The sequence below is a fragment of the Castanea sativa genome, chromosome 1, assembly GCF_040712315.1.
Source record: "Castanea sativa cultivar Marrone di Chiusa Pesio chromosome 1, ASM4071231v1".
Taxonomy (NCBI): domain Eukaryota; kingdom Viridiplantae; phylum Streptophyta; class Magnoliopsida; order Fagales; family Fagaceae; genus Castanea; species Castanea sativa.
In genome coordinates this window covers 75,028,264-75,084,269 of record NC_134013.1, presented here as the reverse complement: position 1 = coordinate 75,084,269, position 56,006 = coordinate 75,028,264, and the positions used below count along the sequence as shown (strand labels likewise).

Genomic DNA, 56,006 nt, shown 5'->3' with positions numbered 1-56,006 from the left:
ACCCTTACTTTTTTTATGGGAGAAAACCTTACCCTTATCCCTCTTTATTTATTTATTATTATTTTTTTTTGGAATTATTATCTTTATCCCATCATAAACATTTTTTTTTTAAATCTCTTTTGCAAGATATCCTTTTTCCACCCACTCTTTCACATTAAGTTGGCTTCTTTTTTTCTTTTTTTAAAAACCCCTACTTTTTATTTATGAGAAAAAACCCTTATCCTTATCCCATCATCTCATGTAATTTTTATTTTTTATTTTAATGAGATTATCCAATGTAGTTAAAAGAATATTCAATTATCCACCAACATTTTTCACTTTTCTATGTAAAAAATTAAATTAAATTAAATCAAATCTCATGTTCACCCCAACGGTGGCTCGGTCCGATGGAATGAAGGTTACGGGCTGTACTCCCCAATTTACTTGTATTATAGGTCAAGAATATCTAACAACGAGAGGCCCCAAAGATGGCGATGCAATTTTTATAGGAGACAGACGAATGTTTTCCTTTATCTCGCCTCCTTTCTCAAATCCCTATATTTCCCGAGAGCATCACAATATATTTGCCCCCCTTTATGAAATCCGAACTGGACCTCTTTCTCCTCGATAAGTATTTTTCCTCTCTACTCTCATGTTTCTCTTCCCTAATTTTTCCAAACCCCTCTCTCTCACCCACTGGTCTTTATTTATAGGTTTCTCTTAGTGAGATTGTCACGATGAGAGAGATGTTTCCCATGTTGGTGGGTCCTATTGAGCCATATTTCTAACCAGATGGGGCTCGTTGTTTGTGACTAACATGACTCTCTTGAAATTTGTATCAAGCGCCAATTGGTGCTCGGCTAGCGGATTCCCCCAAGGTATTATTTCTTAATCTCGGAATAATAGGAGATGCTCAGTCAAGCTGTGAGCTTGGGCCAAGCCCATCTAGGGGACAAGCTAGGTGCTCAGTTAGCAAGCAGGGTGGAAAGGGCCTATTTAAAAAACGTGTCCTAGGCTCGGTACAGACCAATAGTTGTGACTTGTACAACCCTATCTCCCTAAAATTTAGCATACCTCTTCAAAACTTAAAATACTCACAACTTTTAAAATCTTTTCTTTTTACAATTTGTTTAGCAGATGATACTAATAACCCATCCACAACTTCTCTTAAACTCTAATTACAGTTTTTATTTTTTCTTTTAAAAAAACCCATGTATAAATAATAGCCCACTAGCCACTTCTCCTAAATTCACTGTCTCTAATTTATATATTATAAGTGCACAATTTGTACTCGGTCCAATCACTAGATGGACTCAGGCCCAAAGAGCTTTATACAATAAAATTTGTAGAGCGTGGGCTTGAAACCTAGGTTTTATGGATATTGGACAATTGGTAGGTGGGCTAGATTGCCACTATCTTCGCAATCAATGGATGAAAATAACGGAAATTCTCCTCGGACGTAAGCCGAGGATCACTTGTATTGTCTTTCTTTCTTTAAACAAAAGATTAAAACTGAAGATAATGTGTACAGTGCTTTCGCTATCTCTCTCCCTTTTTCTTTTCTTTTTTTTCTGATCCCCCCTCCCTAATGCCTCTCTTTTTTTCTCTTATATCAATCTTCTTCTCCCTTTCATCTTCCACGTGTAGCACAGATCACCCAATTAGATACTTGTCCCATCCACCACCTTCTTGAAGTCTTCAAACAATAGCTGGAAGGATGAACATTACTGTTCAGAGGTCATTTCCTCATAAATGCAGCCAGAGAGGTAGGTGCAAGGTCTTTAATGCGGTGGTAACAGCCTTTTCCCTTGATATTTCTCATACGTTCTTCCTCTCTATAACTGTGTGGAATATACATTTACCCACCAAGCCATCCAGAATCCTCTCCCCAAACATCATGACGTATCATATGATCTTCACTTGACTTAGCCGAGGAGATGCTTCTCCTCAAAAAACCTCATCAACCTTTCTAGCAAGAGCTGGCTTGTGGGCCTCAAAGGCTTTGCTCGGACAAGTTCACACCACCAAATCAGGCCCAAGGCCCAAATGCATGTTTTGACCATTTTACCCCCCCCCCCCCACACACACACACACACACACACACACACACACACACATATATATATATATATATATATATATATCTCACACTATTTTTAAAAATAAAAATATATCTCGTACACGTTTGACACATCTTTTTCCTAAAAATTAGCCTACACTATATCTATTTAAAAATATCTCACACGTTAGTTTCTTTGCATAGTTTTTTATATTATCTCTCCATTTGTTCTCATCCTCATTTCTCTCTGTTGCCAAAACTGTGTGCTACAAAAGAAATCAAATTCTCTCTTTGTTTGTTTGTTTTTTCTTTTCTTTTCTTTTGTGAAATTTACAATAGTGATTGTTGTATTTAATTATGGGTCTTTTTCCTTCCTTTTTTAATTTAATTTTTATGAACAGGTTGTGAGTGGGATTGCGTTGCCATTAAAGTCTAATACAACACACAATCATCAAAATCCAAGAAGAAGAAACTCTATTTACAAAAGCAAAAGACTTCTTTATCACAGCTATTGGTAGTTTGTCTTTTGATGAGGATTTCGCAATTCACAGATAGTTTTTGTTGAATATTGGTACGTTACTTTTACAAAAGCATTCACATCATGTTATCAAGTTTTGATATTTATCTATACTATGACTGTTTAGACTAGACATTTTTTTGGTTCCAAAATATACCTACAACCTAAATTTAAGTAGAGATAAAGCTTGAGGACGACATAGTAAAAAAACATCTTTAACTCCCATGTGTAACCTTGCCTACAAAATAAGCAATCTTTCACTTTTCTTTCTTCTTCTTCTTCTTCTTTTATTTATTTATTTTTTTTCCTTTATCAAGACTTGGCTTCTTTTTTTTTTAATACCTGGTTTCCCTTGCTCCTTAATCTCATCTCACATTTGGTGTTTCCCCCCTCAAATCTCTTTGTTTTGATTTTGAAGAAAAAATATACTAAAAAGTAGAGATAAAACTTAAGGATAACATGCTAAAAATAATTTATAACTCCCATGTAAAACACTACCTACAAAATAGGACAACCGTCATATTAGTTACTCAACTTCTTCAATTTATTTCTTCCTCAATTCCTCTCAGTTCTATGTTCTCTTTCTTTACACTATTATCGTCATCTTTTCTAAATTCAAAATCCAAAAAAGAGAAACCCTTACTTAAAAAAACAAAAGTGCAGTTCTAATTGTTCCAGTTCAACAGGTATGTCAATTTACATTGCTCTTTATAAAAAAATCAACAGTCTTCTAAATATTTGGACTTTGGGTCTTCTTCATTTCTTTAATTTCTTATGACTAACCTTTTTTTTTTTCAAAATGCGTTTGTGGGTTAAAGCTTATTCATTGCCTTTCTGTGATCACAATAGTACGGTGCTTTTCTTTGATTACTATTACAGTAAAACATAGACTAAATTTAGAACACAAATTGTGCAATTTGGATAAGTATCAAATTGTGTAAAAGAAAAAAAAAACATTTGTCCAAAATTGTAGTAATTCCAAATTATAATTGTTGCAAATTATTAAACATTTTCCTAAAAAAAATAGAAGAGTCTCTGTGCATGTGCGTGCTCAGAGGTTAGTATATAATTTAAATACTTTTGATAGCAATTTTTATATTTTGTTAATTCTTTAAAAAGTATTGTAAGAATATTATTAAGTGTAAAATATAAAATGTATATGTTTTTATTTATTTTTTATTTTTTATTACTTCTTAGTTTTTGTTATTGTGAAGCACTTTTTTTATTTATTTTTTATTTTTACGATTCATTTATTCTAGACTCTTTGGTGGATCAAAAAGTAAATCACATCCAACACACTAACCCAACCCAATTTGACGTCTTAGGTTCGTTTCATGGGTTGATGGGTTGTGTTGAGTTAGAATTCTTATAAAACCTTGGGCTGGGTCAAGTTCGAGTTGATATGTTTTTCAAATCATTTGACCCAACTTCACCCAACATATATAACTATATTTTTATTATCATTATTTAAAATAAAATAAAAAAGATTGATTGGATTAATTTTGAAAGTAATTTAGGCACATTATGAGAATTTTAAATTTTTTGAAAAAATGGATTAAATAGATAATAAAAGCATTTTTCTGACAAGATATAAAACGTGTAAGCCTAACTCTTAGACCTTATCTAATCCATATGAGTTTGGTTGGTCAAAAAATTCTTAATCCAACAAGACCAATCAAGTTGGATTCACACACACACTCAAATCCAACAAGACCGAATTAGATTCTCACCGAGTAGTTGGACTCTCTCTCTCTCTCTCTCTCTCTCATGCGGCACTACGTTAGGACTAGAGGGACCATGGCCCTCTAGCCCCCAACAAATTCAAATAATCTTTAATGATTTATAAATATATAAATACAAAAAATTAAGAGTTTGGTCTATAAGTATATATAAATTCTCGCCTAAAAAAAAATTCTTTTAAGGAACTTAAAAGAAAAAAAGTTAAAAAAATATTAATTGTAGATTGTAATAAAAAATAATGTTACAAATTAAGCTCACTATAATATTTTATTTTTGTGAAAAATAATTCATTATAATTTTATAGTTATTCTAATATGTTATATTTATGGGATGTTGTTATAGAAAATTATTTTTTAAAACTCTTTGAAAGAGTTTTAGGTTTTATCAACCCAGTTCTAACAATGCACTTTTCAAATTATGTGTTAAATATGCTTAGTTTTTGTACTTTTTTTTAATACTTAATTTTTTTTTCCTTTCCAGAGCATTATATTGAAATTTTGGACATGAAAGAGTGCAAAATTATGTGAGATGTCAATATTGAAATGAAATCAAGTTTTTTTAAAATTGACTGGAATGATAATTTCCTAAAATGATCCTTGATGGGTGTATTACTTTGATATTTATGGGTCAAATAATTGTTATATATGCTAGGAATCTAGTATAATTTACAAGTTTTGTTGGTATTTCCATATTTGTAAGTGGTAAATAAGATTTTTTTTTTTGCTTTTTAGAAAATCAAAATTCAAATGTTTAAGAGGGTAAAAGTTTCAAAAAAACAAAAATAAGCTCATAACATGTGAATAAGACTAAAATAAATACTTGTCAATGCCAGCGCCACCTGGAGTCACTGGCTCTAATTAGCTCAATTAGTAAAATTTCTGATGGTTGAATAAGAGATCTGAGATTCAATCCCTGCCTAGCACCTACACCAAAAAGACAAAAACTGATTAGTGCCTTAGTTTAATGATAAAGTGCACAATTATTAGAAGCGGATGTCATAGGTTAAAATTCTATATATATAAAGAAATGACTAACGCTCTGTTTATTTCGCCAGAAAACTATCTATATAGATAGTTTTCCACATTTTCTAGTATTTGGTAGCACAAAAAAAAATTAGTCAACGGAAAACTATCTTTAGTCAATAGAAAACCCGAATAAAAATAAGGTTTATTTTCTATGGGATATTTTCCTTTTTTTTTTTTTGGGCAGGGGATAGTTTGAGTTGAAAATTTGTATGAGAACAAGTAGACTACATTTTAGGTGTTTTATATGGTTTTTGATGTTTGTGTCTGATGATTTCGATAGTCGAGCATGTGGGCATGCTCAAACATCCATAATTCTAATTAATAAACTCAATAGATATTTTTTTTAACATTAAGAAGAAAGTTTGCTATTGAAGATTGTGCCAGATTTTGGGTTTGAATTTATGTACAATCTTACACACTTATGGGCAAGCTTTTGCTTTGATCTAGTGATTATTGTTATTTACTTGGTACAGTTCAAAGTAGATACGTTTTTCTGCACACCAAATTCGTGATTGGTTTACAGCTTATTATTTGTAATAAAAATTTATAGAGAATTTTTATTGTGCATTCTGTTTTCCATGATACAATTTGTTGTTCTGTCTACTCTATTCACAATTTAGTCTCCTAAGATTTGCATGGCTGGTTCTTGTTCGTGTGTGTTTCAGTATACTTGATTTTATTTCTTCTCAGTTTGATGGATTCTTGTTTGGACTACTGTAGAATTTTGAGCTTGCTTTTATTTTTTATCACTGTGAATTATGTAGATTGAGTAGTGCTCTATTAGTAATATTAGAATCGTCTCTCAATGTTTAGGGAATTAAAATTATTAAAGAGTTGTTTTTGTTGTTGTTGTTGTTGTCGTCCTTCTTGTATTGAGAAAGTTCCTCATTTGGCAATTGGAAATTGAGGAGTGAACTGACTCGAGAATGTCAAATTAAGGTAATACTTGTTTAGTATCTCAGGTAGAACATCACTAGCAGAATTATTTTGCTAGATAAAGCTATATCTGAAATAGCATAGTCAAAGGCAAATGGCTAAGTTAAGGTGCCAAGTCTTTGTATCACAAGAGGCATGAGGTATCAAAAAGGTGCTCGCCCAAGTGAAGCAAGGTGCCAAACTCTATATAATGAACTCAAATCATATGTATCTAATACTCATTAGGCACCATTTGAATTTTTCTAACTGGTAGGAGGCTCTACTAATTAATCTATGTAAGGATATTTGGGCTTGGGGATGTTTTTCCAAGGGAGTTAGTGATATAGGTGTAGAAGTGTTAGATGATTCACCTCCGCTTGTTGATGCTGATGTTGATGACGTATCCAAAAAGAAGCAGGTTGATCCCTTACATGTGGCCTCAAATGAAACAAGGTCTCACACGAAACGAAGTCATGCTACTATGATTGAAGATGCTGTTTACCAAGATTTGTCTATACAACTTGGTAAGGTTGAAATCAGCTAAATTTTGGTAGTCTTTATGAAGAAGTTATGAAGATGGATGAGTTTGAAGAAAATATGATTGCGTCTGCATTTAACCATTTGAAAATGACAAGCTCCGTAGACAATAGTTGCAGAACTTCTTTGACAACTATTTAAGCCAATTTTGATTATGTAGGTGCATTTTTGTTAGAATTTAGGCTTTTCTATTTGGACAATTTGGCATTTTGGTATTTATCAGACTATTTGGACAATTAGGCTAAGAAAAATTGATGCTTAGAGTTCCAGAGCCACAAAAATTGCAATGGTATAGCTGCAATGCAATAATTTTCTAAAAAAATGAGATAGTTTTCTAAATTTTTTTTGTATATATCAAACACTAGAAAACATTTTTAAGCCAATTTTCAAGGTTGTTACCAAACTTTGAAAAATGAGATAGTTTTCCAAAAAATGTTCTTTGGAAAATGACCAATTTTCCAAAAAACATTAATGCTAAAACAAACAGAGCATATCATCGATACTATATAAATGCTTAAATTTCATTTAAATTTGTATACAAAACTTATAGATATTTCAATTACTTAATAATACATGGCTTATTATATTATATTAAACATAATATTTAAAAAAATATACGATGTCAACAAATCTAAAATAGAATTGAATTGAGAATTTCACTATAATTTTAGTTTAGAACAAAATGTGATTTTTTCACTAACATTTTAAGGAAAATAGCAAACACATATATAATTGTTCAAAGAGTGTGTGTGTGAGTGTGACTTGAGTTTCATACAATTTCATTATGGTCCTAAAGATCTCTTATCTCCTTTATGTGTGTGTGCATGCATGTGTCTCAAAAAAAGGTCCCCTCGAAGAAAAAATTATAGATCCATCGATATTGCTATTAAGCTCCTTAAAACACATTTTTTTAGAGGGAGAAAAGGGGGAAAAAAAAGCATAGCTATTGAAATAAAAATCATAGCCTACTTTCCTTGTGCTAAGTGAAGAAGTCATATTACTTCATCAACCAAATGCGTGATTCAGTTCTTGAAACCACAAAGATTGTTCTACCAATTTGTTTACTGTAGATTAAATCTTTAAGGAGGTGCCTTGGAGTTGACTAAAAGGTTTTGGTTTGTTGAAGTGGAAGTGTCGTTCGTGTGAAATCAATATATAGGAAGTTTGAATTTCTGAACATGTTTTGGTGACATCAATGAGTTATCTACTCATCCTAGAGTCTAGGCACGAAGGTTTTGGGTCTATTCAATAAAACTCATTCTTTTATAATGGATTGCCTTGGTTGGGATATGTTACCCTATAGTTGTGTTTAGATGTTCGCTATCAGTTTTCCACTTCATCACCAAATCATGTGTTTTATCTTGTTTTATGATTTGGTGAATTCCTGATTTTGGTCAATAATAATAATATTTTTATTACATAATTGAGGTAATTTGATAATTGAATAATAATTTTGCTGAATCCTTGACCAAGTAATGTAAAAGAAATTAATTTATTGCAGCAAAGTCATTACAGTATGGATACTTTTTGTTTTTGTTTGCGGCTGCTGAGCTAGGAAGGAGTGACACAGAGAGCATGAATGTAGCTTTGTTATTGTTCTCCTTAATTCCTAGACGTCTCTTTCTTCTTCTTTTCTTCTTTCTTTTTTTTCTTCTTCCTTGTCGTTCTCTGGTTTGTTTCATTTGGTTGTTGCTAAAATTTTATTTGCTTGCAATTATTTTCTTTGAGACAGAAAAAAAAAAGAAAAAGGTTCTCACCAATTTTTTATACCCCTTGTATATATTTCTTTTCTGCAATAAAAACTGTCACATTTTTTTTAATATAAAAAAAACTCTATATTTCTCTATTTAATTAGTATTGCGCTCGCACTACATTGACCTTTAGAATTATATTTTCAATCATTTTTGGTTTCATTGGCTAAAGTAAGGACAATAATTTTTGTCAAAAAAAAAAGGACAATAATAATTATTTTTTATTTATGAAAAGGACAATAATAGTTGTAGTTTAACCTGTTCGTCAGATGGATTGATGACTAGAAACTTAGTCATTTTGTGGATAAAAAAAGACAAAAGAACATAAGATATAATCAAAGAAAGGTAAAAATATAGGTGCACCTTAAAAAGGAATAAGGTTGTCCCTCCTTTTTTTAATGTGTAGGTTAGGAAGGGACTGAAATAGTAGTATCATATCACGTAAACATTTTTTTAGTATGTGATTGAGCATATCCTTTTAGAGCCATAGGCACTAAAAAGAAATAATAATACAAAAACCTAATTCCAATTGTTGGCATGACTAGCATTAGATAATTATTAAATCACATCAGCCAGAGAAAAGCAATGCTAAGATATATAGGTTGAATGACTCTTCCTCTTCGACTTCAGTTTAGGCACATAAGAATGTATAAACCTTAATTTGATTCAAATACTTGTATTAATTATTTTTAAAGACACCTATGAATTCCAATCACAAAGGTAATACTTAAGTATGCTATGAATTTTGGTATGTACTTAAGTGTGTTTTTAGACTTACTCAACACAAGAAAAGTCTAGGCACAAAAAATTTGATAAAATTTTTGACACCTACAAATATAACAGATTTTAGTATAAGTAAAAAAATACAGATTGTTAATATAAGTAAAAAAATAGTGTTAATGATTAACCCAAATGAAAACTCAGTACAATCTTGCCGTCTCAGTAAAAAATGTCAATTTTTGTGTGTAGTATCATTGTTCAATAGACACCAACAGGTTTCTTCTGGGCCTGACATGGGCCGGCACGTGAAGAATTCTCAGCCTACCTTAGTTATGTCCTGTTATAGGCCCCTCATTCTTATCCTCGTGATTTGCGGGTCAATTTTGACCATAGAAGTGATACTCAATTACGCATGCCAAGGGTCCTCACCTCACTCATGGCATAAGCTCCCTAGAGAGGATTTGTGGTAAGAAGTGGGAAACACACCGTCAAATTTGTATGGCTGTCAGGGCCCAATTCAGAGCAACAAGTTTGAACTTTCACCCATAGTGGCTCTTACACCAGGAATTTAGAATGTCTCAATTGAGGAATTCCAACTACCAAGTCAATTTCGAGTCTTCCTATAGGCACATCTATTTTGTACATGTCTTTCTCAAATCCACCAGAAAAAAGCAATGCTAAGGGATAGGTTGAGTGACTCTTCGACTTCAATTTAGGCACCAAAGAATGTATAAACCTTACTTTAATTTGAACCATCGTATTAATCCTTTTTTAAGGCACCTATGAATTCCAATTACAAGGTATCACTTAAAGTCTTAAACATGTTATGAATTTAGGTAAAATTTTGGAGTGTTTCTAGACTTACTTGACATGAGAAAGTCAATTGACACAATTTTTTTTTTTTTTTGACATCTACTAATATAGTAAAAAAATAGATGATATCAGTGGTGGATATAGATGAGAATCAGTACAAGTTTTGCCAACTCGATCTACCTAGTCTCGAGCGGGTTTTTCCTACCTTGCAAAAGTGGAGGGCGGGAATACAGATAGCCATTTAGTCTTTTTATCCCCATCCTACCTCGCTCCATCCCGCCCCACCTACATCCCCACCTGAACTATAATTGTAAATTTAGTAAACTCTATATATCACTAATATTTAGAGTAGAACACAAGACGTGGGACAAATTTTTTTTTTTTTATTCCAATACCCACTAATGCTCTCTCTTCCCTTCTTTGTTCGTTTTTTCTTTTTCTTTTTTTCAAAGTTTCAAATAATGGTTCTGCCATAAGCCAATTAGCCATAGACTCCTCCACTCCAACGTTGCTTTTAGGTTCATCTCATCACTATCTTCCTTTTTGTTAATTAGTTTATTCAACTGAAATTTTGGTTTTTCTTTCTATCTAAAATTGGGATTATTTTTTTTAGCTATTGAAGAATCGTGGTTGGAAAGAAAGAAGGTACCGGTCTCTTGGTGCTTCCAGTAGGTTTGTTTCTTCATATTCCGAATGTTTCAATTTTTTTGCACATTGTTTTCCGTTTTTCAATCACATGACTATATATTTATTTAAAGCCATAATCGTTTCTCTTGGAAGTTTTTGATATATTTAGCCCCAAACTGGGATTTCATTATGTTTACTTGTATCTTTCTATTCAACTTTTTTTTTTCTTTATTATGTGATAGAGTTACAATTTTTAAATTATTTGATTGATAATCATCATAAATTTTATCTTTGTTAATGTGGTTATATGTGTGAAAGTATCACAGTTATTCAAGTAGGAGGCACAGATTAATTTACTTTAATTTATTTCATAAGTGATATATGTTTTTCTTTTTCATTGTTCTATTTTGTCTTTGTTGGAAATAATTTGTCTCTTAGGGAGAGTTGAGTATTGCGTATCTTATCTTCGTAAGAAGAAACCAACATGACGAAGTGTCATAAAAAGGGGTACAACCCAGTCCTTACCTCATTTCATGGCATAAGCTCCCTAGAGAGGATTTGAGGTAAAAAGTGGGAACAAAAAGGATGTTTCATCAAATTTGTATGGCTGTCAGAGCCCAAAGCAGACCAACAAGTTTGAAACTCTGAACTTTCACCAATATGGCTCATACACCAGGAATCTAGAATGTCTCAATTGAGGCACCTGCAAAGCAGAATGTCTCAATTTCAAGTCTTCCTATAGGCACCTCTAATACTAATCTTTTTTGGCGATCATACCTCCATTTTGTACTTACGTAAGGGAATGGAACAAAAGGTACTGTACCATGGTGTATGGCCCTACAAACAAGATGAAATGACGAATAGCCACAATACCATTCTCTCTTCTGAGACTACAAAAGGCAACAATTATCTTCAGTTTCAAATGGGCAATGATTTGTTTTATCCCTTACTCCTAAAGTGACATTTAAGCTGATATCATTATTCCAAAGCTATAGTTTATCCTATAAAGTTGAAATGATTTCCAAATTCTATTCGCACTATAATCTTCCTTTATTTCCCCCTCTTACAAGGGAAGAGTGGAGATAAGAAGTAAGAACCCAAATTTTGCTTAGGAAGAGAATCAGGTAATACCACAATACTATTGAAGTAAACATACTATACAATCTTCATTTGCAAGGAAGCAAATATATTTTCGATAAAAGTCCAGATTTTGGAACCTGCTGAAAGCACTTTACAATGAATCAAATCATAATTTTTCCATGGAAAAAAAATATCTAAAGCAATTTAATTTAAGAAGCATGTCTTGCTCATATAAACTTTAAACAAAAGATACACAAGAACTAACTTAATCAAAGAAAAAAAAGAGAATATCAAGATGAAGCAATGGGCAAGGAGTTATCAATCAAACGTAGTTCCAACATGTTGGATGACAAACCCATAGATCTTTCGTTTCAACCGCTCAACCTTTTCTGTCATTAGCTCATCCCCTTTTGAAATCACAAGGTCCAACCAATCATTGACTCTCTTCAACTGTGATAACACTACTGCAATGGAGCCACCATCAAGAGAGATTGTTTTACTCCCATCAGTAGCACTCTCTCTGAACACTCTAAAACCTGCTTCAAGTGACTCCTCGACAAATCTTAGAAACCAAATTTGCATTTCAGACAGCAACTTATTTGCAAGTTCAACTGTGTCTTTCATTCCATGTCCCCTTGTCCACACCTCATGACTAGGATTAGATTGTGGACATGATGAAGTTTTTAGATGGTTCTTGGTAGGTGCATTGTGAGATTGTCTTTTTGACAAACTTTTCTGCAGATTTGATGGAGGTTCAGGATCTTGGCTGGTAAGAAGAGAGACAATCTGAAGGTCCGTGGCCAAGGCAGCTTCAACCCAGAGAGAAATAGATTTTGATTTCTCTGGGGGAATAATATCATTAGCTGTATCAGCATTGTGGCTACTAGCTACTGATTCAGCAATCACAGTGAATTTCACAACATTGTTATAGATTGTGAAGAACCGATCAATGGTTGGCAGAGGATTTCCAGCCTTGGATTCAGAAGAGAGTTCTGAGAACATGCTGCAGAGGATAGGAGGAAAGTTATGCTCCATTCAACAATGATTAGAGAGTAAAAGCTATGAACTTGAGACACAACATAACGTTATATACAACCTCAGTACTAAAGCATAAATGCTTTATATTACAAGGATGAGGATTATATTACAACCACAGAACTTAGTTTGAGGAGACAAAAAAAAAAAAAAAACTCATTAGACTATAGCTTCAAGCTGTATCTCACATGCTATAATTTGTTAAATGGTGCCACTGCCACCCTCCTCCTAACTTATAAACTAAATGTTGTGTCATGTCATGTCTATGATGCAAATGCACCTGCACTTAAAGAGAAAACAAAAGAGGGGAAGGGATGGAAAACTACCTTAAACTCCTCACAATAGACTCAGTAGCAAGGGCTTCCTCCAATGCTTCAGCTGCAGCTGCAGAAGCAAGAACTCTCCTTTGCATGGCCTCCTGCATTTAGTTGAAGTGCAAAAAGTCAAACTTCTGTCTCCAATCTTTAACCAAAATTTAAGTGTTCTATTAGTATGTTGAGTAGATATGAAATCATCCTTGCTAAGCTCACTCAATTTAGTTCTGTTTCAGTGCACAACTGATCAATTTCTAGTTCCTAATCTTGATGCATACCTTTCCAAGCCTAGCAAGATCTGAAGACACTGCATCCAATGGAACGCTACCATCTGTCCATTTCTTTTCATGAACAGCGATGCCAAGTGCTTCAAAGTTAGGTTTCTCCACATTCAGATGACTGTCAGGAGAACTAGGTTTTGTTTTCTCATCAGTTGGAGAATCATCTGTATTATGTCTTCGACCATTTACATCACTTATACGTCTAGAAATTGCAGCCTGAAAAGCAGCATAAGCATGGAAAAAAGAAGCTTAGTATAGTTTATCATTGCAAACTCTTCAGTTCATGCAATTGAACCAGAATAAATCTTAAAAAGAATACTATCAACAAAGGAAAAGCGTAAGTGTGGACTATCAATCACTGATGAACTTTTCACTGAACATTGGACTTCCCAACTAAAGGACACTCTTGAACAGCATATCCGTGTTATTGGAATACTGATTGACGGAAATTCAGTGGGTTTAATCCAGAGGGGTTTTGTGTCTAACAGCAAGAGTTGGTTTTGCTGAATTATATGATCTCCATCTTTCATTTTATCATGTCATAACAATCGCCATTGCCAATCTTTGTTGAATCAAATATTAACAGGAAGGCTGATCAATGTGAAGCTATTCGTCCAAATTTTGTTTGCTTTTCCTTTTCTCCAAAACTCAGTTCACCAAATGCCTAAATCAAATTTTTGAATTTAACATATCTGTTCAAAATAATGTATCATAACCAAAAAGGTGGGCACATCTCTAATGAAAAGTATTAAAGGTTTCATCAATTTTACCATAACAAATTTACATATTGATATGACAATGAATATGATTGGGGCCACATTAACAATATAATATAAATTTCTTAATTACTTTTTCAATTTTGTGTTTAGAATTTGACACATCAGTTGGCAAAACTTATGTAAAAAAATTTATAGCATCTTTAACATCACTCCTAAGAGATACTACAATTTTTACTATAAAGCTCTTATGAATTGATTTGTTACCAATCATGAAAAAATAATTTAAAAATTCATTTATTATATTGTTTAATTGACATCAATTATATTCTAGTCACGTAATTATAAGTTCTTGTAGTAAAATTTGTAATAGCTTTAACATTTTCCCTTTGGTCCATAGTCCATACCGAAAACATATGCTGATTGGTTTCTTCCCTAACTTAACGCATAATGAATTGGAAGCAAAATGAGATCGAGACAACACAACATGGATGATGGAACACATGAACAAGTTAGATTAGTATAGTATAGGTATCGAATTTACCTGAGTCCGCAAAATTGCTTGCGGATCCGGTTTCTTCTTCGATACAGCCTTCTCTTTTGGCTCCACAGGGGCTGGCGCTGCTGCTGCTGCGTCTGCCGCTGGGGGCGGCGGCTCATCCCAGCTCTTCCTATTTGTCTTTGCAGAGCCAACAAGTGCTTCTGAGACTTTCGAAATTCCGGCCACAATACTCGCCATCTTCTTCTTACTGCTCGAATCCGCAGCGCCCACCATTGGCGAAAGCTTCACACCGGATAATCTCCTCCCCGGAGAAAGCGAAGTCCTGCGTGAATTAGGTGAAGCTTGTCTCCGCCCCGCCGGAGACGCTTGCCGGTACCTCGACGGCACGACAATCGCCGGCTCCTTCGACGTTTTCCGATTCTCTTCGCGAGCCGCAATTAAGCTCGGAACCACGCATTTGGACGGCACCGGAGACGCCGATCTCTTTCCTTTTCCGGCCGGCGATGGATCTCTCTCCGCCGCAACACCGACATTCTTCTTCCCGACCGATACCGATCTTTTTGACGCCGCAGGGGATGAGAACCTCTGAGGTCGATCGGAAACTTTTGGTTCATCGGAATCTCCTCCTACATTTCCAATAGGCGCTAAAGCCCGCCTTGAACTTGACCTTCTTCCCTTTTCAGCTTTCGATTCGCTTTTCATCGACTCCTTCCTTTCGCTTTCGCTATCGCTTCGAGACTCCTCTGATTTCCTGCTCGACAAGTAAACCGCAATCGGATCCGCCGACCGATCCGAATCGGCCGTCACGGGTTGAATCACGAACTCGCGCTTCGAGGCCGAAATACGCGCGACGAGAGGCTCGGGAGTTCCGACGAAGGCGTGGCGGCCGGCGATAGGGCGAATGCCGCACACGCGCGGGACAGGCGAGTCGAAGTCGAAGCGGTCGACGTAGACGAACTGGCCGAGCTGCAATCGGTTGGTTAAGATGAGTTCGTTGTCGCGTTCAGAGAGAGAAACGTAAGAAGAGTTGAGAGAATCGGAGAGCTGAACGTAGAAGCCGTGGTTGGGCCAGAGGTCAGAGCCGGCGAGTGCGGGGACTATGCCAATGACTTGGAGGAGGGCGGAGCGGTGGTCGCCGGTGACGCGAGACGTGGAGTTCATTGATTGGAGGAGCTTGAGGAGGATTCCTGGTGTGAGAGAAGCCATCGTGTGTGTGAGAGTGAGAGAGAGAAGGAGGTGGTGGAGTGGAGTTGAAGTGGAAGAGAGAGTGGTACTGAAATCGAGTAAAAGGAGAGGACAATGTTGGATTTGTCCGTTACATGATTCAAATTCAAAATCCCGCTATTTTCTAATCTTTTGTTATGTTTGAATTCTTGGGTATAACGGTGGGGTGTGGAGGGAGGGGCTACGTTACCGTTACGTTATAAAGGAATGGAACAGGAAAAGAAAAGATAACATTAACACCGCGTCCACGTGCCAGGGATTAATCGTTTCACGCGAGGGTTGTTGAGAAAATATCCTATATATATATAATATACCAACCTTTGAGCACATAATACTCATCGCACCCTTAAGTTTTTTTTGTAATTAAAAAATGTAATAATTTCAAATTATAATAGATGCAAATTATTAACTTTTTTTCAAAAAAATAGAAGAGCATATGGGCACGCGCGTGAGGCTAGTATTTTTTTTAACAAAATATCACAAATAACTTAACATGAATTTATGAAATTAGTCAAAATTAATGCTACTAAAACTCCTAACAGCCAACCACTTTATTTGAAAACTCCTATGCGTGACCATAATCAAAGGAAAATACAAATTCAATGGAAAAATATTGTGTGATTCAAAAAGAGCCTATTCTTATGTGTGTACAATGAGCTTTTTTTTTTTTTTTTTTTTTTTAGTGTCATAATTTTTTATTCATCCCAATTTTAGGTTTATGCATTTGTCCAATAATATTACGCATTGCAAACTACTGATACAACCATAAGTGTCATCAGGCAAGCTCCAAAAAACGAACACAAAATTTGGTAATTGATTAATTTTTGAAACATTATTATAATTAGAGTTAGAATTAAAATTTGTAGGACATAAGTCAAATTGAATGGTTCTACATTATGGGTGTGGTCAATCTTCTATTTTTATTGGTTAAAGTTCTGGTTACTTTTTTTTAGTCACATTTGAAACTTATATTTTTTTCAATGTCCTGACCACAATATATAAGGATCTCATAAAGTAAACAATGTCTGGATAATAAAAATGTTTTCTAAAAACTTCATCCATAGACCATATATATATATGATAGTGTATGACAAAGAAGATTATGATTCAACATCTTTTATTAAGCCTTCCAAATGTTTTACAACAACATTTGCAGTTATCCTGTTATGTTTAAAGACTTTTCTATTTTTTGTTAATTATTTGTTTATTTTTTGCTAATAAATTTTGTAAGGTTATATGTAATGAATAAATAAGAAAAGAGGAAAATTATCTTATGAGAGATTCTCATAAAACCTCTCTCCTACAATATGTGTGGGTTTCTTATATTGTCGTTACATATCTCCCACAAACCCATCTAAAATGTTTTTCCTTTTGATATTGATGATGCAAAGAAGATCAGTAGGCTGGATGCTTCGGACTTGAAAGGACCACTTGCTCTCTCTGCGGCCTGAAGAAAAAAGAAAAGCGAATCAAAGGTGACCGGGGGTGCCGGCCAAAAACCCTCCGATGGCAAAGTTAGTTTTTCTCTCTATATTTTTGGAGTTCCAACTTTTTTGGAGTCAAATTCACATCCCTTTGCCTTGTCTGAATCAGTCTTTATATAGTGTCTTCATAGACGGTTATCGAAATTGGAACCTCCCTTGGATTCAAGGAGGCTTAAACGTAACTGCCATAACCGTTTAGGAGTTACACTTCTATTTCACAACGGATACATGACAGTTATGCGTGGGATAAGGGATTGTTACATTATATTCGGAGATTCTCCTAAGTATGATACCCTCGTCCTGGAATTCCTTCGTCGAGTGTGCCTGTTAATTCCAAGTGTAGCATCCTCGTCCACGAATCTTTATGTGGACGAGTCATCTCGGGGCAGGCTGTGCGCATCCCATGGACGAGGGATGTAGTTTCGCTATCACCCTCAGGACGGCTTTGTCCGTTACCCTCGTCCTGAGGATAACTCCTGGACGGCTGCCGAGGTGATGACCGTCCAGGGACGATCTAAGCGTTTTCATCCCACATCAGTTGCCCCTCGTCCAGGAGTTATGCAATGTATCAACAGATTTTAAAACGCACTACGTGTCGCACATCCATAGGGGGTTAGTCAACTGGTTTACTCCTCCGAGGCATGCGCCACGTGTCGCCTTCTAATTGGGTTCGTCGTTGTGGTTACCGAGACTTTTCTGCCTATAAATAGTGGTTTCTCTCTCATGCCCCTTTCACTTTTTCAAATTTTCTGCTTTGACACTCTCGTCCGTCGCTTCGTCTAAGAATATCCTCAGCGTCCTTAGTGTCCCTCGTCTAGAGCCAGGTAATCTTTCTACACTTATTCTAGCTTTCCTTTTTAAGTGTTAGGACGTTTTCGATGGCCTCCTGCTCGTCTAGCAACAGTAGTAGTAGTGGTCACACAACCGAGGAATACACATCTGGTGTTCCTGGAATCCCTGTAGAAGCCTTTCAAGAGAGTTTTAGGACGAGGACAGCCTCTGGGGCTGACACCTCGACAAGCTCCCTGCCGTCCTCCCCTTTGGACGAACGGGAAACCGTATATAGTTGTGCTCTAGAGGTTCCTTCTAGGACGGACGAGAGAAGGTTAGATGCCCTTAGGACTTGGTTTCAAATTCCTGATGATCTAAACCCTAGGTTAGCTGTCCGAGGTGAATGGTGTTGCCAGCCTCGTTTTGGAATAGGTATTTATGAAGCTTATTTGTTAGGGGGGCTTAGACTTCCTTTGAATGCCTTTGCTAGGGAATTACTCACTAGGCTGGGCTTGGGAGTGTGTCAGCTTAACCCCAACGCATGGAGACTAATTGTCTCCATGCAAGTCTTATGGATGGAGGTGTTTGACGGGGACCGTCCTATCACCGTGGACGAGTTCTTGTACTGCTATAAACCCTCCGAAATAAATCAATCTCGAGGCTTCCATCAGTTCACAGCCAGGGGCAATGACTGTAGACTGATTAAGTCTTTGCCCTCGTCTGACAGAAACTGGAAGACGAAATTTTTCTTCGTCTCTGGTTTCTGGGCGGGGCATCCCGTTGAGATTGGTAGAGACTCGTTTGCTCCTTATACTGGAGACATAGGGAACCTTCGTCCAGAAGGTATGTTATGCTCTTCTTTTTTATTTCTTTTTTATTATACTTTCTATTTGGACGATGGTCTAACCTTAACTTCCTTCTTGCCTTTCCAGCCGTTGGACGACCTTCTTTGAGCAAGCTCCACCGCGACCGCATCCACAGGGCCCGTCTACATTCTGAACGAGACTTTCACTCGTTAGTGACCCTTAAGCGTCTACACAAGTGGGGACTCGGCCCTGAACCGTCCGTCGAAGCTTTAGCACACGAGCTAACTACCCGTAGACGTGAGTGCTCCTCTCAAGATATGCATTTTTTCATTTTTGTTTTATTATTATTATCTATTATTATTATTATTATTATTATTTATTATTATTTATTTATTTATTTATTATTATTATTATTATTTTTTTAGGGATGGCAACCATGAAGGGAAACAAGGGGAAGGAAGTGGTCGACGAGGTAGCTAGACCTGAACCTCAGACCCAGCCTCGTCCTGCTTCAGGAGAAAAAAGGAAAAGCTTGTCCAAGCATGTGGACTTGGCTAGCTTGCCAAGTCGTCGGGGGAAGAAGGCTAAGTCTGGGCCGTCCAGGGCTGAAACTGCTAGGCCTGAACTTCCTCCCCAGCCGCCCATCCTGGTCGTTGACGTAGACTCGTCCACGCCCCTTAGTGTCACTCCGTCCAAGTCCCCTGCTCCTGACTCGTCCCAGCCTCCTCAAAGGATTTCTACTAATTTATTGGAGAACGAGGATCTGGCTTGGGAACGATTCCAAGAGGCTGTGAAGGGCGAAGACATAGCTGCGTGCTATGACATGTCCTTGAAGGAGTTCGAGCACTCCGGCGTCCACGATCTCTTCAAGGTGACCATTTTCACCTCGTCTTGGCTTATCCATATTTGCCCAATGTTATTTCTATCTTCTGAACTTTTTACTCTTCCATGTAGGCAATGTCAAAGTTCATAGCTGCGTCCAGGCAGGCCACAGAGATGGACAGGATGAGGATCCTTCTAGAGAAGAGAATAGAAGAGATCAAGAACGACTGCAGGACGTGGGCAGAGGTGGCGAACAAGGCCAAGGACGAGGCTGAGGAGCTGAAGACTTTGGTGGGGGAGCTGAAGTCCGACGCTGCCAAGAAGGACGACCGTCTTGAACTTCTTCAAAGGGAGAATGACGAGCTGAGTCTACTTCTTAAGAAAGCTAAAGACGAGGCAGTGGAGGAATTCAAAGCATCCAAAGAGTTCACTGACCTGATGGATACGAACTACGCAGCAGGGTTTGAGGATTTTAGGATGGACGCTATGGACAACTTTCCTGAAGTTGACTTTAGCACCATTAAACTCAACCTTGCTGCTGCTACAAGTTCTCTCGTCCATACAGGCTCAGACGATGTCAACATCGAGGACGACGCTTCTACTAAACCGGCTCAGGACGACCCCAACACTGATGCCCCTTCCTCTTGAAGAAAATGTTTCTTTTCAACCAATTGTTATTGTTGTTTAGCTTTCTTTTCTTTCTTTTTTATTTAAAATGTATTTAAGAATTTGAAATGTATTCAAGTACAATTACCTTGTCTAGAGTATTATGGACGAGTTCATGAACAATGCCTTTTAATGCTTATTTTATAAGGGTTTTTGGACGGTTGCCGTCTACCCTCTTTAGGCTATAGAATATCTTTTTTATTTGTTATCTATTGTATGGACGAGCTTATATGCCATCATTTATGCAATTGTCTTTCAAACAATGCTCTAACTGTTGAATGATCGTCTACACGATCTTTTTATGGACGACCCACTTAGGACGATGACGATGAGTGCATTACTTTTGCTTGTCCTTTAGGCCATTATTACTCGCCTTCTCGTAATAAGTTCATAATGTTTATGTTTTCTCGTCTTGACGAGTGCTCGTCTTTGGAATGTTATACCTTAATGCTTACTTTTCTTTCTTAGACGAGTGGGCCTTGACCTTTTTTCCTTTTGCTTTATACTCATTTGAAGGAAAATCTTAGACGAGTATTCCTAGGCTTCTTTCTCTTTACTTTATCCTTTTTAAAGGAAAGTTTTGGACGAGAAGGCCTTGACTTCTTTCTCTGTTTTATCCTTTTTAAAGGAAAGCTTTGGACGAGCAGGCCTTGACTTCTTTCTCTTTGCTTTATCCTTTTTAAAGGAAAGCTTTGCACGAGTGTTTCTGGGTCCGAAGTTTTCAATTCGTCTTAGGCTTTTGCCCCTTCTGTGGGTATTATGGAAACTAAATCTATGCATCAAATACATAAGAAATCCAAACCATATTATTACATGAACATTGTTCACAAACACGGCACATGCTTATAAGCTAGTGCCTTATTGAGATACTTAAGTACATAGTCTCGTCTTTCATAAGCTGGTCTGTAAGTAGTGCAAAAGTTTAAGAACTAGTGCACTTTTATTCATAACACACCATAATAGTAGTAAAAGCAAAAGTAAGTATAAGCAAACACGCAAATCATAGCTGTAATTTTGCCACTGACTTTCCTCGTCCCTGCTCACCACTGATAGTACCTTCTCAAGTGTTCCACATTCCAGGGATGCTCTAACTTCCGCCCGTCCAGGGCTTCCAGGTAGTAGGACCCCTGCCTCTTGCAGTTGATTACCCTGTAGGGTCCTTCCCAATTGGGTCCCAGTTTTCCATGAGCTGGGTTCCTGGTCGCCAAAGAGACCCTTTTGAGGACAAGGTCCCCCACACCGAACCGTCTGGGCTTTACCATGGCATCATGATGTCTGGCCATGAGATTTTTGTACCTCGCCGTCCTTTGCTCCGCATCCATTCTTACCTCGTCAATAAGATCGAGGTCAAGGCGAAGTTGTTCCCCGTTGTCTTTCTCCTGGTACTCCCTCACTCAATGACTTGCCATATGGACCTCCGCTGGTATGACAGCTTCACTCCCATAGGCTAGTTTAAAAGGGGTCTCTCCTGTCGGAGTTCGTGCAGTCGTCCTATAGGCCCAAAGAACACCTGGTAGCTGGTCTGGCCATATCCCTTTTGCCTTCTCGAGCCGAGTCTTGATGATTTTCAGCAGGGATCGGTTTGCTACTTCTGCTTGTCCATTTGCCTGTGGGTGGGAGGGTGAGGAATAGTGATTCTTGATCCCGAAATGATTGCAAAAGTCCCTGAAGGGTGCATTGTCAAATTGACGTCCGTTGTCAGATACTAATACCCTAGGTACTCCGAACCTACATAGGATATTCTTCCATACAAAATTTTTCACATTCTGCTGAGTGATTGCTGCAAGGGGCTCGGCTTCTACCTACTTGGTAAAGTAATCTATTCCTACCACCAAAAACTTCATCTGTCGGATTCCCATGGGGAAGGGGCCTAGGATGTCCAGTCCCCACTGTGCGAAGGGCCATGGGGCCATCATTGGGGTCTGGTATTTTGACGGCTGTCTAGGCACATTGCTGTAGCGCTGGCATTGGTCACATACCTTGACATAAGCTTTAGCATCTGCCTGCATTGTAGGCCAATAGTAGCCGGCACGGACGATTTTATGGACTAGCGACCTTGCTCCTGAATGATTTCCACACGATCCTTCGTGAACTTCCCTTAGAACATAGTTTGACTCGTTAGGAGCCAAGCATCTTAAGTAAGGTTGGGAAAAACCTCGCTTGTACAACACTTCATTTATGAGGACATACTTGGCCGACCTAACCCTTAACTTTCTCGCTTCATCCTTGTCTTCTGGAAACCTTCCATCTTTGAGGTAAATCATTATCGGACTCATCCAATCTTCTCCTCCTCCTATCTGCTGTATGTCTGGGATGTCTATGCTCGGCATATATTGGATGTTGTCGAACTCGTCTATGACCCCTGCCGAAGCGGCTTTCGCCAAGGCGTCTGTTTCCGCATTCTCCTCCCTGGGAAGTTGAATAAAACTTATGGCTGAAAATTTTCGTGCAAGGCGCTTCACTTTGTTGAGATATTTCTTCATTCGATCTTCCTTAACATCACACATCCCATTCACTTGGTTAATGAATGGAAGTCAAAAGAAGACACGTTGAGAGCAAAAACAAATACAATATTTTAAAGCAGCAATTGAATATAAGAAATAGAAAACTAAAAAAAAGGATAAGTAAAAGAAGAATATTTGCTTATATACTTATCCGGATAATCTTGGAAGTTTAGTAATCAAGTCTTTTGTTATTCCAGTGTAGTAATATTGTATTCGGGATTTTTTTTTTTCCCAGAAGAAGAAGAAGATGAAAAGGAAGGAGGATATAACATGAAACTTAAATAAAATAAAATAAAAACTGCATAAGCAAAAGAAGTTAAAGAGGAGTTAAATTTTTTAAATCTGATAGTAAAGCAGTTTCTTAGGAGTAAAACATGGGAGAGTGGAATTCAAGCAATTTGTTAGGAGTAAAATGTGGGAGTGGAATTCAAACGTGTTAAGGTTTTTTTTTTTTTTTTGAATTTAAAAAAAAAAAGGGTCAGTTGGGGTATTTTTTTTACAAAACGTAGGATTTTTTTTTTTTCAAAATAGAAACGTGGTAGATAATTTTTTTGATACAACATGGCTTTTTTTCATTAGGTTTTTTGTTTTCAATTTTTATCAATTTAAGATTTTAAACCATTTCTTATGATTTAGAGATAAAGATAAGTTTATTAAATTAAGGGTATTTCATTCGTTTTAAAAAAAAAAAAAAATTTAAGGGTATTTCATTAGTTTTTTTTTTTTTACTGAACGTGAGGTTTTTTCTAAGAGTAAAATATTATAAATTTTACTATTTAGTTGTGTTTTTTCTTTTACTCAACGTGAAGTTTTTTTAAGAATATAATATTAGAAACGTGTGTTAGAATAAGTGCGTTAGTAGGAGTGCTCCTATTTTGTAGGTAATGTTTTTTCAAATTTATCTAAAATTTAGGACTTTTTAAATTGACAATTTTACATGTCTAACCCTACTATTTAAGCTTTACAAACTGGAAAATTTGAGGATATTTTGGGCATCAAAATTGAGGAATCCAATCAAGGAAAGTTCCTTAAATAATAGTATAGATAGATATTTAAACAACCATCAAACCGTCCAAATAAAAGAAAAGAAAAATAAAATCCATCAAAATTGATTTCCTATAAAATCCATCAATGTTGGTTTCCTATTTTTTTGCAACTTCAAGCAAAAAAAAAAAAAAAAACTATCAACGTTGGTTTCCTTTTTTTTTTGGCAACTTCAAGCAAAAAAAGAAACCATCAACGTTGGTTTCCTTTTTTTTTTTTTTTTTTTGCAACTTCAAGCAAAAAAAAAAAAAACCATCAACGTTGGTTTAATTTTTTTTGTTTGCAACTTCAAGCCAAAAAAGAAGAAGAGAGAAGATAAGGTAAGATAATGATATAATAAAAGAAAAGAAAAATAAAAAAATATAAGAGAAGATAAGATAATGATATGAAAATGATAATGATAATGTTAACAAAGTGGAGTCCTTTTAGTATTTAAATCACGATAAAATAATATATTTTTGCTGGAGATAAAACAACCTTTTTTTTTTACAAATTAAACCATAATCCAAGACTTTAAAAAAAATAAAAATAAAAACGTTACTTACCTGAGGGAAACAACCTTCAACCCTCAGCGTTATGATGGCAAGGCATTAAGCTTGGTGGCAAAAAAAAACAAAAAAAAACCTGTGCAAAAAAAAAAAAAAATCAGACTTAAAAAATGAACATGAGGGAAACAAACTTCATGCATATAGAAATAAAACCTGTTTTTAGTTCGTGTAGTCATCATTAAAGAAAAAAAAGTGAGATCAGGGAGAGAGAGGGCTGAGATTTGATATAAGAAAAAGCTTACCTCAAATCTATGCTGTTGTTGTTGTCATTTGTATTGAAATCTGAAGCAAAGAGGTGGGTGAAAGGAGTTTGAAAACACAAAATTGAGAGAATTGCATAACTGAAAAAGAAGCAATTTGAGTTTGAAAACTAACGTAAGTGTACTGGAAGTGTGCTCCTATTTTGTAGATAGTGTTTTACATGGAAGTTAAAGAATCATTTTTACCAAGTTTTGCCCCTACTTAAACATAGGTTGTAGGGGTATTTTAGACAAAAAAAAAATCTTTTACCAAACTATCCTTTAGTTTTGTCTCTACTTAAACCTAAGGGTATAGGGGTATTTTGGAACAAAAAAAAATCCACTCCAAACAGGTGCAGCCGCTTAAATAGTAGTATAGACAATGATTCTTATTACTAGTCGCGGAACCTATCTATTTGTAAAGAAAACTAAAATAATTTTATAAAATCTTAAATTGATTAAGAAACTACACCATTACATAATTTGCTCTTATATGACTTCAATTTGTGTTACAATTTGATGAAGAAGCCATTGTTTGAACGTGCAATGGCTTACAAAAAATTTGTCAGACAATTTCAGATATTGCAAAAAAATAACTTTAAAAGTCAGATATTAAAACTTCTGAAAGACTAAAAAATATTAAAGATTCAAATGATTCACAGCTTAGAAATTATTGAAATAAAACAAAATATATATGACTAAAAAATAGAAAAATATAAGAAAAAGATTGTGTTACATTCAAAAGAATAATTCATGGCTATAAGTTTGCACCCTATCATAAAATATAACATTAGTGAAGTAGAAAGATAATAATAATAATAATAATAATAATAATAATAATAATATCAATGTTTAAGTTTGAGTTTAAGTTGGACTTGTTAGAGAGATAGAGTTTCATTCCTTGTTAAGTTCAGATTACACAAAAATAATTTTGTTTAAAAAAAATGATGAGATTGAGTTTAAGCTGGACTTGTTAGAGAGATAGAGTTTCACTCCTTGTTAATTTTGGACTAAAAAAATAATTTTATTTAAATAAAATGATAATTTTATTTAAATATTGTGCTTTGACGTGAAAAATTGTGAGAGTTTCAGAAGTTTTGGTTTTATATAGATATATAGATAACTTACAAATACGAAAGTAATACGTATAATTTTTTAAAAAGGCTTATAATATATATATATTAATATGAGATTAAATTCTATAAGGATGGGGTGTAAAACCTATGTTTTACACCATCCAATAAGTCAATACAACAAAATGTATTTTCAGTGACGAAAAAATTCGTCACTAAAAGTCCAGTTTTTCGTCACTAAGAACCTTTAGTGACGAAATCGGACTTTTAGTGACGAAATTCATTTCGTCACTGAAACCCCGTCACTAAAAGTCTTGATGACGAAAAATTTCGTCACTAAAACTTATTTTATGTTTTTACTTTTTTTCATGGCTTTGATATTAACCTGTAACCTGTTATTACATTACTAAAACCTCACATTTGAATAATACATTTATTTCAACAACACATTTATAAAAAAAGATCCATACATTCCATATCAGCATGGGTTCGAAATGGCGACGGTGGGAATCGCCGAGAATCGTCGACTGGGAATGGGATTCGTCGCGAATGCGAATCAGCGAGAAGCGTCGCGAATCGCCGAGATGCATTGCGAATGGAAATCGGCGATGGGATTCGTCGCGAATGGGAAGCTTTTGGGTTCGGCATTGGGAGGCTTTTGGGAGGCTTTTGTATGTATGTATAATGTTATAAAATGTAAGGGCACTAAAGAACCTGATACCAAAGTAAAAGGCATCAGGTTTTTAAGTTTTTAGTGACGAATGTCAGTTTCGTCACTAAAGAACCCAGTTTTATTAAGGTTTTTAGAGATGAAATTTATATTTTGTCACTAAAGCGTACTTTTAGTGACGAATTGTGATTTTTGTCACTAAAAACATTTAAGTGTAAAACTATTATTATTTTTAGTGACGAATATTTTTCGTCGCTAATTCTTTCTTATAGCGACGAAAGGATTTTCGTTACTAATATTATCCACAGCAATACCTACAGTGACGAAATATTTTGTCACAAAAAATTCAATTTTTAGTGACGAAATATTTCATCACTATAGATTAATTAAACTTGCGCCAAAATTTCCCTCCACTGGCGCCCATTTTTCAGATCACAATAGCGACGAAATTTATTTTTCGTCGCTAAATGTTATAATTTTTTTCATTATTAGTGATGAAATATGCATTTCGTCACTAAAGCTATATTTTTAGTGACGAAAAATATTTCCTCACTAATTTTTGTTACTAAAAATACATTTTGTTGTAGTGAGTGGTTGCCATATCAGCATCTTACTTAAAATTCAATACATCCTACCACACCTAATAACATCTCAATAAATTCCGAATTTGGTTGGATTTATATATGGGTATTAGAATTGATTGAGTGTGATTGTATTTATTCTTAAATATGTGATAAGATGATGTGGTATTTTGGGATTAGAGGAGTAAAACATGGGTTTTACACCACGTCCTTATAGAATTTAATCTATATATATATATCCAAAATTTTTGAAGTTTTTACCAAATTTTCACGTCAGCACAATATTTAAATAAAATTATCATTTATGCTCAAGACCAACTTTAAACTTAAAAAGGAGTGAAATTCTATTCTTTAACATGTCCAACTTTAACTTAAACTCAAATATTGATAATTTATCTCCAAATTTGCAAGATTAATCATAAATACTATAAAAGCAAAGCAAACTCCAATATTTTTTAAAAAAACTGAATAGAGGTATGAGCTCTTCTTATGTTATTTTCTTCTCCTTTACTTTGTTACAAAAAATTATTTTATAGTTTTTCATGTATTTTTTTAAAAGTAAATTTCATACATGAACCACCAAACTCTCTTTAACCGTTTTTTACAAGATAAAAAAACTTGCAATAATTGATATTATTCTTTTGAATGTAACCCATCTTTCGCTTATATTTCTTTATTGTTTAGTCATATTTTTTTTTTCAATAATTTTTAAGCAGTGAATAATCTGATACTTTAATATTTTTTGGTTAATCAAAAGTTTTAATATCTGAATTTTTGAGTTATTTTTTTGTAGTATTTGAAACAGTCTGACAAATTTTTTAAGTCATTGTACGTTCAAGCAATAACTTCTTCATCAAATTGTAACACAAATTGAAGTCATATAAGAGCAAATTATGCAATGATGTAGTTTCTTAAATTTTTTATAAAATTATTCTAATCTACCTCACAAATAGGTAGGTTCCAAAAATCATTCTAATGCACCGGTTAGGGATTAGTACATTATATAATCCAAAAATATTATTTTATGTCCTTCATTTTCACAACAGAAAATAATGGATGACATTTACCAATTTACTAAATCTAATTTTTATTTACTTCTAACTTTTGTGTTTAAAGGGGTTTTTTTTTTAATAAAAAAATTGTATTTAAAAGTTAGCATGGTTTCGAAAAATTTGTATACTAAAATTTGTAGTGTTTTTAACATTGCTCATTAAAAATGTACGTTCTCTGTCATTTGGTGTACTCTTATCAACTTATCTTAGGTGTGACAAATGTTTAGGTGACATTATTTTTCTTCTTAAAAAAAATGATATTATTTAATATTATTTTATATGACATAAATGTGATAAATCACGCTCCTAGCTTTAAAAAAAAAAAACCCTTATGATACTGTAAGTGCACAATTGCACCTGGACCCAAGAATAGTTATGGGCTCAGACCCAATGAGCCTTAAACAATAAGAATTTGTAGAGTGTGGGCTTGAAACCCAGGTTAGAAGTGTATGGGGATGAAATGACAAACTAAAGATTCCAAGTACTTAGAGACAAAAAGGAGTAATGTAAATAGACCTCCTCGGACGTAAGTTCGAAAGATTTGTTATATTATATCTCTCTCTTTTTCCTTCTTCTTTTTAGGTTACAAAAAGTTCCGTCTTTTCGTTCGGTCCCTCCTTAAATACTCCTCTTTTTTATACTTTATTGACGTGTGGCACCCCAATTCCTCCCTTAGCATATATATTTCTTTTCTTAGTGCCTTTGAACGCAACTAGAAGTTTCCCTTCCACTGTTTAAGTGTCACTTCCTCATTAATGCGGCCGTGGTGGTAGGTGCGAGTGGTCTTTAATGTGGAGGTAGCAGCCTTTACCTTTGATATTCTTCCAACATCGGCGCTTTCTAGGACATTCAAGGGTTCTCTCCCTTTAACCGTTGGTCTCGACCGTATCATTCCCTAATCTTTACCATGAAGTCTCGTGTTCTTTGATGTCGATCCAGGGGAAAACCATCCTCGGCTGGATCCTAGGATCCTCGGCGTATAGGCCGACCCATAGCACCAACAATCTCTAACCCTGTGGTCAGGTCGGCCTTCTTTAACAAGGCCCAAAAGGCCCACATTCCCACCAGGATCCTTTTGCCCCACACAATAGCCCCTCGAAAACTCTAATTTTCGACATCCGAGGAGAAAAATAGGGTTTTGATCCGACGAGAACACACCTTTCTACACACTTTATAAGTGACGACACGTGTGGAAATCGTTTCGCGTCCGAGAAGATGACACTTGGCGGTTTCATTTTTCGAAAACGCGCGCATTTATTACCGTAAGTTACTCTTTGTCTCCCACGCTCAACGGTGAGATGGGCATCCAACGGTTCTCCTCACTCCACGAAATTTGGCGGGACGGACATAATTTTCGAGGCCGCCTTTTCGCACGTCGTGACGCTTCGGGAACCTCGCGCCTTCATTTAAGTCATCGAGATCAATCCCATCAAAACAACAACAATCATTCTTCACCACAGAAAAACGTGGAAACCCGTACCTTCAACCTTGTAAGTTCTTGCTCTCTCTAGTCTTGACCTTTTTCTCCTCGGATACGGTCCTCGGCTACCAATACAATCACTCTCCCTTTTAAAGTTTAGTCTATCGTCTCTCTGTAATGGGAAGATTCAAGTGTCTAGTTGATACCGCCGCCTTTGGGATGGAAGGCTTTAGAGCCAAATACCATATTCCCGGCGACGTAGGGTTAGAATGCCCGGCACCGTGGCTGGTTCTAGGAAAGAGGGAGAGGTTATCATTCCTATGATAGCCTTCATAGAGGGTGGGATGACCCTACCAATGAAACCCGTAATGAGGAGTATCTTCGCAACCACGGTTGTGCTCCGACCAATGCCTTCCAAATGTTTTTAGAGTTTTAGGTAGTGTAGATGCTCTAAACGGCAGATGAGTTTAAACCTCACATGGCACGATGTCGTGTTCCTATATGAGTCCCACAAACTCTCTAAGGTAGGCTATTATATGAAATCTCGGTCTAGCACCGTTAGGCTAATCTCTGTCCGCCCAAATCAAACAAAGGCATGAAGGACGACTACCCGATCGTGTCCGGAACTCGGCACGACGGCCTCCATCGCCCCCGGTGGGGGGGATCCGTGTGCGACACCATAGGATTAATCTCCCCACAACACAACTTCTCCTAACACACACGAAATGCGTATTTGTATTTACTTAAATTCGTTAAATATTTGTGTGAATCCGACCAGGAGTTTGTTTGTTTGATGTCTTTTTTGCAGATAAGCAACACGTGCGTCCTCGTCTAAGTCACCGTAACGTTGCCGATCTAAACCGAGTACTTCGCTCCGAGGTATTCGTTAGTGCGGACCTACAACTCCGGGCTGCTCATCTCATTCTAGGATACACCCCCTTTCCAAAGACTTTCGGGAGATAGAGGACGCCATTATTGCCGGCGACCGAAGACGGAAGAGGATAAACGTAGCTCGGCCCCATTTTTTGGACGACCGTGACCTCCCGGACGCTCCCCGACACTATTTTGTACAACCGGCCGATAGCAGCCCCCTCGCCATACACTCACAAACAAGCTCGTCATTCTGAAGAGGAGGTGTCTTCTTCGCACACTCTTGACGACGAGATAGACCAATTCCATCTTGAAGACAGAGAGACCTCGCGGAAACCGATTCGTGGTACTTTCCGACGAGGAGGAAGAAGCCACGAGGCCTCGGGAATCGCAGGGTTTGTAGTTGCCGCTCTTCCCCGAGGACGAATCCGTAGAAGGCATGGACGAATGGAGGGTCTTCTCACTACTGTGGCTGCCAAAGTTGCAGAAGAAGAAAACAGTGGACGTCCCAAGAGTTCCCCAGCCTTACCTCCTCCTCCTCCTCTAGCCGAGCCAAAACTACCACTCGAGGATCCCAAGAAGAAGAGGAAGGGAGATAATGAGGGGACGATTACTAAAGACCCCAAGAAACCACGCCAACAACTCCCACCGCCCAATGCAGCGGAGCCGGACAAAGGCAAGGGTAGAGCCCGTTCACCGAACTTGGGGAAATCGGGGACGAGGCCGTAGTGCACCGAGCGCCGCCACTTGGTCCCCCGATCTAAGGCCGGACGGCGCTCCTATCTCCCCGTCGATCCGGTATAGAGGGCGATTCAACAAAGCCACGCCCACCACCCGGCCGAGGTCCTAGAACGCCCTCTTCGCCGCCCAAGGACATGGAGACCTTGGAAAAGATGGGCCAACCACAACTATTCCTCTCTCTAAAAAGAGACTTAGCCTTGGTAAGTGTTTCTCCTTTTAACAATATTTATAAGTAAATTAGTTTTTTGTTATTCCTAACTCCATCATGCTTTTTTACAGCTATTCAGAGGTCTTTGTAGGCGAAAAGTTTATTGAAGACGCTCGGAAAGTAGCCGTGGCTGAGCTCGAAATTAGGGTGGAGACCGAAGTCCTTGGGCACGGCCACTAGCCGAGAACGAAGGCGGCCTCGGAGGTAGCGAGAGCCGAGGAGAGAGAAGAATGGGGTCGAGTCAAACTTGAAGACAATGAAGACCCGGATAGAAGGACAGGCGCAAGCTCCTTCATGCAAGAGATGAAGAGCTCTCCCAAGCTCAAAAGGAGGTGCTCGGATGCGGAAAAGCGATTGGCGCCGATGAAAGAAGAAGCGGTTCCTTCCAACTCTCGGCTGCCGAAGGCAAGTTTTGATGAAGGGGTAGCCACTACCGAGGAGCACTGACGGAGGGAGTTCGCGGCTTTATGCCGCGAATACGTCAAAAGTATGGGGGAAGCTTTAAACGTAGCGGGGAGAGTTCCCGATCTTCGGATTTCGAGGAAGTCCGAGAACGTTTGGCTTCCCCAGAATACGGGAGATTGAAGAGGCTCCCGCTGCTACTCCTACCCCCGAGCCAACTCTTCTGTCCTACCTCCGATGGTCCCACAAAGAATTCACGATCCTACAGAACCTTCTCGGTTCCAATAAAGAAAGGAAGGAGGGGTGGATGCAGAGAAGGGACTTGAAACCAGATAGTGGAACCCAACGTCCTTCCACCAAAGACAGCGGATAAAGGAAAGCGAGGTTATGACTCCTTTTGAGTGGAGTTGAGAAAGACCGAGTGGCACTAGTACTTCTCAGCAAGATCCTCCTCCAACAGCTTAGGATTTAGCTTTGGGCTTCTTTTTTTTCCATTTTTTTTTTTTTGTTTTTGAATTATATATTGTAATGTATATTCACCTTGATTAATGAAGAACAATTTCGTTTGCTTTTCACTTGGATTGTGTCTGCTTTTTCTTTATTCTTTATGTACTTATTACAAAAGTTTTCCCATTAAGTCATATCGAAGTTTCTCGCAGCATAAAAATCTAACTCCAAGGATTGCATAGTCATAACTTTCACATAATCATGCGTATATTATTAAAGATTTAATACAAGGTGACATGGTTAATTCCTTTGAATAATACCTCGATTAAAAAAGGAAAGAGGACTTCATATAACAATTAAGCCCTTATAATGCATAACACTGTTTTTAGTAGGTTGTAAGATCCGAGTTAATAAACAGTAAGGTATTAACATCCAGGCATAATCAGAAGTTAAGTTTAATCAAAGTCATAGTCAGAAGATAAATCTTAATCAATCTTTCGTTTAATTCTTCAAAATTGTAACTTTAAATGGTAAGACATCAATTTCCTCAAGGTTTGTGGTCCGAAGATTACACTTAACCAAGTTTCGTTTGATTTTCAAAAATTGTAACTTCAAATGTTAATTTTCCCAAAGTAGTGAGGTCCGAAGACCCGGCATAACTAAGGTTACGTTTTAACAAATGACAAGACATCAATTTCCACAAGGTTTGTGGTCCGAGGACTACACTTAACCAAGTTTCGTTTGATTCTCAAAAATTGTAACTTCAAATGTTAATTTTCCCAAAGTAGGAGGTCCGAAGACCCGCATAACTAAGGTCTCCGTTTAACAAATGACAAGACATCAATTTCCACAAGGTTTGTGGTCCGAGGACTACACTTAACCAAGTTTCGTTTGATTCTCAAAAATTGTAACTTCAAATGTTAATTTTCCCAAAGTAGGAGGTCCGAAGACCCGGCATAACTAAGGTTGTTTAACAAATGACAAGACATCAATTTCCACAAGGTTTGTGGTCCGAGGACTACACTTAACCAAGTTTCGTTTGATTCTCAAAAATTGTAACTTCAAATGTTAATTTTCCCAAAGTAGGAGGTCCGAAGAGGCATAACTAAGGTTCCGTTTAACAAATGACAAGACATCAATTTCCACAAGGTTTGTGGTCCGAGGACTACACTTAACCAAGTTTCGTTTTGATTCTCAAAAATTGTAACTTCAAAATGTTAATTTTCCCAAAGTAGGAGGTCCGAAGACCCGCATAACTAAGGTTACGTTTAACAAATGACAAGACATCAATTTCCACAAGGTTTGTGGTCCGAGGACTACACTTAACCAAGTTTCGTTTGATTCTCAAAAATTGTAACTTCAAATGTTAATTTTCCCAAAGTAGGAGGTCCGAAGACCGGCATAACTAAGGTTCGTTTAACAAATGACAAGACATCAATTTCCACAAGGTTTGTGGTCCGAGGACTACACTTAACCAAGTTTCGTTTGATTCTCAATAATTGTAACTCCAAATATAAGAGCTAGCCATAACTTTAAAATATTAATTGACAAAAGCTTATTTGATTAATAATAATACCTTCTAAGGTTATTTACATTCCATGGACGTGGTACAACTCGTTCATCTAGGTCACTAGCCTATACGACCCTATGCCTCGCTATTGAAACAATGCGATAGGGGCCTTCCCGCTAGGTCCTAGTTTACCCCATGCTGGGTTCTTAGAAGTGCCTACAACTTTCCTTAATACAAGATCACTGTGTGCAAGTGGCCTTAGCTTCACGTGGGCATCATATCCTCGTTTTTAGCTTTTGCGATAATAAGCCAATCGATTGGACCATAGCCGCCTCACGCCGTTCCTCGAAGTAAATCAAGATCTTTCTCCAAAAGTCCCCGGTTATTCTCGGGGCTAAAAGAACTTGTCTTTAGAGTAGGAAAACCAGATTCTAGTGGTATCACCGCCTCGGCTCCATAAGTCATAGAAAATGGTGTCTCTCCGGTGGACTCGCGTGGTGTGGTCCGATATGTCCACGAACATGAGGGAGCTCTTCCTACCCATCTGCCTTTCGCATCATCCAACCTCTTCTTGAGCCCATTGACTATGACTTTGTTAACGGCCTCGGCCCTCGCCCATTCCCTCGAGGATAAGGCGGGGTAGAATATCTATTTATGATACCCATGTCACCACAATATTGCCTAAAGGCGTTGCCGTCAAATTGAACGCCGTTGTCCGAGACAAGAGTGTGCGGTATACCAAATCTAGTAACAATGTTTTTCCATATAAATTTCTTGGAATCAACATCTCGGATATTGGCTAATGGCTCGGCTTCAACCCATTTAGTGAAATAGTCATTCCCACGAGCAACCATCTTTTGTTGCCGAAATTTCTCGGAAATGGCCCGACAATGTCCGAGGCCCCGTTGTGCGAAAGGCCAAGGGCTAGACGGAGGGTTAAGAACCCTCCAGTTGGTGGATATTAGGAGCGAACCTCTCGGCAGTGATCACACTTTACGGCATAGTCCCGAGCCTCCCTCTCGCATATTGGGCCACCAATAACCACAGTAAGGGCTCATGAGCTAAGGACCTTCCCCGCATGATTCCCACAAATTCCTTCATGCAATTCCTCCGGTAATGATTCTGTTGATTCAGGGTGTACACACAACAAATACGGTCCACGAAAAGGATCGTTTGTATAGCTTACGGTCCTCGGACAACCGAAACGCGGCGCCTTTCGACGTACCTTTTACGCTTCAACTTTGTCTTCGGGAAGGATGTCATTTTTTGAGAAAAGATATGATCGAATCCAACCAACTAGGACCAGGCCTTATTAGATGGACGCGAGGTGCGTTAGCAGCTATAAGAGAAGGTTCTACCAAATCCTCAACGAGAATAACCCTTGGTAGACCTTGAGCCGAGGATGTTGCCAACGTAGCCAAAGAATCCGCATGAGTATTTCCACTCCTAGAGACATGAACTAAGGCAAAGGAGTCGGTCGGCCTGGCCGACGCTTGACTGGCCAAATATTCCCGCACGTGGAATCTCTAGCCTCCATGGTCCCCATGACTTGGCCGACCACTAATTGAGAGTCCGAGAACACATGGATTTCCTTGCCACCCATCTTATGTACCATTCGCATGCCTACCAAGATCCGTCTATACTCGGCCTCATTGTGTAGCCGAGAAAGCCAATCTCGAAAGATTTTTCAAAGACAATTCCTTCGGGGACATTAGAACAAGTCCAACGCCGACTCCTTTATGATTAGCAGCCCCATCCACATAAACTTTCCAAGCCGAGGGCGATACGAGCCGTGATCACACCAACTCGATTTTTTCACCCATGTGCGCTACCTTTGAAGTTTCTTCTAACAATGGCTCAGCAAACTCTGCCACCAAATCGGCCGAGGACCCGACCTTTCACCGAGGTGCGAGGCTTGTACTTAACATCAAAGGCTCCCAAAATGGTTCCCCATTTTGCCACTCGCGAATAATCAGCACTACGCAACACGGCCTTTCGAGCGAATCGGGTCAAAACAACCACGAGTATGAGATTGGAAATAATGAGGAAGTTTGCGCGTGGCGTGGACTACAAACGAAGTGCTTTTCTAAGGGCAAATAGCGCACCTCGGCTTCATTCAAGGACTTACTAACATAGTAGATCGGCCTGCACTCCATCTTCATTCCTTATAAGGACTAGACTCACCGCATGAATAGCCACGGCAAGATAAGCGAATAAAACCTCGTCCACCTCGGGCGAGATAAAATGGGTGGCCGAGATAGATATTGCTTAAGCTCGTTGGAAAGCCGACTCACAATCCTCGGTCCACCGAAACCCTTTCCACTTGTTCAACAGCGAAAGAAAGGACGGCACCGATCACCGACCGAGAAATAAATCGTTCAACGCAAGCAATCATTCCGGTCAATTTCGAATCTCCTTTGGGTTCCGAGGCGGCAAATTTTGAATAGCCCTAACCTCGCACCGGGTTCACCTCTATGCCCCTATGAGTGATCATATATCCTAAGAACTTTCCGGATCCCACTCCAAAAGAACACTTGGAGGCGTTAAGGCGCAACTTATACTTCCTCGGCATTTGGAAGGTGTCGGCCAAATGCGTGATGTGCGAAGGTACCGTCTCTTACTCTTTACCACCATGTCATCCACGTATACTTCTATGGTTTTCCCCGCTTTGTCGTTCAAACATTCGGGTCATCATTCTTTGATAAGTAGCCCCGCATTTTTTAACCCAAATGGCATGACTTTATAATGATAGTTCCCCGTTGGAGTAATGAAGCAGTCTTTTCCCCGATCCTCTAATGCTGCGGGATTTGGTGGTAACCCCGAAAGGCGTCCAGAAACTCATCCGAGGATGTCCGACAACGGTAGCATCTACCGGTTGATCAATCCGTGGCATTGGGAATGAATCTTTAGGACAGGCCTTGTTCGGATCGCAAAGTCTACACATACTCTCCACTTGCCGTTCTTCTTCTTAACGACAACAAGGTATGAGCCAACCATTCGGGGTAGAAAACTTCTTTGATAGCCCCCGCCCTTTTGAGTTTAAGAACCTCTTCCTTCAGCGACCTCGAATGTTCTCGGGAAGATCGCCGAGGTGGCTGCCTCCTCGGAACAATGGCCGGATTGACGTTTAGATGATGACAAATAAAGTTCGGATCCACACTGAGCCTCATAGGGGTCCCATGCAAAGACATCTAGATTATCCTTCGAAATTTCAACAACTCCATCTTTTCTTGGTGTGGCAATCGTATGCCAACTTGAAAGAACCTCTGCGGATCGTTGGTTATTACAAACTTCTCTAACTCCTCGCAAACGGCCTCATCTTCGTCATCGCTCCGAGTGCCTCCGAGCTGTTAATTGCTATGACTCTGGATGGGCAAGGTTGATAACTCGACTTCGGCGACGAAGTACCGGCGGAGATGCATTGCTCGTGCCACCACTCGATGCCGAGGATTTCCTCGGTATGTTCCCGAGGGGAATTTAACCCTTAACGTGCAAGGTAGAGGAAACGGCTCCCGGGCGTGCAGCCATGGCCCGGCGAGGATGGCTGTATATGGAGAGTACGCGTCAACCACAATGAAATCTACTTCAACCGTTTCGTGCCGGATTGAACGGGTAAACGGATCCGTCATCCTTTTGGCACAACGGCTCTCCCTTCAAAGCTAATAAGAGGTGAGTCATAAGGAGTTAAATCTTCCAACTCCAACCTTAACCCCTTAAATAGATCGGGGTACATGATATCTCGCACCGCCGCCCCGATCTATCATTACCCTCTTCACGTCATAATTACCTATTCGAGGGTAACCACGAAGAGCATCGTCACGGGGCTGGATAGTCCCTACTTTATCCTCCCTGGAGAAACCCAAGACAGGTAAAGTGCTCTTTAATCTCTTCGGCCTCGCTACCCACATCCTCGGCTGCGAATGGGAAACCGCCATAACCCTAGTAGGACCCGAGCCCGTCCTGCAAAGTGCGGCGAAGATAACATTAATTGTCCCCAATGCCGGCCGAGATGAACTATTCCGCCGGTTGTTTGAACCAACTTTGGATCGACTTGCCCAGCTGGCCGACACAAGTGCCGCTTTAACTTTCCCTCACCGACGAGCCGCTCTAGATGGTTCCACGGTGGTTCGACGATTCTCGCAGTGTGGCCCACATCCCGATGGTAACGACGAAAAGGTTTTGATTTCTTCGCGAGGTCACCCGCCATTTTGCCGGAGCCACCTGAAGAAGGGCTCTTTACGAACTTTTTCTAATAATGATGCAACGGTTCTCGAATACGTATTCTGACTGGGTGCTGCCGAGCGGATTGTCCGAAGTAATCCCTCCTCGGCTTGTTGTTGTGATATACATCCGTCCGACCCGAAATCCCTTCTCTCCGCGGATAACCTTCTCCTTTCCTTTTCCCCGTTGCCGGTCTTCCTCTACCCTTTTATATTCATCAATACGATCCATAAGACGACGTACGCCGCGGACGGGCTTTTCGTCAAAGACTTTCTTAGGTCGTGATCGGTAGGGAGGCCTACCTTAAAGGTATTTAGCGCCACCTCATCAAAGTCGCCGTCTATTTCATTAAACATCTCCCAATATACCGTTGGAGTATGCTTTCGTGTCTCCCCTTCCTTCATGACGCCATGGATAGCAATGAGTCCGGTTGGCCGAGGGACTCGCTACAAGTAATGAACCGAGAAGCAAACGCCCTAGTTAGTTCCCCAAACGAGCCTACAGACCCCGAGGCTTGAGACCGTTGAACCATCTCATAGCCACAGTCCTGCCGGAGGGGAAGACTTTACATCAAAGTCTCGTTATGAGGTACCGCCATCCTTTGGTCAAGTGACTCACGTGCTCCATAGGATCGTCCGGCCATTATAGATGGTAAACGTGGGCCGGGTGAACCTCTGGGAGCCTCCCCCTCTCAATCCTTCGTGAAAACGGAGATTTAGAGAGTTGGTGCAACGCCCCTACTCATGGTATCGTTGCCTAAACCCCTAGGACGAAGCTTCTTGCCCGCGGATTGGCCGGTCGTTCTCCTCGCCAGGATGTTGCCTTGGTGGGGAATATGACCTTGAACCGTAGCCATGTCCCCATCCTTCTCCCGAGGAAAGAACTAGATGAGGACGGGGAAACCTTACGTTTAGCACGGCGTAACTTCCCTCTTCAAACGATTGATTTCCTTTCGCATGGATTTAGAGCCCTCATCGTGGGTAGTGCTACCTCTCGTAGAGTATGGCTAGCCCTCAGATATTCGTATGGACGCTTCCCTCACGATCCCTACGTTGTTCAAGACGTTCGAAATGATCTTCGAGTTGTGACCCTTGTGACTCGCATGATGAGAGCCTAAGCCATAATATCCCTACTACTTCTAGACTAGATTCACGACACGGCGCCAATTGTAAGTGCACAATCACACTGGACCCAAGAATAGTTATGCGGGCTCAGACCCAGTGAGCCTTAAACAATAAGAATTTGTAGAGTGTGGGCTTGAAACCCTGAGTTAGAAGTGTATGGGGATGAAATGACAAACTAAAGATTCAAGTACTTAGAGACAAAAAGGAGTAATGTAAATAGACCTCCTCGGACGTAAGCCGAAAGCCGTTCTTATATTATATCTCTCTCTTTTCCTTCTTCTTTTAGGTTACAAAAAGTTCCGTCGTTTACATTCCCGGTCCCTCCTTAAATACTCCTCTTTTAATACTTTATCCACGTGTTGCCCCCCAATTCCTCCCTTAGCCTAGATATTTCTTTTCTTAGTGCCTTTGAACGGTAACTAGAAGTTTCCCTTCCATCGTTTAAGTGTCACTTCCTCATTAATGCGGCCGTGGTAGGTGCGGGGTCTTTAATGTGGAGGTAGCGACCTTTACCTTTGATATTCTTCCAACATCGGCGCTTCTAGGACATTCAAGGGTTCTCTCCCTTTAACCAGTTGGTCTTGACCGTATCATTCCCTAATCATTAACATGACGTCTCGTGTTCTTTTGATGCTCGATCCAGGGGAAAACCATCCTCCGATCCTGTGATCCTCGGCGTATAGGCCGGACCCATAGCACTAACAATCTCTAACCCCCGCAGGTCGCTTTTAACAAAAAGGCCCACATTCCCACCAGGATCCTTTTGCCCCACACAGATACTATCATATTAACTTATTTATTTATTTAAATCTAGTGCTCCACATCAAATTAAAAAGTACCAATTAGCCATTTTCGTTAAACACGTAGTACATAAATAGTTTGGGGCCTCTAAGCCGAAAAAGGAGAACTTTTAATAGTTTAACTGAATAAGAATCGAGGCTGAATTACATGCCTACTTTAAGGACAAAATTAATAGTTTTGCCAAAAGATAAAAGCATGTAACTTTATTCGAATTGCCATGATGAACTAGACGAGTATTCACTATTCAGAGCATTAGCATTCGAAATTGCAAAAAATTTTGTACTTTTACAATATACATATACAACTCATTCCTAATAAATGCATTCAATTAACATATGTCCAAAATATATTTTAAAAAATATATCTAATTAACACAATAAGAAACGAAATTACCAAATAGCCATCATGAAACATTAGTGAGTAGTGACTTACATTGCGCAAGCTTTGCTATCTTCTGCGACGATTGGTGGATCCCTTCCTTGAAATTTGATTGAATCGCCATTGTAGATCGTGGACCCTCACCATTCCCACCACTACTATTACCACTCAACAGAAGATAACGGCTTCTTTAGCCTCTCGATGATGTTCATTGCGTTCGATCCCAATACGACGATTGAGCTGATTTTGTGTACATTTTTTTTATGATTTCACAATTTTTTTGTAAATTTACAAGTACTATCAATTTCTAACTCTTATATAACAATCAGAAAAAAATAAAATAAATAAAGAATAACCCGATCTATATTATATACACATATATGTACATATTTGTGTTGTGGTAATTTAACTAATAATGGTGGGATCTGACTTCTGAGTACCTAGCCCTGCCCTAGGAATGGTCAGCTTGAGGGCATTGGGTGGTGATTTAGGAGCTCTGGTTTTTTTTTTTTTTTTTTAGATATACGACCTATCATTTTATGTATTTTTACCTTAACACGATTTATGGGTAGTCCCCATTTGGAATGTTCTCTTTGTTGTTGAGAAATAATTTTTTTTTAAGACACTATAGGATTTGAAATCTATAGCATTCATTTTATGATAATAGTTCCTACCATCAAGGTCAAATAACTAAAATGTTTCTTTTGTTTGCTTATTTTACATCTATTTAGAGATAGAGAAAATCAAAGCAATTGTTAATGTTAGGGAGCTTTTTGACACAAACTTAAAGTACAAGGACTATAATGAAACATTTCAAAGGATGATGACCATTTTGAAATATGAGACAAAAGTTGAGGGCTAAATGTGTAACTAATCCATAATTTGACAAATAACAATGCTCTTTGTTTGATTATGAAATTGATGGAATTCATTCCTCAGAAAAGGTTTAATTATCTTTATATTCAAATAGTACTTCTCTTACTTTTATAAAGTTATCTTTTTAATTAAAATTTCCACATTTTATGAATATTAAAACATCCGCAAGCATTATAATTATTAGGAATTTAGATGACTTTCTTCATCACGAAATATTTGAAATCAAAATATTTGGGTAGTGAAGGAACACAATACAATAGAAAGGAATAGGAGAGAATATTACTGCTTCTTTGTTACAGTATTGCAGAATTTGCATACTAGGACATAAGTAATGTAACTAAACTCAAAATATCATATATAAACTTTAGTGAGAGATTCCATAAATGAATGCACTACATGACATTACAAAGTGGAAATAAAATGAGAACATGCATATATATTGCGGCTACAAGTAATGTAAATGGCCTATCACTTATCAGTTTAGCAGAATAAAAAACAACACAAATCCCTCAATGATTCTTATGAATGTATCTGAAAGTCCACTATGCAGCAACAATGGAGAACCATAAGAAATCATCACTGGGAACTGGCAGTCCTCTTTAGACGGATCATCATCAGTCACAATAGCCAAACCAGAAAAATCACAAGAATAATCGTTCTGGTTATTGACTTGATAGTACATGTTGAAAGCATAAGAGGCATTCTCTTCCGCGCTTAGATGATTACAAGAAGATCCATAGCCCAAAGCAGTGCAATCTGATCGGCTACAAGCATAGTCAATACTGTCTGGCAGCAGGTCCACTATATCATTAGCCTGGCGATTCAAAACACACCACCTTTTGGGCATGTATTTCACATCTTCTGCTGGAACTAGACCTTTATCCTCTTCCAAACCCAACAAATCTAGTTCATACTTTGGCTTCCCATCAAACTCAAATATCCCCCAATGCCTTTCAAAGCCACCAGGAGCAGTGCTTTTAGCATTCTCATCAAGAAGGCTGAATAAATATATGTCAATTTTACCTTTCCGAGCTGGGGTTCCCTTTCCACTCAAAACATGTTGGAGCAATTTCTGGTTGAATCTCTTTGCATTTTGGACATTTGCATTTATATCACCATCAGTTGGCCACCCAATTTCTCCAACTATGATTGGCATCTCAGCATAACCAGCTCTAAATAAAGCCCAGACTAGAGTGTCGAAATTTGCATCAAAAGCATTGGTGTATTGTTTATCACCATCTGAAACAGGCTTGCTTGTTCCATCAAAGAATGCATAGTCGAAGGGGAAATATTTGTTGCCATAAAGACTGAGGAAGGGGTAGATGTTGACAGTGAAAGGCGCATTATTTCTGAATAGGTATTTGATTATTTCAATTGTGCGGTCTCGGAGTTGAGCCCTGAAGTCACCAGCAGATGGCTTAGGGTTTGAGTCTGGTGAGAAGTAGATGTCTGCATTGAAGGGGATTGTGGCTTTTACCTTGGACCCCAAACCAGCATGGTTGAGTGCTTCCTGAATATTTATGAGGGCTGGTAGTGTGCATTCTAGATAGGTTCCATTGTAATATTCAAGGAAAGGTTCATTGCCTACAGCAACATACCTGCAATGGTAATTTCATACCCACATATAGAGAACAGTAATTATCTTATTTATTGGATATAAATACCCTCCAATTCACAGAGTGTAAGTTTCGTTGTTGTATATACTATATAACTTTCAAACTGTGAGAACATATAGAACATCATATACATTTTTTTAGCATGCCTTTTGACATACAATAAAAACTTTATTAATGAATTATGTAAAATACCAAACTAGTATAAAAAAATGCAGGATAATGAAGATGATATTTTATAAGCCATATATAGATAATAAAAGAAAATATGTTGCTGACACCGACACTTCTGCCAGATGCCAAAACCAGGCATGAAGGCCCGGGTTATTGGATTTCCACCTATTAAAGTCAGATATGTGTTGGTGTAACATGGTCAGCTAAATATGTGATCCATCAAAAGTAGATTTGGGCCACTTTATATTAAAACTGAAGGATTTAGGCTCCAAATATCCAACAGACCAAAACCAAAAGGAAATAGAAAAAAAACCTGACTGAATATTCCATGAAAGAACATGGAAATGATTTATATACCTAGTTTCACAGAGAAGATCTAAAGAAGCTAGAAAAAGAACGTCGAGACAGGGAAATGACACAAAATCTGGAAAAACAAAACCCACAATAATATTTAGTTTCATTGAGGAAAACTAGAATAACATGAAGACCATTTCCAGAATTAAAAACCCATTCTTGGAAGGAAGAGAAAACTGAAAAGTGCGGTAACACTACTTCAGTTCAGATGACGATCACTGCTTAAAACAGCTGCTAAAAATGTAGACACTACCACCATCTTTGTTACCTATTACTAACAAGAACTAGACAATGACAGCAAGGTACAAGATTTTTAGTAAAAAATCATCAATCGATCACAGCAGGAATGACAACCAAAAGCATGGAGAAAAGTAAACAGAAACAAGAATTTTGGCAGCATGGGGAAAAAACCCAAACTTCATCATGGGTGTAAAATGATAGAAGACTTATCGATCATAAAAGCAAAACCATCTAAAAGAAAAAGAAATTAATTAAATGGGTTTTGTGTGTGAGTCAGCAATCTGATATGGACTCCACCAGTTGCATGGGAAAAAAAGGAACTCCAGTGTGTAAAGTAATAGAACACACTTCATCAAAACGTCAACAACCAAGTTTTAGTCCAAAAGTTTTGGAATTGGATAAAATAATAGAACCTTTATGAAACATAAAGCCATTATAAAAGGAAAGCAAAGGGAAGAAGAGACATTAAATGGGTTTGTGTATAACTCGACTTGACATGGACTACACCAATTGCATGAGAAAAAAAAAACACTCCAGGGTGTAAATTAAACAATAGAACACTTTACTATGGAACAAATATAAATGGGTTTTCAAAAGGGGAAGTAAATATACATTATAAAATGGTTTTTTTTTTTTTTTGATAAAAAAAAAAAAAAAAATCAAGAAAGTGTGTGACTCAACTTGATATGGACTCCACCAGTGTAGGAATAACTAGTGACATTGGCATCCACCCATGAAGCTGCAGCAGCAGGATCCTCACACATCATCTGCAACATGTTATTGGGTATTCCTAGCATTACTTCAATTTCAGTCCCTATTAGAGCCCCCAAAATCCTCTCATCTGCCTCAAAAAGCTTCAATTTTTTAAACCCATTATCCCTCAGCAGTTTCACCACCGTATCTGGTGGGAGTTGCTGTGTGGCCTGGGTTCCCCAGTTCACCCCAACACTCAAGCCACTATACAACATGGCCATGAAAACAAGAAAAAACAACATTATTGAACAATAACTACTAGACTCTACTAGCACTCTTGTTTGTGGCATTTTCTTTTTCTTGGATGAATCAGTGAAAAGAGAGCAGAAAATGAATGGGGTTTAAGAATTTAAAGGACGCTAGAGAGTCGGAGAGTGTAAGGGAATTGCTAGGTTGGAAGGTTGATGTATTTATAGAGAAACAATTGTACTGTTTGGCTTTTGAGAGAAAGCTTCATGGGGAAGAATGAATCTAGTGGGGTGGTTTTTGTATAAATTTTAATAGAGAGGTTTAAAAGGGGAAAGATTCGTTCCTTAATTCAGTTATTCAGTTATGGTGCATTGGTGCTAGCCCATGCTCACACGCGTCTCCACAATTGTTAGATAAAGGCTTTTTTTTTTTTTTTTTTTTTTTTTTTTTTTTTTTTGTAGTGGTAGTAGCCAAAAAAAAAAAAAAAACCTATGTTTTTTTATTATGTATATAATTTTTATTTTGATATTCTAATTTATAAGTGAATAAATAAATTTGAAAATTAATAGGAAAGTAATCCTATTTTTTAGTGGAAATTAGGATTGTATTTTTACCTGATTGTCATTTAATTTTGTCTTTACTTAAATATATGGATGTAGGAATATTTTAGAACAAAAAAAAATCGAAACCCCTTAAATAGAAGTATAGATATTTCAATTATCCATGCCATAAAAAAAATGAAATGGGAGTGTTTGTTACACAGTGGTAATACATCCAATTTTTTGAACTCAAATAATGTTTCCGGCTAACAAACAATATAAAATATTTTTTGGAATATTGTATTCTTGAAAATATATCAAAAATATTTTCAAATATTTGGTTGCATTTTTGGAAATATTATGGAAAGTATGTTTTTTACTATTTTCTCACATTTTCTTATCTCTGAAGCACATATAATGACAAAAAATGAAAATTTTAATTAAAAAATAAAAGTGATCAGGGACAAGTGGTAGGGGTGGCCAGTGACAACGATAGTTTGGCCATTGGAGAATAGGGACATTAGTAGGGGGTGGTGGTCGCAGGTGGCAAATAGTGCTGAAAGGGGTGGAAATTTGATTGATAAGTTTTTGGTAAGGTGGAAAATGATTTACGGAAAATGAAAGTGCAAACCAATTTCTGTCATAAGTGTTTTTATTTTATGATTAATCGAAAAACAGTTTCCAGTTGATCAACATTTTCTATCACACTAAACACCTGTAAATACAGGAAATTTTTTCCAAAAACCAATTTTCTTCAAACCAAATACAACTCACGATTTCAATTCAAAAAATCTGTATATAATATGGTGTGTGTGACAATTTTTATCCAAAATGAAAATCCTGCTAGTTTAGTCTCAAAAAGAAATAATAATAAGTGGCTATTCACTTTTTCTTTTTTCCTTTTTGGAGAGAGGGAGATTCCCCTCTCCACCATTTTTTTTTTTTTTTGAGGGACCTCCCCGACAAGTTATTAAATGTTAAACTTATGTATAATTTTTTTAGTATTATGCCTTAAATTCTTTAATTAAATTCAAATATATTGCATTATTGATAATACAACAGTATCATCACTATCATCTTTCTCAAGTTCAAAAAAAAAAAAAAAAAAAAATCGACCAATATTTGAATCTAATTAGAAACATTATGATACAACACCTAAAAAAGTAGAGCTTAACAAGGGGGTGTTCTTTTATTTTTTATTTTTTATTTTTGGCATCAAGCACAAGCGGCATTTGTTTGTGTGTGTGTGTATATATATATATATATATTTTGGAATCCAACTCTGGAGGCCTATGGACATAGAATTGAGTACAAACATACAATGCAAACTATAAAAACCTTTTGGGCTAAACTTTTCCGTCCTTTTCTTCTACCAACTTTTCTTTCCTTCCTTCCTTCTTTCCTTCCTTCCTTCTTTCTTTCTTATAGAAACTTTTCTCACAAGAAGTAAGAAAACCAATTTTTTATGGGAAAAGTGAGTAATATTAGTATGGGAAAAACTTAGGTAAGTTGTCTAATTAAATTCTAAGATAGAGCTGTATTGATAGCATAATATAAACTTTGTTAAGGATAATATATGAAATTCAATTTCAGTCAGTATTTGAATATAATTTAAGAACATAAGATACAACACTTAAGAAACTATACCTATATTTTATTTTATTACTACACCATGAGGACTTAACATGGAAGAGTGAGAAAATTACAACTTCACAAGGCCTTGGCTTATTTTTAGAGTAAGACTATAGAGATAGATCCCAACATGCCAACGCAGTTGGCAACCAGTGATATGCACCATTAGTGAATCAAACATCATCATCTAATGATAAATATTAAAGTACATCAATAATCTCACTCTTTACCAAAAAAAAAACTCTCACTTGATTATTAAAGCAAAAAAGAAAAAAGGAGAAAAGAATCACGTAGTTATTAAAAAAATGAGGAAACTATCACTTAATTGCAAAGATTAGTGGTAAGGACCAAGGAGTACTAAAAGGACAAATGAAATAACTGGTAGGAAATGGAAACGCAAGACTTGCTATCGTTGCTCAAGTCAAGTTGAAACACCATTGACCACTGCATGACGAGAATTAAAGACAATCCTCCAAAAAATTGCATTGACAACACATCAAAGCCTATTGATTTTGTGAGAGTATAAAATTTTGATTTGGTTTTCAATCCGTTGTTAATTGATGTTGTAAATAAATTAAAGGTCAATAAGAAGAAATTTAATGCTACAATATCTCAAGGATATAAGTTTCAAAGTTGGATCAAGTTATTGAAATATTCAAAATATCTTTTTAATTGGAGTGGAAGATTTCAGTTCCCAACAAAAGCTCGAGGTTGAGTTTCATTCAAGTGGAGGGGTGTAATGTGGACAATATATAGGATTTAATTTTTATGTTTGTTAATTTTTGAATTTTTAGGTAATGTTCATTATTTTAGTATTTAAGATTTGTTTGAGGCTTCCATATATATAGTCAAATTATAGTTTTACTATGGTATATCAATTATGATAATTTTTTACTTGCAAAATAAGTTTCCTGGAGCCTTTGATAGATAGCCCTTCAATCTGTAGAACAAACATTCATAATTCAGAGTTTTAGACTTCAGAATATAAATAATATTTTCTAAAGAGGTTTTTTTTCCTGGTGGATTCCAAATTTTTCTTGTGGATTCAAGAAAAGCTTATAGATTTAAGGGTTTTGTAAAGCTAGAATAAGATATAGTCCCTTATTGTGTTTCTGTTATGCATCAATAATACAATATAAACATCATATCATTATCTTTCTCAAGTACAATTGAATTATATTGAATCAATATTTCAATTTAGTTAGAAAACTTATGATATATCATCTAAAGACATGTAGGTTAATTTATCTTATAACTAAACAACACCTAGCTAAGAAATATATACGGCTAACTCTGACTAATCTGTTGAATATTCACAGTCAACAACAACAAAAATTCATTCTAAAAAAAAAACAACAAAAAAAATTGGAACTAAATTTTACGTTGTTTTGTTATTGCTGCACTTGTACCAAACCACAACACCTTAGCTTATTTAGGAGAGGGAAAACACAACTTTAGCTTATTTTAGAGTGGGATACTAGCGGTGTTTTGGCAACCCGTGATAATCTCACTCTTTCAAAGACAGAGAAGTCTAGATTATTAAAATAAAAAAGGTAATACGGCTAGTTCAGTTTGTGTAATCAATACGTGGTTGTTAATTTTTTTTTTTTTTTGGCTTGTTGGCATCAAGCACAAGCAGCATACAATGAAACAAAGAATTGAGCACAAACATACAGTGTAAAGTAGTTTACACTGTATGTTTGTGCTCAATTCTTTGTTTCATTGTAAAGTACTATACAAACTTTTTGGGCTAGACTCTTTCGTCTTTTTCTTCTACTAATTTTGTCTCTCTTCTTTCCTTCTTCCTTCTAACTTTCTTAGAGAAGTAAGAAAACCAAATTCTCCATTATGGGAAAATTGAGTAATATTATAATTAGTATGCCAAAACTTAGGTATAATTGTCTAGATATTGTATCATAAGTTTTTCAATTAAATTTAATAATATAGTTGCATTGATAGTACAACACAAACCGTGTTATCTTTTTTAAGAACGATTAAATTCAAATTCAGTTGATATTTAAATATAATTTAAGAACATAAAATACAACACTTAAGAAACTGAACCTATATTTTATCTTATCACTGCACCACAATGCCTTAACTTAGAAGAGTGGGAGAATTACAAGTTTACGAGGCCTCAGCTTTTTTTTCAGAGTGAGACTATAGAGATAGATCCCAACATGCCAACGTAGTTGCAACCAGTGATATGCACCATTAGTGGATTAAACATCAATACATCATCTTCTAATGATGAAAATTAAAGTACTTCAATAATCTCACTCTTTACAAAGAAAGAAAAACTCTATCACTTAATTATTAAAAAAAAAGGAGAAAAGTATCACGTAGTCATTAAAAGAAATGGAGAAACTGTCTCTTAATTGCAAAGATTAGTGGCAAGGATTATGAAGTTGCTATCGTTGCTCAACTCAAGTTGAAACACCATTGACCACTGCATGACGAGCATTAAAGACAATCCTTCAGAGCCCAACTTTCCAACCCCAAATCCTCGTGTCTCATTCTTATTTGCCCTTTTAAGTTAGCTCACTTCTTTTCTTTTTGAACAAAGTGAGCTTACTACTTTCATTATCTTCACAAAGAATAGGCAGCTCAGCTGTAGTGCAATGCAAAGAAAAAGGATATATACTGGATAAGCTCTAAATTAAAGGAAATGCTATATACACAGTTTGCATTAATTTCGTGCTTCCCAAGTTTCTATCTGTGCATAGATGCCACATAATAAGACAAAATAAATTTTTTTTTGCTGAATAGACAAAATAATTTAGTGCGTGCGGATTCTCAGTCTTTAATAATTACATGTATTTGAGGCATTGAGGGTTGAGATCTGATATCCATGATAGTTGCCTCTTTTGATTGGTCAAAAATAAGATAGTGTACTTTGATAATCCACAAAACAAATTCGAATCGACTCCTAGTTATTAGGGAAGTGTCTTTCTCATTTCGTAGGAACCTGCAACGAACCAAAAGGAAAAGTGGGAAAAAGATGATATACATAATATTCTGCTGCATGATCCAAAAGTTAATTGGTTCTTTAAGATCAATATTATTGTTATTGCGTTCATACGACTGAGGCCACTTATAAAGCACAACCGTGTGTATCGCGTGGTCAAACAGTCAAACTATATATAGTTTGATAATCAATCACTGACCAATAATATGGATTATAGATCCCCACTTGATTTGGATAATTAACAGTTCAATTTTATCAACGCACACTCTTAATACAATGGTTTCTCTATAAATATAAGTGATTATAGGGTTTGGTGGATAAGGAGTAGAGTTCAAGTTTTCAGAAATGAGCTTCACACACATATATATTTAATATATGTTTGGATTTAGCTGATTGCGTCTGCGCGTTTCACGTTTGGTGTTTGGTGTTTTCCCTTTTTTTTTTTGCACACGTTTTAGGAGATATAGAACACTGTTCAGTGGGTCCCGTGCACAATTCACGGGACCCACAAGTACTTTATTTAGTTAAAAAACATTGAAAATGGGTCCCACGATACTATTCACACATTTAAAAATTATTTTACTACAGTATTTTCAGTTTTCACAAAAATAAGCGATATCCAAACGTACCCTTAGATTAAATAGAGTAAAATTTAATCTCCGCCTACACTAAAAACTGATTGGTGTCTTGGTCTGATGATAATTAGGAGCGGACATCATAGGTTGAAACTCTCTCTCTCAAAAAAAAATTAGAGTAAAATTTCTATCTTGTAAAAAAAAAATAACAGTTCAATTTTAGCTTCGCAGACAAAACAAATGGCCTTTAACTAAGGACTATTTCGAAGAAGAAAAAGGGCTGTACAAGTTAAAGACTCTTCTAGGTCATATTGATGTTTTTATAAACCATTTTTCATAACAAGTTGCATGTATATATGGAAATATTTTTTCTTTTCTTCTTACTTTTTCAATGTCTTGTGTGACACAACAATGTATTCTTAGCAATTTGGAAAAGCGGTTTCAAACCAAACCTTTTTTAAAAAATATATCTTATAATTTTTTTAAAGTGCAATTCTTTTTCAGAAAGCTCATTTTCAAAAAGTTAAAAAAAAATAAGTGGTAAACATATACTTAATTGTCGATCACCATAGAACAAACGCCATGTATTCAAAATTAACAATCATAAAAAATAATTACTTATTATTAATTTATTACCAACTACACCTTTTAGCGGATATTTTATCGTCTTCCTTTAAAGGGGAAAATGATCTAGTGTTTTTTTAAAGGGAAAAAAGGATCCCGTGTTTTCACTACATGCAATAGGTCACTCACAACATGGGGTGTCTCTACTCTCTAAGATACCCACTCCTTTATAGGATTGGAATTGAAAGACAAGGTTCTTGCTATCATTTACACCATAATTACTTCAAAGACTCCCTGCACATTGGATCTATTCATTTTTATATTTTTCTATTTTGGCAAACATAATTTTTGGTCCTTGAAGCTTGTTTCATTTTTCGATTTGATCATAGAACTGTTGAGTAACAATCAAATCATGTTTGTTAAATAATCCAATTTGATCATTAAAAGTATCTTATTCCCAAATTTGTTACCCTAGAATTTCAAAATTTTATAAAATGATCACCCCATTTCTGTTCTTTTTATATTCTTATGTTTTCCCAACTTTTTCTCATCAATAAAGTGAATAAACATAGAATATAGAAAAATACAACAAATTCTTTTCTATGTTTTCTTGAAGAATAAGGCAAAGCAAATAGCTTTATTTTACAACATTATTGCCTCCCTTTTAAGTTTTAACTTGGTGAGCAATGCATGGGGAAGTTTCCTTGGGCCACACTACATGCTCCATTAGCTCAGCCTTTTGGGTAAGCATTCTTTTATTTTATTTTATTTTTTTTGCAGGGGCAAGCCTACAAGCTCCTACTTTTCAGCCTTTTCAGCAAAGTCTACTCGCTGCTTGATTAGAAAGCAACAAGGGGGTACATAAATCAAGTCCGTACAAAAAAACCCCATTACTTCGGAAGTACTCGACTAAGTACATGGCCATATTTAGGGGAATGAAATTTCTCCCAACTCTATGGCTGAGACCAGTGCAGGCCACGTGAATATCTTCAACAGTTTTAATTGCTAATTTGAAACTAAGGACCACCAGTAATGTTTCCATTCTTTTTTTCCTATAATGGATCCATTCATCCCAATAACAAAATAAACTTTTTAAGATATAGACTACATAATCCTGCTTTAAGGCTAGAGAACAACAAGCTACTTTGCCCCAAAGAATGAAAAGATTAATTGGATTTAATGGTCAACCTAGGTTTGAACTTGGCCATTCTTTGCCCACCCGATTGCATATCCCATAAGACCTAATTTTTACAATGAAAAACATGAATTTTAATCTATCATCCAAGTGCATCATACTTCTTCTCAAAAAAAAAAAAAAAAAAGCATCATACTGCTTCAAACTTTGGACTCGGGAACGCTGCATATCTCAGATCATGCTTGGCATTCCTTGCTGGTCAATTTTTCCTCTAATTCTTCCTTTGTATGTTAGGTTAGAGCTCTAAATCATGCCCCATTAAAGCTGGTGGACAAATACATGGTATAATGACTCTAATCCAGCCAAGAAGCCTCCGCATTATATGAGAGCTTATCACTCTCCAGCAGCAGAATGAATGATAGTATCAGTGTCATCTTCATTGAAGCACGCTTCTGGCAGCCTAAAACTTAAGCATATCATTGCCTGCATGGTAAAGCAATGTACATAAGAAAATAAAAATAGAGAGGAAAAAAGGGGCATAAAGACATGATTGTGTCAATGGAGTAAAAAAAAAGTTGATATAAAAAGAGTATAAAACATAAGTACTATTCCTTAGCTGTTATACCTCAGGTTTCCCAATCAAATTTAATCATGTGATCGCTTTGACAAATACAGTTCAAACAGTGTCATCTTCTCTCAAGGACAATAAAATTCAAGAATGTGGCTAATTGTCAAAACAACAACATAGTTGAATTTAATTTAGGAACCTAGGCTACAATGCCTAAGAAGCTGTACCTAATTTTAGTCCTAAAAAATATTGATACCTTGTTTGGAGCCACATCCCTAACCCTATGAAATATTGGATCTTGTATACTGGCATTCAAGGCAGATTCTGCCTCCTGCAAAATAGTTGTATAAAATCATTTAAATCACAATACAAAAGTGGTAAAAAAATAACGAGAACTTAAACTGAACTGGAAATGTTCAGTGGAATCTAGATAAAAATAGCGGATTGGGAGAGGCAAATGTGATAAGAGCAGTGCCCCTAGGGCCCCATTCCAACCACATCATGGAATACCGTATGTCTAACAATCAGAAAAGGTCCGAGAACTTGATATTACCAAGCGAAAAGATTTAACAGGAATTAAAAGTAGTCAATCCAGAATAAACTTACTGAAACTATCAATTCTTGGGATTCATTTGCCCGCATGAAGCAATAGCAGTGAATCCAAGGAAGAGGCCCTCTCCAAAATTTCCTCTTGATTATGCCACTAAATACATCTAAAGGAAAATCCAAAATCAGTTACTAAGTCTTACTAGCTGTGAAATTCAAGAGAATGAATACAAAGAAATATATAACAAAGTTCTAACAGTAGAAATGACAAAAATAAAGCTGTATCTAGCATTTGATAGCATTTATACTCTGGTCTTCTAAATTCTAAGAATGATGACAACAAAATGATATGCCAACAAATACACCAATCAAACCAAAAAAGGATATTTACCCAATAGAACAAACGGTCAAATGATCCATTATAGAGATGATTGGTGCAAGGGAATCTTACCTAGAAATTGGAGAGCAGAAGCAGGTAGGTTCATAATCACATGATCAATATGCTCCCAAGGCTTGGCATTTGACATCTCAGAGCCCCTCATCCTCTTATTTGTGCTTCCTTTTCTTCGACCAGCTCCAGAGGTACCAGTTCCATCAGCACTCCCATTCACTGTGGAAGAAAATACGAAGTAAAAACATAGCTATTAAATATATAGATTGCTGACATATTAATTAAGGCCTTTTCATTTTTTTGGCTAGGCAACAGGTAAATTGCATATGCATCTAGCTCCAGCACTGAAGATACATGAAACAATGAGAGACACCACAATGCATCAAATTTAGTAATGACCCAAAGCCATGGAGTATATGATATCTTCTTGACTATTACTTGATGGTCTTTTTACTGCAGATACAGATGTATCTGCTTTCCTACTTGAACCTTGTGCACACTCCAGATTACTTGTAACATTATCTGGTGCTTCCTTTGCCTCAACTGCAGGAAGTAGAAGATATGAGTAAAACCATATAGTAACACGCCACACCTACAGGGAGATCGAAAATATATTTTACACAAACATCACCAGTCTGCTGCCCATTTTCTGACTTTGATTCTTCGTTCACCCGTATCTCATATTCCTCACAAGTTCTCCCCTGGGGAACATCGAGTTCCGTTTTAAACTCGCTATCTGGCACTGCCATCATTTGTGAAATAAAATTTCTTGCATCCATATTGTATGCACGAACAAGATCATCAACTTTGTTGATTTCTGCATTGATCTTCAGATAACAAACACTATCTGGATTTAAGTCATTTGCAAACACTACACATCCTTTCTGTGCTGCTGGAATAGCAAAGGGGCCAACACCAGCAAACATGTCACAAATTGCCTCCCCTGCTCGGAACTGAGAAACCAGCCTCATGTGTTCATGTTCCAACCTTGAATTCCAATAGACCAATCCATAGTCAAGCTTAAAAGTTGCCCCATATTGCTTCACTTCAGTAACCATATCATTTTGTCCCGCAAGAATTTCAAACTTTGGCACACGGAACTCATTTGTAATTGTACCAACTTTATTGACAACAGTTTTGATTCTTGGATAATTCTTCTGCAGATATATATCAAAGATTAAAATATAAAAAATATAGACAAAAAGTCTCATGTGAAAACTACAAATAGGGGAAAAAAAAATGCTGAAAATTTTCACAACTACGATGTCATATAAAAAAAATGGTTGCCCAATGAGAGACAACAAGAATAAACAAAGAAAAAAAAAAAAAAAGCCAACATTAAAATGCAGAAGCATTTCAAAGGGACAAAGTTTCCTCTAAAATAAAGAAAATGTCATATCCATTGTATGGATTCAACAGCAGTCCATGAATAAGGAACAAATGCAAAGTCTATTCGAAGTCCAGAAGTGAAAACATACATCATAGATAACCCTTGCAATAACATCCTTGTAAGGAAGTAATTCCTCATGTATATTCAGATGAGCAATGTGACCTGTATAAGTATGAAGAGATTAAGTTCATCTTCAGTGATCAGAAAAGGAGGTTTTTGGTGTTGTAAACAGGAAATATATAATTAGCAAGACAAACCAAGCAGTGTGTTGAATGCAGTAAGGTAACAGTAAGCAACATCAACAACCACATATAATGACTAGCAAAAAAATAAATTATGACATAAACTGAATACTTACCTATCGTTTCAAACGACGAAGGCACCTCCACTCCGGGAGGTAGAATCTGCTTTAATACATGATCTGCAAGCAAAAGAACAAATCAGAAAGTTGTTCATTAGTCAACACACTGTATAAAATTGGAATGGAAAAAAAAAATCAATATTATGAAGATCTCCTCGTAGTTTAATACATAATCCTCAGTGCCTAAGCCTACACAGAGACGGGGTTTCTGACCTATTAAAAACATAAATAAAGATATAGTGTATCAAACACAGTTTCCCTTGGCCAAATTCTGGACATATGGTTCATGAGAATTTATCAGATTTGAAATATTCATCAGAACGTACATTTGATTTTGCACACACATGAGAAAGACCCATGGACAGTTAAAAGAAAAAAAGAAGGGGCAATGTAACCACTCCTGAACACATTGTAAATATTGATTTACCAGATATTGCTTTATTTAAAAATATTTAAAAAAAAAAATTGAAATATAGTCCTTTTGACGCTTGCATTTGCAAATTGCAAACAATATTTGCAGTAGTAAAGCAAGATTAATTTAATTTTAGAGTCACCAGCCAATCTCTCAAGGTTTAAGTACCAAAATCGATCAAAAAAGAGATTAATAACAAAGAAGAAGAAGAAAAAAAACAATATTTCCATACATTTTGCACAAATTCACACACCTGCACTCCAATAGGAATACCCAAGTGTCAGCGAATAGGGAACTACTTCAATCTTGCACGAACCTTTCAGTTCATCAAGTTTACTGTCTGGAATATCGGATAAATCTGCCCCATAGGAGAAAATATTCTATCATTAACAGATAAGCAAGTCCAGTTAAACACTACACATTACATAGTCTACTAACATAAGTGACTAAATACCAAAGGACCACAAGTCCATTACTAAATTCAGGCTCATCTTCATAAAGTCAAGCAA

The 56,006-nt window shown here is 36.9% G+C and overlaps 3 protein-coding genes and 1 long non-coding RNA gene across 5 annotated transcripts in view; 1 reads left to right on the top strand and 3 right to left on the bottom strand.

Moving 5' to 3' along the window:
• The first annotated feature begins 10,430 nt into the window (after positions 1 to 10,430).
• LOC142643290 (uncharacterized) lies at positions 10,431 to 12,631 on the top strand. Its single transcript, XR_012845830.1, has 3 exons — positions 10,431 to 10,574; positions 10,670 to 10,728; positions 12,505 to 12,631. It is a non-coding gene; the product is annotated as an uncharacterized LOC142643290 (long non-coding RNA).
• LOC142643281 (uncharacterized) lies at positions 11,827 to 15,956 on the bottom strand. The gene is made up of 4 exons (XM_075817831.1): positions 14,654 to 15,956; positions 13,391 to 13,609; positions 13,125 to 13,216; positions 11,827 to 12,766 (listed from the first exon to the last, which is right to left on the bottom strand). Exons 1-4 carry the CDS (start codon positions 15,815 to 15,817, stop codon positions 12,082 to 12,084), a joined length of 2,160 nt encoding a protein of 719 aa, XP_075673946.1. The 5' UTR covers positions 15,818 to 15,956; the 3' UTR covers positions 11,827 to 12,081.
• Positions 15,957 to 41,454: 25,498 nt separating this feature from the next.
• Positions 41,455 to 44,597, bottom strand: LOC142622459 (glucan endo-1,3-beta-glucosidase 8). Its single transcript, XM_075795924.1, has 2 exons — positions 44,156 to 44,597; positions 41,455 to 42,691 (listed from the first exon to the last, which is right to left on the bottom strand). Exons 1-2 carry the CDS (start codon positions 44,515 to 44,517, stop codon positions 41,569 to 41,571), a joined length of 1,485 nt encoding a protein of 494 aa, XP_075652039.1. The 5' UTR covers positions 44,518 to 44,597; the 3' UTR covers positions 41,455 to 41,568.
• A 7,241-nt stretch (positions 44,598 to 51,838) lies between these two features.
• The window catches only part of LOC142627379 (tRNA (guanine(37)-N(1))-methyltransferase 2), a 5,126-nt gene continuing 958 nt past the window's right edge, over positions 51,839 to 56,006 (bottom strand). Inside the window, exons 3-11 of one of the 2 annotated variants that reach the window (XM_075801233.1) lie at positions 55,751 to 55,855; positions 55,083 to 55,145; positions 54,813 to 54,886; positions 53,966 to 54,491; positions 53,773 to 53,877; positions 53,395 to 53,553; positions 53,004 to 53,110; positions 52,654 to 52,728; positions 51,839 to 52,312 (exon numbers count right to left, since the gene is read on the bottom strand). In XM_075801233.1, the coding sequence (XP_075657348.1) occupies positions 52,223 to 52,312; positions 52,654 to 52,728; positions 53,004 to 53,110; positions 53,395 to 53,553; positions 53,773 to 53,877; positions 53,966 to 54,491; positions 54,813 to 54,886; positions 55,083 to 55,145; positions 55,751 to 55,855 (1,304 nt within the window). In that variant the 3' untranslated portion in view covers positions 51,839 to 52,222. Of the gene's footprint in view, positions 52,313 to 52,653; positions 52,729 to 53,003; positions 53,111 to 53,394; positions 53,556 to 53,759; positions 53,878 to 53,965; positions 54,492 to 54,812; positions 54,887 to 55,082; positions 55,146 to 55,750; positions 55,856 to 56,006 lie in introns of both variants that reach the window. The other variant, XM_075801225.1, reaches the window with a different exon arrangement.

Coding starts and splice junctions, on each gene's coding strand:
- LOC142643281 (XM_075817831.1), bottom strand. CDS start 15,817: ATGGCTTCTCTCACACCAGGAATCCTCCTCAAGCTCCTCCAATCAATG. Junction 13,217..13,390: donor ATCTTGCTAGGCTTGGAAAG/GTATGCATCAAG, acceptor AACTAAATGCAG/GAGGCCATGCAAAGGAGAGT. Junction 12,767..13,124: donor TCTATTGTGAGGAGTTTAAG/GTAGTTTTCCAT, acceptor TATCCTCTGCAG/CATGTTCTCAGAACTCTCTT.
- LOC142622459 (XM_075795924.1), bottom strand. CDS start 44,517: ATGCCACAAACAAGAGTGCTAGTAGAGTCTAGTAGTTATTGTTCAATA. Junction 42,692..44,155: donor ACTGGTGGAGTCCATATCAA/GTTGAGTCACAC, acceptor TTACCATTGCAG/GTATGTTGCTGTAGGCAATG.